At 40.7% G+C, this 72,089-nt stretch overlaps 1 protein-coding gene across 4 annotated transcripts; it reads left to right on the top strand.

Moving 5' to 3' along the window:
• Positions 1-18,077: 18,077 nt before the first annotated feature.
• Positions 18,078-58,123, top strand: LOC148019744 (Pyridoxamine 5'-phosphate oxidase family protein). 4 transcript variants are annotated; one of them, XM_087699885.1, is made up of 8 exons: positions 18,078-18,288; positions 18,393-18,442; positions 18,585-18,642; positions 18,731-18,763; positions 55,808-55,903; positions 57,306-57,473; positions 57,582-57,670; positions 57,757-58,123. In XM_087699885.1, the coding sequence occupies exons 1-8, from the start codon at positions 18,172-18,174 to the stop codon at positions 57,782-57,784; spliced, it is 639 nt and encodes a 212-aa protein (XP_087556011.1). In that variant the 5' UTR covers positions 18,078-18,171; the 3' UTR covers positions 57,785-58,123. The 4 variants fall into 4 exon arrangements, with proteins under 4 accessions (XP_087556011.1, XP_087556010.1, XP_087556013.1 ...); XM_087699884.1 differs by having other exon boundaries at positions 57,765-58,122; XM_087699887.1 differs by having other exon boundaries at positions 18,080-18,288; positions 57,582-57,687.
• Positions 58,124-72,089: the final 13,966 nt, after the last annotated feature.

Raw genomic sequence — 72,089 nt, 5'->3', positions numbered from 1 at the left:
TAGTCACAACATGTGACATGCCTTCTCTCATTCTATTGTCATGTAAAGAATAAAAAATGAAGTCATAGTGATAGACAACTACTACCACCTGTAGTATACATGTGTACAAGCGATAAGTACAAGTAAGTGTAGGTGGCCAAGGACAGGTGGCATTTAACCCCCAATAATCTTCCACTTAAAGTGAATGTGTTGGAGTATGGAGAAAACAAGAAAAACTGACAACGTATAAAGTGTACATTTAAGGACAACAAGATGAGGTATAGACGTAATCTCATCCTATGCCCATCATCTTCCTAAGGAAGACATAATGTTCCACTAGGATACTTTAGTAAGCAAACCCACATGATTTTCTTTAGTTGAGGTCTTGACAAGCTCTATATGCTTGTCCTCAACCACCTCTTTGACAAAGTGATAATTGACCTCAATGTTGGTCTTCACATCAAAGACAAGATTACATGCCAATTGGATGGCACTCATAAAGTTTGAATGCAATGTAGGAGTTATAGTCATACCAAGGTTTCCCACCACACATGGCCTAACCATAGAGCCTCCTTGCAAGCCTCAGTGGCTACAATGTACTTACCATTGGTGATAGAGAAGGCCGTGCATTTTTGCACCCTAGACATCCAAGAAATAGCACCTCCAATAAAGGTGAAGACATAGCTAGAGAGGTGGACTTCCTATTATCAGCATGTCCTACATAATCAAAGCCTTTGTAGCTCATGACTCTAGTATCTTGGACCATATATTTGCAATGCCCTTAAGATATCTCATGATACCCTTCACGATGTCCCAATGTCACTTGACCATTGGGATCTTGGCCATCTCATCATCTGACTAGGGACAATTTGCTTGACTCTAACCTTCACATGAGAAGGTAATGGGTAGCCAATAGGCTTACCTCCCTACATATGAAAGCACTTAAGGACTTTGTGAATGTACTCCTTATATGGCATGTAGAGCCTTTAGAGCGATTGCATGTAATAGATATCCCAAGTGTGTGTTGAGAGGCATACCCCATGCCCTTCATCTCAAAGCTCTTCTTTAGCTAAGTCTTTAAAGCATCTAGCTCATTATGAGCACTCCTCACAAATTAGCATGTCATCAATATATAGCACCAAAATAATAATGCTACTATCACAAGCCTTGTTCATGTAAAAATATGGATCCATATCACAATGAAAGTAACTCTGTGAATGCATAAAGACATCAAACTTATGATCCCATTCCCTAGGTACTTGCTTAATCCATGAAAGCTCTTTCTTAGCTTGCATACTAGGTGTTCCCTACTCTTTTCCTCAAAGCCCTTATGCTACTGTATATAGATATCTTCATGTAAGTCTCCATGAAGATAAGCCATTTTCACATCCATCTGGTACAAGTCCAGATCCATTTGTGCAATCAAGGCTAATACCAAGTGTAGGGTAGTTATCTTAACCACAAGAGAGAACATCTCATCAAAATAATCTCCCTCCTCCTATTTAAAACCCTTAGCAATTAGTCAATCCGGCCTTATATGTTGGCTTAGGGCTACTCTTTAACTTGTACATCCACTTGCATGGTAATGCATGTTTTCCATTGGACAAAGGAACCAAATTCCGTGTATGGTTTTTCCATAGCGAATCATATTCAGAATATGTGGCCCTCTCCCAAAGAGTTACTATCAAATATGTACATAGCCTCCTCATAAGTGAGAGGCTCACAAGCATTCGTCACCGTGACATAATGCATAGAGAGCTCAAAATAAATAGAAGGACGTGAGGCTCTAGTGGTGCATCTCAAGACTAGTTGTGGGGTTTGCATGGCATGTCATCTTTATCTAACATCATGATACCACACAACACACAAATCATGGGCCACTATATCATTAGCAGTTGCAATAGGGTATCTAACTAGGCCTAGCTAGACTGTCACATGAGGCTCCTCTTGAAAGATCACCCTGCATGTCTTAACTACCTGCTGCTGAGATTGCTTGTGCATCTTATCCTCATGAAACACAACACCATGGTTGTGGATAGCCTTCTGAGCCTGTGGATCCCAAAGGCGATAGCCCATGTCACATGCATCACCATATCCAAGGCAGATGTATTTGATTGACTTTAGATCCAACTTATTGCATTTGTCTTTGGGAATATGACAGAAAGCCTAAAATGAGCATATGAGAGGTTCGCCAAACCATATCTCCTCAACAACTTGACCATTTCGAGTAGTGCATGGGGATCTATTAATGAAATAAATGACAATAATAACTACCTCAACCCAAAAGTATTATACTAAGCCTTCCTGATATTGAGCATACTATGAACTATTTTCTAAATAATCCTACTCATGCGCTTTGCAACACTTTTAGGTTTGGGCATATGGGCGGTTCACCCCCATTGTCTGACCATAGATATATATTGCCAACCTTAGCACCTCCTAGCAAAAACAAGACTACCATGAGCGATTTCTATATAGAATCACCAAAAGATACATGGTACTTGTCATTATCTAGTTCTAATGGCGATAAGATCTTAGTCAAAGTCAGGACATGATGTACATCACGAAGCACACATGGAACACTAATGTGAAGGGAGCTTCAAGCTCAACCCTCAAGACCTACGGACTACTTATTGGTCAAGCGTTTGAAGTCAAGCAGCCATGGATACCTCTCACATAGCTGACACACCCTCCCTACCTATGGGGTGTAGTGAGCTTACATTGATGCCCGATCAAGTACCCTCCTCTCCCGTGCACGCCGATAGCTCCACGATCCTTGAGGCAAGCTCAAGCAACCTCAATCCCTCTCCAGCAAGCTCCATCCTCTATAGCCATGTGAGACAAGAGAGGAGCAGAGAAGAGAAGAAGATGAAGAGAGGAGATGGGGAGCTTCTTCTCCTCGATCCCTCACTCTTACACACTCACTCCCTCACACTCACTCACTCCCTCTCTCAAGCATAAGCAAGAAGGCAAGAATAAGAGAAGAAGAAGAAGAAGTTTTTTGCCACACACAAGAATGAGCTTCTCGTTCACTTTTCAACTTTATATACAAAACCCTAAATCCCTTTTGGGCGGTCATCCCCTTATCCCCTTTTTTACATGGCTAGTCGTTGCCTAGGCCCTTTGTCCCATTGTTCTTCTATCGTCCTAGCTTCCTTCCTACCGCCCAACCACCTTTACAAATTGCACAGGTGAGAGCCCGGCACTCTTAAAATAAATCAAGGTGCGCCTTGCGTTTTTTTACAAAAGTATAGACTCGCACTTTTTCTCGTGCACCTTTTTCCTTGATTTAGGACTTTTCTGCACTTCTTGTGTTTCCAAATTCTTTTAGCGTGCCTTCTTCTTCTGTTTCACTTTTTCCTTGGCCTTGTCTTTTGCTTTAGACTTTCTAGCTTTTCCACCATCTTGTTGTTTGAGGGTTAACATTACCCCCCGCCTAAATGAGTGCCAGTCCCATGGCCCTCACTATCGTAGGTAGCAGGCTTGGGCATGCACCGAAGATGTGGATGGAAGGGACTACTATGGTGGGTGTTGGAGAAGTTGTAGTGGTGGTGCGAATGAAGGTGGTCGATAGCACTTTGTTGGCTAGCGCGGTTGGTGATAGGGGTGTTGAGGTTGGGGATAGGACCGGTTTTTGTTTGGGAGTTGCGTTCATGGGTTGGCACAGGTGTTGATATTCGAGGGATGTTGGGGCAGGCAAGGATTTGTTGGGGGGCTTGCAGGATGATGAAGGATACGAATTCAGAGTGGAGTGCTGATGAAGAGTTGACGGTAGTTCCGTTGGAGTTGGCAATACCTACAATTGAAGAGCTTTATATGTGGTCTATTCGTGGGGTTAATGGTAGTCTTCTTATTGTGCACAAGACGTAGTGTTGATTAGTTTGGGAGACAGGTCAAACTCTCAGCAAGCTGAGAGTATTGTCCTGCACTTGAGGACCCAAACTGTACATATATTATGGTGGTGCAGATATTATGTGAGTGCACATGCATGCTTAGATATTACATAGTTAGGAGATCGTGGGTCTGGTTTCTCATAGCAACATGTGGAGGAAGAAAGGGTTTAGTGAGGTAGAAAAAGTTATCAATGGTGAGGGGAAGTACATAAGAAGGTGCATGATACATCAGTGGTGCCGTGACAACACAATGTAGCATGGTTGAGCTCAACGACATCTTACTTTCGGTAGTGGGTAGCTACTTGTATTGCTTGACGAGTACAACGTACTTTCCATGGCTGTTCATGCGTTGCTTACCACGATCGATTGCAATGGTATTAGGGTAGAGTGCAAAAAGGAATCGTACAAATAGGTCAGGGTGCTCCCTAGGTATGTCCTGCCCTTGATGTGCCCTGAATAATCGTAGGGGGTGTGTAGAGGGCTAGGGGACTAGGGACAATGGAGCCAGCTGACCAAGGTCATCAGGAGTACCTAATTTGAGGGCCCCTAGGTGTCATGTTGTGATTGTGAGTGTTTTTTTTTTTAAGAATAACATGAGTACAACCATTGCAATACTTTGAGGCTATCAGTCTTTCAATTAGATTGGGAAATATTAAGATTCAAAGGCCGTGGAACTGGATATTACAGTGATGATTGTGTCCTAGCCTTGTTGCTAGAGGAACAATTATTGAGATGGAGAGAGACACTGGAGATTTTGCAAAACCTCTTTGAAACGTGCGATGTTGGTACAATTGAGGTAACAACTACCATGAGTGCTAGGTGTAGAGTTTGACCCAAAAGGAGAGAGTGGCCACTGATCATACTTTGGGCCATGCAATGTGGTGATCAGCCAGGGTGATTTTCACCTTCGGCGATGTGGCTTTGTCATGGCTCTTTGTGAGGTTGGTGGTCTTGCGGTGACTTGGGCATTGAACATTTTCGTACAAAGACCTGCGTCGTTCTACATCCACTTAATACTTCATGAGAGTATATGCAAGTCACATGTATCTATTATAGTGAATAGATGCAACACAAAAAGATATTTCTTTATCAAAATCCTGTGGTGTTGACTGCGATGCATATCATTGGTGCTTGCTATAGACATGGCATGTATTATTAGTAGGTAAGGGAGGTTTGTACAGTTAGGAAGCTTGCCCCTTTAACCACTTAAGGACAAAAAGTTATGGCAAGATGACCTTTGTTAAGCAGCATATACAACATGGGGGCTATTGTATTTGTATGAGGCGGGGTGAGTTCGAGTGGTCGGGCGACTGGGATTGTGCCGGTGAGGGGCTCCCATCACGCCGGGTAAGGAAGATATCGGCCGGGACCCGAATGGTTTAGTCTTTGGCCGCAACTATTTCAAGAATGCCTTTAAACAATTCATCAAATTCCCACTTGTCTCTAGTTGCCTTCTCCTCTTTCGAGTACCTAGTGCCCGAGCATCTGGTGGGGGACTGCACAGCCGGTGTTGCTACACCCTGGGTGCTCCCTTGAGCCTTCATCCTCTTTGCTTGGGGAGTTCTTGGCCTGCGTCCTAGGCAGTGTCTCTTGGGGCTTCTTTTCAGCACGTACCTCTTTAGAGTAGGCACGTAGCGTTCTGGTGGAGGCACTAGTGCCTTATGCTCCCTCCGACGGTGGAGGGCTTCCTTGCATGCTAGTTGCATTGTGTGCTTCATGACAGCTACTATGGGGAGATTTGCAAAATGTGAACCAAGGTTAGGCTTTGAGGTAGGATAGAATTATTTGCACGAAAGGGATTAAATAGTGGATTATCAAGCGCTTATGAGGATGAGGGGTGAGGTGAGGCATGTAGTGTTCGTTGTAGAGGGATGGCCCCGTGATGATATTTGTCATGCTTCAACTACGGAGTGTACTCCAGCCATTAGCAGACCTTGGCTTATCCTAAGTTACGTGGACTAGTTGTGATGGAGTGGGGCAGGGCTCATGCCCGAAAGGATAGACTAAAAAGGGAAAAGATGTATAGAAGGGGATGACGCCCTCTGTCTACGCCGTCAGAGATGTTGGTCAGGGCTTCCTATGGCGGTAATGAGGGTTGCATGCCCTCCACCTGGAGGTGGGAATGGTCACACGACTTCTAGACGTGTGGTGAGAGGAGGACCTGAGGAGCTCAGCCTGTCAAACCTAACTCTTCTCCCTACACTTGACTATCATTGCTTGTGTGTGTTGATATTATCTATACAGGGTCACAAAATTCATTGTTCATTTATGTACATATTTACAAGTCCATGTCACTTCGTGAGGATGAAAAGCAATTATAGAACTCTGGATTGTACTGGAGTGTGGCATACGCATCCAGTACTCGTGCTAGCTTACTCAATAACAATAGATATTTTGCAACATCAAGTAGCATGGTACCTTGTCTGAGCCTACTCGCAACATGTAGCTCCTCCGCAGTGAGAACCTTATCAATTAGAGAGTTTTCTTGACTAGTTTCAGCTAAGTCCATACCCCGAATGGTAGTCAGCACTCGAAGGGCAGTTGGCACCACATAGGTTGGATCTCTTTGAGATCGCCATTTGGCCAATCGCTCCTCTAAGATTGTCATAATCTAGGCTCCCAGTTTGGCCATTGTAACACGGTTTTCAAACCAATGCTTTTCAAATTGACTCAGATCCTCTGATTGTCGCTTTAGTTGCTCTATCTCTAAGAAATTTGGTTGGCAGAGCACATCCTTGAATGTCACAGTTAAGCGTAGTTCATCGACTTCCTCATCCAAAATGAGTCGCATGTGTTCATGCAGGAGCCTACCATAGTGCTTGTCAAGATGTTATTGCTCTTCCTAGGATAGGGGAAATGTCAAGTATTCTTCAAGCTGCTCCCTAGGGAATATGCCTATGTCTACTAGGACATAGACATGTGCGAACACTTTAAGCCTAGCATCCAACTCAGTTAAGCATTCTGCAACACTTCTACATTCAATGAGGGCTTGCTTGGTTGCTATCTCATACAAGGTTCTAGGAGTTTCCCTAGGCTTTAGCATAGCTGGGGGCTCAGGCCTAGATGAGCAAGATCGATCAATTCTAGGATTGCCTATGTCCTTGGGGTTTCCATGTTTCTCTTGAGGCTTTGTTGTTACTGCATCATGGTTCTCCTTGGATGCGACTGGTATAGATTTGTCACCCTGTTGTGACAGTGTTTTATCCACTCTTGATTGATCAATGCAAGTTCTGTTGTCGATGGATTGATTGTTGCAAGCAGCCGTTGATGGTAATGGTTGCTTTGATTTTTCAGAGCACCCGAACGTGTCTGAGGTTTCACTGTTGTTAGGAGAGATGGCAACGGGCTCATTGGTAGATGGACTCCACACTTTGTTCCTCAGCTCATCAGCGCTCTTGGTCTCAATCTTCTTGGTGTCTACAACCACTAGCAACTGCCATTGTTTTCTCCTCTTTTTCTTGGGCAATTGCGATGCATCCTTTAAGGACTCAGGATCATGAACCAGGTCAACCATTGATGTATTTGGTTGGGCCTCAACATTCTCTTTTGCTAGTGAGTTCTTATGGGGCATGGCTGCGGACGGGCCGAATAGTCTTGCTAGGTTGATTGGTCAGATGCGCCCTCTCCTTGGCCTCCTCTTCGAGAGATCTCTCCTCCAGTCTAGGCTTCAGGTACTTTGGCAGTGCCAAGGGTGTCATAGATGTTGGTTGTGACACCTCTTTCACAGGTGAATAGCCAAGGACGCCTTCCGCCAGAGGTGTTGTCATGGCCAAAGGTTGCGATGATTGCCATGATTCCTGATTGGAAGTAGTAATGGCTAGTTTAGTGGACTGGCTCTTGTTAGTAGATTGCGGTGTCAGGTCCTCAGGCATTCACTTATGCAGATTGAGTTGATCTAGTCACATTAGATTGCACAGTTATATCCTTGGGTCGAGAGCGATAGGTGGTGTCATGCTCCATCTCTTGGACATCTAGAAGCTTGGATGAAGATAGAGATTGGGATTGAGCGGGTGCACTTGATGACTGATGTTGTGCTTTCTATGTCTGTTTAGGGAAAGAGGGTGTAGGAAACTTGGGACTCCTAAGTGGCCTTGACATTGGCTGGGAGATTTTCTCGTGGCTGTTAGATGATTCTACCATTTGAGTTGTTGAGCATTTAGCCTTGCCATAAGCAATGTTGCACCTATGATGCTTGTTATCCACTTGCGAAATCAAAGGCTCCTTGGGCACTAGTGGCTTTTGCGTACCCTCAACGATTACATTTGATATTTGCTTGTCTAGCATGCTAGGCTAGGGATCTACCCTTCAAATAGTCCTGCTTGGTTTCTTGATTTCGATCATGAGGGACTCGATCGCTCCAATGTTTTTGACTCGAAACTTGGTTCTTCATTTAGATTTCCTCCCGCACTTCCCTACTTGTGATACAATCTGGTCTTTAGCTTGATGGAGGTGGTTTAGCCGAGGGCTTTGGTACCCAAATCCATCGATTACCTGCATAATACCCTTGAGCATATTGCAACGCTTTGGATATCCATCATGGCATTGTGTTGGCTCTCTATCGATGCCTTCGTCTGTAAGGCCTGGGCTTCTTTTGTGATCTTCTGCGATATTTGTAAGTCCAAAGCCTGTCCTTGGCATTGTCTCCTGACCTTCTTGTTTCAAGCATAGCCTCGCTCATTGGTTCTCTCTGTTCAACATGTGCTTGTATCAACCCTTTCAACAAGTCCTTACTCTTGTTACTATGCTTGCCTAGTATGTCAGAACATTCCTTGTCTTTTCCTCGAGGTTTAATGAGGTCACCCTTACTAAAGGTTGCGATTATCCTCACACCCAGTAGCATCAAGTGTATCCTTTGTGCTACATAATCGGCCTCACACTTCGTCACCCTTTTGAAGGGTCATCCTAGGAGGGTTTTCTTTCCACAATTAGCACTATTTGGAGGGACGTGAAATAGGATAGGCAAGCTTTCAGTTTCAATGGTTATAAGGATGTTGCACTTCCCTATAAGTGCTTAGGAGTGTCCCCCGTGAGGACTAAGAGTTGCATTAGTCGGTGTGAGCTCTGGTTGGCCTAGTAGGGTCCATGCTTCATAGGTCAAGATATTAAAATCAACTCCTTCGTTGATGAGAGTGTCAACACGGTGCTCCCTTTTTGTGGTGAGTTTGACCCTAATTAAGTAGGTGCTACTATGTCTTCATCTTTCAGGTCTTGGCTTGTAAATTGAAGCCTTCTAATACATGCCTTTGAGTCCCCAACTACACAACTGGATGTGGATTCTCCACTGATTTCTTGGGTCATCTATGCAGTGTCATTCTAGGTACATCTATCAGTAAGTCTGTCATGTTTAGTCATCCTCGCAGTTGTAGCTTGGTGTTGTTTCATTCCGCTTTGACTAGATGCAGTCTGGATGCAACACATACGTGTTTTTGCGGTGTGGCCTTTTTGCCTTTGTTGGCTAGATTGGCCCATTGAGGCTCTAGGTTCTCTGTTTGTCTTTGTTTGGGTATGGGCTTTTGGTTGCTCCTTTGTAAGTGAGAATCCATGCTTGTGTAGTGTCATTACTACACCAGGGTCTAATTTTGGAGGACTTGTCACGGCGCGCATTTTCTCTCCAACCTACTAGGGGGAGGTGCGGAGGGGGGGGGAAGCCCCCTTTGCGGGGGTCCGGGATCCTATTAACAGGGCTCTGTGGCACCCAGCTAAGTCTTAGGGTCTACTCCTCCTTGTGGGTTCTTTGAATTATTATGATTCTATGTGAGTTCCTTGTTACTGAAAGCAGCTGTCAGTTTTATTCACACTTGTGCTTAGTGCTTTTTAGTGCTGCACAGTGCCAAATTAGGCTTTCTCCCTTTTAGTGCACTTTAAATGATGAAATCAATGTGGGGTGCGAATGCAAAATGAACAATGCAGTTCCTGCTTTTTCCCCTTTTGTTTGTAGCCTAATATGGCTCTAAGCGCATTTCCTGGAGTCCTCTCATGTTGTCTAGGGTCTATGCTGCACACTCTATACTTCTTCAAGGCCGGATTGGAATCTGAGGGTTAGTTTCAACTCTAAGCCTTGTTTATTCTATGGCTTGCTACTAGAGGTTGACTCCAGGTTGTCTAGGTGTGGCTTCTCCAATTTCTAGCTTCTGAGAACTGGGTCAAGTACTCAGGGATGTTTGGGGATGTGTTTGGAGTGGCCTTGGTCTGAGGAGGTGGCTAACTTACCAGTTTAAAATGTTATGCCCCGGTGGTGTGATTTTGGGAGTTAGACCGTCTGAGTCTAGGTGGTCCGACTGGTAGAGTCGGGACTGTCCAATCGGACCGGGTGGTCCAAGTCTCAAAATGGGTCCTACTGGCACGTAGCAAGGTCCGACTGGCAGAGTTAGAGGGTCAGATCGCATAGTTGGTCCGATCGGACCGAGTGGTCCGAGTCTAGGGTGGTGCGTCCGAGTCAGATGGTCCGACTCCGAGAGTCAGACAGTCCGAGTGTCCGATTCTGGGACTCGGACACCTGCAGCCTAGTCCGACTGCATTTGCCGCAACGTAGTCGCGAGGGTGCGAGTGGCGAATGCCATGTGTGGGGGTCTTGGTTCAAGCTCCAACCTTCCAAATCAAAGAAGCACAACTCAGAGAAGGTCAAGAAATACCTGGACTGGCTGGGCGACAGCAAAATGACCAGATCAAGTGTTTCAAGCCGAGCGGCCATGGCTACCTCTCACATAGTCGACTCCCCCTCCCTACCTATGGGGTGTAGTGAGCTTACCTTGATGCCCGATTGAGTACCCTCCTCTCCTGTGCACGCCGGTAGCTCCAGATCCTTGAGGCAAGCTCAAGCAACCTTAATCTCTCTCCAACAAGCTCCATCCTCCATAGCCGCGCGAGACAAGAGAGGAGTAGAGAAGAGAAGAAGATGAAGAGAGGAGATGGGAAGCTTCTTCTCCTCAATCCCTCGCTCTCACACACTCACTCACTCCCTCTCTCAAGCACAAGCAAGAAGGCAAGAAGAAAAGAAGAAGAAGAAGAAGAAGAAGAAGCTTTTTGCCACACACAAGAATGAGCTTCTCATTCACTTTTCAACTTTATATACAAAACCCTAAATCCCTTTTGGGCGGTCATCCCCTTATCCCCTTTTTTACATGGCCGATCGTTGCCTAGGCTCTTTGTCCCATTGTTCTTCTATCGTCTTAGCTTCCTTCCTACCACCCAACCACCTTTACAAATTGCATAGTTGAGAGCCCGACACTCTTAAAATAAATCATGGTGCACCTCGCACTTTTTTACAAAAGTATAGACTCATGCTTTTTCTCGTGCATCTTATTCCTTGATTTAGGAATTTTCTACACTTCTTGTGTTTCCAAATTCTTCTTGACGTGCCTTCGTCTTCTGTTTCACTTTTTCCTTGGCCTTGTCTTCTGCTTTAGATTTTCTTGCTTTTCCACCACCTTGTTGTTTGAGGGTTAACAATTGATACCAAACTACAATCTCACATCACCTATGCTAATAATATTCAATGAAGTGTTATCTCCTAGTTTAACCGAACCTATGACAACATAGTAGGTACAAAAAACCAATGCAAGGTAATATGAAATGAAGTTCCCAAATCAAGAAGCCAATATAGAGTAAGAATACAGAGCATCGAGTAGCATCAAGTGATGAAACAACACTTACATAATCATTTGAGCTATACTCCAAGAAGGCATTTATCTCTTCCATCTTAATACTAGACTTAGAAACAAGGTTGCCATCATGGAAGATTTGGCATTATCTTGCGCTTTTCCTTTGCTTTTTTTTTTTACTATCATTGCATGAAGATTTGGCATTATCATGTGCTTTCCTTTGCTATTTTGTACCTATCATTGCATATATTATGGCACTATAGCCTTATGTGATCTTGCTACCCACAATAGTGTCAAGTAGGAGAGGACTTTGGACCATGGGACTTACTATGTGATTATTCACAAGACTTAGACTTATCCTTTTGAGTTGTGAGTCTCTAGAGTGATTATTATTCCCATTAACACCTTGTCTGTTTCTCATTGCAAATGCATGAGAAGTACATGGATACAAAAAACATATTCCTATTTACTTCCTTTATAAGCAAATCATCATTTATATCCTTGAGCTGAAAACCACTTTCATGAGGGTTTGCACTCATAGCAGTGTATCCCGACTCAGGCAGTGTGATGAGCAAGAAAAGGGACTTGACATTCTCTTAAGGCCATGCAAAGTAAGCTGATTGAAAATGGAATGAAACTTATTTAAATAAAAAGGCATAGATATCCCTTCCTTCATGTGAAGGTCCATGAGTTTCTTAAGACAATACAAATGTGTTCAAGACTCTACTTATCATAGGGATCACAAATCTTTTTCCATAATGCATAAGTACCACCCTCAAACTCAATGACATTGAAGTATACCTACTTTGATAATGATAGAATGATGGTAGACTTACATAGCTCATTAAGCTCTTCCCAATCATTTGCATTATAAAGTTTTGTCTTAATTCCCTCTAACTTCCATGGCTTGACTTGATTCTTTTACACCAATACTTGCCAAATCTGAGTCCTCCAATACTAGAAGTTATTGCCATCCATCTTCTCTATGTTGAAGACAGTACTATCATTGGAAGCATATGCCATTATATCAATCAAACAAATAGAATATGGGCTATTGTAATAACAACAAATTAGCCCCAAAACCAAGCCAAAATGCATGCAATAGGAGGAAGATTGAGCCAATACACTGCTATCCACAAGCAAGAAGCACTAGAGTGTTAAAGACAAGTGTCTACTCTCAAAAGAACTATTCAAATTTGATTGTTAACATGGCTATCCATAAAATTTTAGTAAATAAACATGTAAATATAGGAAAATATACAAAATAATAAGGTTCTGCCACTAGCTTGGGTAGCAATTGGGATATACAATGCAACTAGTAGTATAAAGACAGAGCATAAACCATTGAGCCAAAAATTGTCAAAACATGCATACCACAATGCATATCAAGCATGTATCCACCACTAACAACCCACTGATAATAAGCCATACAAGTTGTTCAAATCAAAGGTAAAGGAATCCATAGTCATAAGCCTCTATAGTGACAATATATGCATAAACTATTAAAGCATAAGAGAGTCACCCATCAACTCAAACGAACCAACAAACTTTGCAAAGAAAATATCAAGTACTCCCACTAGAAGCAAATCCGTAGTATGCAAGCAATAAAGGGAGCTCATAGTATCCAAGTGCCCCAAATACATCGTCTATATATATTTAGGAGCATATACATTCAATAAGTCTTCAAGCTGGCAAGTGGAAATCACTAAAGCATATCCACTACCCAAACACAACCAATTGAGCTCTAATCCAACATAAGCATATTTGGGCATAAAAATCAATGACAACATGAACATAACCATGTGGTACACCCGAATAGCATGCAAGCATTCAACACATAAATATTAATTATGAATGCTTGATGTCCAAAATAGAACAATTCTATTCTATGTAAAATAGGGAACTAAAAATTGCATAGAATCAATTGTGTGATTGGTTACATATGTAATTCTCATCACACTCTTTGTTTTGAGCTACAAAATACCTCAAATTGACATTGTATGCAAAAGTTATGGAGAAAATACAAAAATGTTGTCAAGTTATCATAATTGTTCACAAATTCTGCAGCATGCTCTATATCTTTAAAAAAATGAATCGAATGACTCCTAGCTGTGCATACATTTGAGAGGAAGAAAATGGAAGAGAATGTTGATTTCTCTTCTTTTAAAAGGCTTCAATGTTGGTCAATCTCTTTAAGCATCCAAAACATCTTTCAAAGCATCTAAAGACAAGCTGTTTTGTATTAGTTCTAGCCACTAGTGGTTGCCCAAATCAATGCCAAAATGGACCATTGCAACCCAAATCAGGCCTCAATGGCTCAAGCACCTACTTGACTCAAATCTAGATCCCTTGGCTATGAGAATAGTATCTCTATTAATGTGTAGACATCAAGCATCAATGTCAAAGAAGAAGCTTAAATCTTCAACCTTCATGACAAAGCTTCACTACTTATGCTCCTCACTCCAAGCATGAGCTCCCACAAACATCAAATGCCACTCTGATACTAGTTAAAAGGTGTAGGACTGGAAGCACAAGCGAAAGCAAGAGCTAAGGAGGTTCAAGCAAGAGAGAGAAAGATAGTATGTGTGAATTCTAGTGATAGTACTGGATGGCCACCACTTGTAGTGTATAGGTGTGCAGATGGTAGGTATAGGTAAATGTAGGCAGCTAAGCACAAGTGGCCTTTAATCCCCCAATAGAGTCATCAGTGAAATGCCACTTGTAGTCCTTCAAGATGCCTCTTGTAGATTCTCTTGAAGAATATTATCCAATTGCCTTGACTTCCTATAAGTAGATAATAATAAAGTTCAACTTGAAATTGTCCCCTAATACAACAAATTGGCTATCATTTGGGCTCTTTTCTTATCTATAAATTTTTAATATCATATGCATGTACTTGAAGGGATTGCTTCATTTTTTACTAGATTTAGAAAGTTTTGACTTACCTTTTGTATTAGGCCTCAGTGCTAAAGGGCTCTTTGTGCTTATGTCAAGCTTAGAAAGTCTCCTTTTTACACCTCTAGTTCTAGTTGCTATGGCAGTACTACCAATTGAGGCGAGATGTTATAAAATTCGAGATACACACTCGACTTTCTTATATACTTAAAATATATATGGCGAATGTTATGTTGGCACAGATGGAGAATAGATGAGAGAAAAGAAAGATGTAGAGAGAGAGGTAGAGAAATTGGCAACATGCTAGGGACTGAAAGATAGGCCAGTCGGCCAGTCCCTCCCCCCCCCCCCCCCCTTGTGGAGTTATATTATTGATAAGGAGCAAGCTCCTTCGTTACACATAAGCTAGTTCTTACTTGTAAATCTTGGAAAAAAGATCACGGTTCCTTGCATGGTATACAACCAGCTAACACTTGCACAACTTGGAAGTTGGCACCTTTTGATCCTTCTTGAGTCTCCTTCTCTCCTACACAATATGTGTAGGGCTCTCCTCTTGGCACTTGATTTCAGCAGAGCTTCCGCAGCACTTGCACCTTCTCTTTTTCTCTTGGAAATTGATTTCAGTAGAGCTTCCACAACACTTGATTTCAGTAGGGCTTCCGCAGCACTTGCACCTTCTCTTCTTCTCTTGGAACTTGATTTTAGTAGAGCTTCCGCAGCACTTGCACCTTCTCTTCTCCTCTTGGATACATGCAAAGTGATTCTTCATTCACCTCTTTCTTACACCCAAGGAGAGCCTACTCTTTTATAGGCTTTCAGGAGCTTCTCTTCTTGGAGAGAGAGTTGAGTTGATCTTCATGCAAGATGTGATTGTTCCACTCTGCAGCACTAATTTTGAGATATCTCTTTGTGCATTGTTTGGATGTCCAACACGAAAGTTGTAGATCTCACTATTTCTGATAACCCGCGTGACTTGCTTTTAGAGATCGTTTTTCTATTGTGAGATATTTTAAAAATGGATTTTTCAAAAAACTGCTTTTTAACCTGTCCTCTTAACTTGTGTTCCATGCAACCACCTTGAGTCATAGATAAGGAGAGTTCATTAGATTGCCTTGGGCCTCAACCTTAAGATTGAATTCCACACAAAAGCTTGTGTCATTTTGGACCTTAGAAAGAGAAAATCACTTCTCTCCTCACTTCCAGAGGATCACGTCTCTTGTCTTTCTTAGTGAGAGAATTCCCTCTCTTGTCTTTCTTAATGAAAGAAAAGACCCTAAACCTTGATTTGTAGGGGAGAGGATGACCCCAAATGAATGCAATGCTCATTACACACAAGTAAACATTCCCAAGCGTCCTTGGATGCACACATAAATACATATATACAATACTAATACACTTACTCTTCTTAGAGCTCAATCCATCTTCATTTATGTGTAACTCCTTGGTTCTTGTGTACACTCTTACACTTGGCAGACACTTCTTTCTCCCTTCATAACTTGTACTATCTGTACTAGATATCCCCGTCACAGTGCTTTGATCACCCCATTAAGTGATGCACTAGGAATACTAGTCTCTAAATGGTCTTACCTAATTGTTGTCTAGTCAATTTGTATTTGTTGTTCTTTTTGGTGAATTGGAACTCTTGATTGTTCTCCTCCATGGTTGGTTTGGGGGGGCAAGGTGCTCTTCTTTCATTGCCTTTCTCCATTTGGGTTAGTCTTTGATATAATGACCTTGTTTGAAACACTTAAATAGGAGTTAGGTGGATTTTTATAAATTAGCTTGTGCTTCTTGATAATGTGACCTTTGGTGTTTTTGATAAGGGTGACCTTTTGGAACTTTGAACCAAGTTCAACCTCCACTAGAATCTCAAGGTACCACCTTAGATTAATGTCGATGTACAATCACTACCCTAGGATTTTGCCTATTGCAGATGTGCTTCTGCTAAGAAAGGGGCAATTTTGATTAAGGAGATTGGGAAACTCAACTCATACCATATCCCTTTTCTAAATTAGCTTCCAGCTTCCACTTCTCAATTATGTGAGCTTTGATGTTTTTGACAAAAGTGACCCTTTGAGTGTTGTATTGATATTGACCTCCACCAAAATTTGGGGTAGCACCTTAGAATAATGCCTATGGACAACCAGTAGCCTAGGACTTTGTTTATTGCAGATGTCCTTGTGCTTAGAAAGGGGTAGTTTTGATCAAGGACATTGGAAATGACTCACACCATGACTCTTGACTACTTGGGGCCATTTGGATTGTAAGATGAGTGTGGGATTCAATCCATTTGAATAAAGTAAGTAGCAAGTTATGCAATATCCATTGCTCGAAGTAGCGGATACTTAGCACCATTTCTTGGGTTTCAAATGGGAAGATGAAACATTTGTTATGTAGGTATGTCATGGAGACTACTCACACACCTAAGGAATTATGGTTGTCTCTCACCCACTCTTTGAGTACTTTAGTTGGAGGATGAGGACTATGGCACATGCCATAGAGATATCTAGATTTGAACTCTCTAACCCAATGTTCCAAATTGTTATTTGACAACATGATTGAGAACCACCTTTGTCTTCTTAAGGATGGGGTCTTGCAAATCTTCATTGCTGTTGAGTTGGTTTGTTGATTGGGATAGCCACACCTCCTTGGGATGTGCTGTAATGCATGTTTGTTCAAACAAGGTTTTCTTGTTGAACACTAGGTTGAGGGTGGCTTAAATGCTTTTGTATCGATTGCACCTCTTGTTGAGGTTGTTGCTCCATTGGGATAGGGATTTGCAACTTGGTTGTCGCAGAGCTTTAGAATAATGGGATGCCTTGCATGGTGGTGTAGGACATTCTAAGTGAGTTTGTCATCTGTTCAAAATGCTCTACATTGTGGAGGTGCATGCTAGGATATCCTCCTATTGGGAATCGGAGTAGGGAGGCTTGTTAATGTGATAAAGCCAAAGTGTAAAGGGAATGGTTGTCTTTAAAACTTTTTTGGTGAGGGAGGCTTTGTCTTGTTGAGGCTAGTGGTAACATGTGATGGTCCCCCCTCTTGTGTGTGAGGGGGGAGAGGCATGATGGGCAAATAGAGGGGTGGCCTTGGGATGGGGTTGTTTTGGCCTTTTTTCTGGGGTTGAGGGGGGAGGGGGGAATGGGACATTGTGTGAGGAAGGGGGATGGTGGCCTCCATGTTGGGGCACATGGCAGTTTTCCCACCACCAAGCGGCGCAATCCATCTATTTCCTGCCATAAAAGGTCGATAGGTCCCACTTGTAGACACCATGTTGGTCCACAAATCTTGCTAAGAGTCGAGGCACGTGCAAGTTGATGAATTGCATTGATGGTGAGAAAGAACTTCCAATTCAATGGTCACATGCAGGTTCAATCAACAGTGCACTTGGAGGTTGATGGCTTGTGCTGAGGAGAGAGAAACAATCTAGCATCCATCATACCTCCACGTCTGCATAGTTGATGGAGCAAAGCTAAGTACATGGCTTGTGTTGAGGAGAGAAGAAACAATCTAGCATCCATCATACCTCCACGTCTGCATAGTCGATGGAGCAAAGCTAAGTACATGTAATTTTAGACATATTCGAGGTTAAAGTTGACACTACCAAGACACTCACATGTCCAAAGCTCTGGTAGCGACTTGCGTAGTCAATTGACGTGTGCGTGTACTGGCCCTACTTTGGCTTGGATTACTAGAATATGAGGTGTCAGGTTTCGGATCCGGGTTCCAGCTCCCGAAGCCGTGGTTGTGCCGGTGCACATGCACGTGTGCATCTATGCTTTTATTATATTAAAGTCGGGAAGATGGTCGAGGCAGAAGCTCTCTGCGAAAGAATGGCGGAGGTGGCTCCATGGAGGCAGCTGCTGTCGAGCTCCTTGAAAGCCAATTCCCATCTGAAGCACTCCTCCTACTTTCAGCTGGTATTATTACTCGTCTTCCTGGTGGTTGCTGCAGCAGCCATGTTGCCATGTTCTCCTTTATTGTTAGTATTACGATTGAGACAGTACGTCTCGTGACGATGCAGGCAACTGTGAGGCCGGATGGAAGCCCTGCCAATCGGACGGTTGTCTTTAGGTAAGATGCTCGGTTAGAGCCTGTTTTTTACCCTGTCTATGAGGAGCCTGTGTATTCGCATATCGCAGGCGAGATGTATATACACGAGACCTTGATTATGGTAAAATACCTAAATGGCTCCCGCTCGCCTCCATCTTTGCAGAGGTTTTGTGGAAGGTACGGACATGGTCCAGTTTACAACTGACCATCGAAGCAAGAAGGTATTATACGGATAAATCTTTCTGCCATGGCACCCAAATGATACATTGCAACCGCAGCTCATCGATGCTCTATACTGATCGCCTGCAGATCGAGGATTTTCATCATAATCCCAGAGGCGAAGTATGTTTTTCCCCCCTTCTGCTTTGTGTGACTAAGTGCTCACCAGAAACTGAGGCTTAGTGTCTAGTGAATTGTAAATCCAGAAAAGAACTTGAAATACTCGGAGGATTATTTGATTTTAACGTTTTTGGGTGCTTCATTTATGGTATCGCAAAACACCTGCAAAATCTAGTACAAGTTTGGAGGTTTTTGTCTTGGCTTGGTAGCCGCTAGACACTACGTGTCTGTATCAACATCCTAGTCGTCTGTGTGACGTATCTTTTTCGATCTCAGATCCCAAACATATTTTTCCCAGGTCAGGTCCCACCTGGCTATTGTGTCTCTTTATATTAGAGGCCAGCTGTATGCCCATGATTGTTGTGACCATTGTATCTTTATTCATATTCTATAATGCAATTGAGCAAACATGGTTCTTTGTCTTTTAAAGGTACTCTTTCTTTTTTTTTTTGTTCAATGATGTTATGTTACTGTATGTCTTTTTTGTCATTCTGTCTGTCATTATTAAGTTGTGCATTCGGACTCCATCTAGACTCCATCTATTCCTATTAGTAGCCCTTGACTATTAAGACTTGGTGACTGAAATAATTGAAAAGCTGGCAATGACGTACAATGGCCCTTGAGGGCAATTCTGCTATGTTTGGCTGCATATGCAGAGCACTGGCCCATGGATGAGGTCCTGATGACTGTTATAGGAATCTAGTCTCCCCAATTTGGATTTGACAGGCAATAAGTATGATGGTCGTTCCTCTCCTCAGCCATGCAAACAACACATTTGGATACTCCCAAAGCCTCCCCCATCTCCCCACTCCCACCTTCATGGAAGGTGCATACATCTAAGCTAAAGTCTAGAAAGTCCAAGAAGGGGTTGAAGGGAGAAGCCCAAGTGGAAGCACGAGCAAGCTGAAGCAAGAGAGGTGTGAGCTATGGTGGATGGAGCAGGCGAGCAAGAGAGAGAGACTTAAGATGTGGGAACTCCAATAATCACAACGTGTGACTAACCTTCCCTTTATTCAAATGTTACTGAAAGAATAAAGAATGAAGTGACAGTGATGGGCACCTACCACCTGTAGTGTGCAGGTGCATGGGTGGCTAGGCACAGGCGCCTTTATCCCTCACAACCTTCCACTTAAATGCGAATGTGCCTTGTGCCACAAGACTGTGACAACTATTACCTTTTTGTTGATTTCTTTATTATATATTTTATTTGGTTTTTCTTTTTGGAAAAGTCCCTCTTGAAATCTAAACGCCTGAGTTGCATGGCCAATATGTGAAACAGACAGGAATGTCTAGTGAGTCAAGACTGGACAGTTAAGGTTCAGTATAAGTTTGGAAGAGACTGATGGCACTGTAGATTGACAAGCCTGGAAGAGACTTGTGAAAGTGTATATGGACAAGTGTGTTGAAGAACTAGCTTGGAAGAGACTAGTTCAAAGTGAAGATGGACAAATCTTCAAGAGATTAGTCCATGTGGGGTCATCAGTGGTAATTCACTTTCAGTTGAGCTACATTACAGATTTGGATGTAGCCATAGTCTGCAAAGATGGTCAAAAGACTAGTGGGGATGCAATGGAAGCAACTCCTAAAATTTAGGGAGTTACTATTTTTGGACCCCAGAATCTGTTCGCGTCATTATCTTCGTTTTTGTACGAGGATTAATTCTCTGGTCTGTGCCGTGGTCAAATTTTGAACCGAGGATGGAGAATTTTAGACCGAAAGGTTTAAACAGGAAAATTGTTACATGTATGCCATGTGTCACAATTTGGGCATAAATTCCCAAAAGAGAGAGAGAGGGCAGCACAAAAACGAGTTTCAATGCATGGGGGGTTCATTTGTGTGAAAGGGAGATGGATTGTTGCAGATGGAGAGCTCTTGAGAGCTGGTCTACCTTGTCTATGATGTATAGAGGGCTGAGCTTGCTTCCTACTCTCTCTCTCTCTCCCTGACAGTATGGTTATGCTGCAGAATCAAGGGCCTTTCTTTTGATTCAAGTATAGCTGTGTGGAATATGCTGTTTTTGCATGAGGCAAGAGCCTTTTTTTTTCCAGGAACAGGAGCAGTTGTTTGCTGTCCCAGCAGGGACAGGTGAGGGTGGTAACCTCACCAAGCAAGTGTCTAAAACAGCACTAAAACAGAATTGATTCTGGACAGTTCAGAGGGTATTTCAGAGCCCAATTGATGCCAGAATCAAGGGGCACTTGGCACAGATGATGCAGGACACTGTAGGGAACAATATGAGCTTAAAACAAGTGTCAGAACAGGTCTGAACCAGTAATTACAGTGGGCTGAATAGTATAGGAAACAGTAAGAGTTGTAAACAGGTTTCAGAACAGGTCTGAACCAGTAAATACAGCAGGCTGAAATGGTCAATTCTGCACTCCAACCAGAAGATTCAGACTTGGGCAGAGTTTCCCCTCCTGGTCGGCTTGTTTTGGGTGAGTAATTGTACTGTTATGCTGCCAAATTTCACCCAGAATAGGTGAAAGACAGCCCATTGTATTTTCCCTCTTTTTAAAAATAAAGAAATACCGCAAGGGGCGCCTAACTTAGGGGCCAACAGGGTGTCTGTGTTGCAATAGGAGCATTCTAGCTTCCTGTATTTCTTTTTGATTCTGTGTCTTTAAGTTCAGGTAAAGTGGGCGACTGTAAATTGGGTGAAAGCATTTATATATTTTGGTTGTACACTACCGCCCTTCCCAGTGAACAGGCCAGTTACACCTCGAGTGAAGAGGAAACAATAAAAAATTGACAAAGTACAATGTGTATTTAGAATATAATAGGATAAAGAATAGAGGTTATCTCATCCAGTCACGCAATAAGTCTCGTGGGAGAAATGCTAATGTGACATGTCGTCATTGTGGCAAGAAGGGTCACATATGCTCACATTGTCATGAGTTGCGCAATGAGAAGCGCAAAGAGAAGGGGAAATACAAAGTATAAGAAAAATTCTCTGATCGTAGCATTATGCCTGTGAAATCCAGTGTGAAAATCAAGGAGATAAATGCCATACAGATTGATGACTCCGATGGGGAGTACATACTTGCAGCTAGTTCTTGTAATGCTATGTCGTTGATCGAGGTTCGCTCTATGTATACGCAATGCTGGCTTTTGGATTCTGGTGTTTCATTTCATGTTACATCATGCCGTGAGTGGTTCCATTTCTACCGTAGTCTCTAGTTCAGTTCGCTTGGGTGATGACAGGTCACTTGCTATTGTTGGCATTGGGGATGTACGGTTGCAGTTCTTTACTGACAGTACTTTTCTGTTACAGGATGTACGTCATGTATCTTCACTTACACGTAGTCTTATGTCGGTAGGTCAGCTTAATGATGCTGGATTTCATGTTTCATTTGGAGATTTTGCCTAGAAGATCACTCGTAGTAGACTTGTGCTTGCTAGAGGTGCCAAAATTGGTAGCCTTAATCCTCTTGTAGTTGGTGGATCCTCTGTTGACCATGTTTTTTCAGTCAGTTTAATCCCACATGTATTTCTTTGGCATGTCTATTTGGGCCATATGTCCTTGAAGGGAATGAAAATGCTTTTTGGTTTGCAGTACTTACCGCTCCTTGACTATGCATATTTTGGTTCATGTGAGTATTGTCTTTATGGCAGATAGACTAGGGATATGCATAAGAAGTCTGGTAGGACACGCATGAGTGAGCCCCTGGCATTGGTACATTTGGATTTTTGTGGGCCCATGCCATGTTAGTCTATGGGTGGTGCAAAGTATTTTATGATGTTTATTAACGATTTTTCGTGTAAAGTCTGGACTTACCCCATTAAAGCTTAAGTCAGATGTCTTGGCTGTGTTTCAGAGATGGCTTGCATTGGTTGAAAACCAGACTAGGCATAGGCTGTGAAATGCCTTAGGACTGACAATAGGGGAGAATATGTGTCATGTGTCTTCTTTGAGCAGCTATGTGACGAGAGGGGTATTAAGCGTCAGTTGATCGCCCTCTATACTCCACCCTAGAATCGTTTGGTTGAGCAGATGAATAGAACTATCCAAGAGCGTGTATGCAGTGTGCTTAGCCATGCAGGCCTACCACAGGGCTTTTGGGCTGAGGCAGTAAGTACAACTGTCCATATCGTCAATAGATCATCTTTCAATGGTTTGGATTTTCATGTGTCCAAGGACAAGCAGACTAAGTTGGATCCTAATAGTTTCAAATGCATTTTCCTTGGCTATGGAGATGCAGGCGAGATAGGCTATTGTTTGTGGGATCCGCAAGCACGGAAAGTTATCTGCAGCCATGATGTAGTCTTCCATGAAGACAAGATACATAGGCAGCCTGAGAAGGTGGTAGAGATACATAGGGCTATATTCCAGGACGAGCCACGTGTTCTTGCACAGCCAGTCGGACCGTCTGCAGTAGCAGTTGGTACACATGGCTAAAGTGTTAGACAGGATGCTAGACATGCAGCAGGCCTGCAGTGAGACGGTCTATTAGAGTTAGACGTCCACCTAATTGATCTGAGCTCTCGATGCATTGTGTCTTGGTTAAAGATGTAGGAGAGTCTCTCACCTATGATGAGGCTATGCGCAAGGGTGACAATCACTCCTGGGAGAGGGCTATATAGTTTGAGATGGACTCCCTACATAATATGACTTGGAATTTAGTTGCATTGCCTAATGGCAAGAAGGCTTTGCCATGCAAATGGGTGTACAAGCTTAAAAGTACCCCTGGGCACTTCAAAAAGCCGGCTTATAAGGCAAGACTTGTTAAGGGTTTTAAATAGGAGCATGGAGTTGACTTTGATGAAATATTTTCTCCTGTGGTCAAGATGACCACCCTATGCTTGGTTTTGGTCTTAGTCATGCAGCTTCACTTGAACATGTATCAGATGGATGTCAAGACTGCATTCTTATATGGGGATTTGCATGATGAGATTTACATGGAGCAGCCTAAGGGCTTTGCAGAACCTGGCAGAGAGTGCCCAGTGTGCAAGTTGAAGAAAAGTCTTTATGGCTTAAAGTAAGCACCTAGGGAGTGGTTTTATAAGTTTGATGTCTTTATGTAGCCATAGAGCTACAACAAGAGTGCTATGGATCTGTGTCTTTACGCGAAGAAAGCTCGTGATGGCTCATTACTTATTTTGGTACTTTATGTGGATGATATGTTGATACCAGGGAAAGCTCATGATGAGCTGGATGCTCTCAAATCTCAGTTGAAGAAGAGCTTTGAGATGAAGGATTTGGGATAGGCCTCTCACATTCTTGGTATGTGCATTAAGCGCGACCGGTATCAGGGACTACTCTATCTCTCACAAAGGGAGTATATTCATAAAGTCATTGAGCATTTTCGCGTGCAGGACGTGAAGCCTATTGATTGTCCATTATCTTCTTATGTGAAGGTTTTATAGGCTGATTGTCCGCAGACAAATGAGCAGAGAGCCGAGATGGCCAAGATCTCTTATGCAACAGTCGTGGGCAGTTTGATGTATGCCATGATAGCCACTCGTCCATATATTGCCTTTGCAATTGGTGTTGTGGTACGCTATATGGCTACATCTGGCAAGAAACATTGGGATACCGTGAAGGGCATCATGAGATACCTGAAGGGCACAATAGATATGTGTATTTGCTATGGTAGCTAGGATACAAGCGTTGTGGGGTACACGGACTCTGATTATGCAGGACATGCAGATAGTAGGAAGTCCACTTCTGGCTATGTATTTACCTACGCTGGAGGTGCTGTCTCTTGGATGTCTAGGGTTTAGAAGTGTACGACTCTCTCTACCATTGAGATCGAGTATGTTGTAGCCACTAAGGCTTGCAAGGAGGCCATATGGTTGGCCCGTTTGGTTTATGACCTTGGGATTAATTCTATATCTACGCCGCATTCGGATTCTACGAGTGCTATTCAGCTAGCCAAGAATCTGGTATTCCATGCGAAGACAAAACACATTGAGGTGAGGTATCACTTTATACGTGGGGTCGTGGAGGACAAGTTTGTTGACCTTGTCAAGATCTCCACTGATGAAAATCTTGTAAATTTGTTAACGAAAAGCCTCCCTATTGAGTGCTTTGCCTTCCTCAGAAGATTGATGGGCGTTGGATGAGATGACGTTTTTTCTAATCCTGTTGTACATGTGTACATTGTATAGTCTTTTCTTTTTCTTTTCACTCCTCACTGCGGCAGATTTGCCTTTAAGTGGGAGGTTGTTGGGGATAAAGACGCCTCTGCCTAGCTGCCTATGTATTACTACACTGACAGTACTTGCCACTGCACACGGCAGGTGGCAGACGCCTGTCACTGTTACTTTATTCTTTAAAGAATATTCTTTTAGTGACAGTTTGAATAAAGGAAGGCTTGGTCACACATTGTGACTGTTGGAGTTCCCATTTGGTCTCTCTCTTTCTTGATCTTGCTCTTCTACCATAGCTCTTCCAAGCAAGCTTTGATCCTTCTCACCTTTCACTTTCCTGTATTGTCATATTCATGCGCTCAGCTATACCATTTTGGGGTGGGGTGGGGTGTACGAGGCGGTCAACTAAGGCTTAATATCCCTCTCATCACAAAATTGCTCAAAGACTTTAGAGTCATACTTATCCCCATTATCTGACCGTAGGTATTTCAGTTTATATCTAGATTAGTTCTCAACCAATGTAAGCCAACGTTGAAAGGTAGCCAAAACATTAGATTTCAGCTTTATGGGATATGCCCAGACCTTATGTAAGTAATCATCAATGAATGTGACTAAGTACTTCGTGTTTCCTAACAACTGACAAGGCATAGGTCTACAGACATCAGAATGAATAAAAGCCAAAGGCTTATCCATGTGCAAAGTGCCAAACTTCTTATGTGTATTATGTGTCTGCCTACCATACAAACAATGATCACATGACTCAAAACACTTAAAGTCAAGGGGCGGAAGATATTGCAAATGAGTAAGCATTTTCATTTCCTTTAAGGACATGTGCCCAAGGCAACGATGCCAAAGAGATACATGTGGAACTACAGCCATAGATAAGTCACAAAACATGGTCTACGGATCCATATACAACAAAGGGATATAAAGTGCCACACTTGGCACCATGTGCCAGAACAAGATTCCCATGGGTAACCTTACAAGAAGAATCCCCAAGTTTACAAAGTAACCCTGATCATCCGGTGTGCCAGTAGAAACAAGACTCTTCATGAGAGCGGGTGCATGTCAAACATTATCCGAAGTAAACATACTACCTAAACCAAATTGCAGCCAGATATCACAAATACCAACTATCTATAATGCTAAGTCATTCCCCAAACGGATAGATCCAATTATACTGTGATAGGAGTGGAACCACTCTCTATGAGGGGTCATATGAAAGGAAGCCATTGAATCCATCAACCAACATTTAGTAAAACTAGGTGATTCCTTAGTTAGTTGTGACTCATTCAAAGAAGGTACAAGTATGTAATCATCATCAGAGTCAGGTTGCTACACTACATTGATCTCTACGATCTTAACATTGGACTTAGTAGGAACAATGCTGCGATCATTAGGCTTGTCGTGCGCTTTTTCTTTTGTAATGTGTCCACCTGTTATCTTCAGGACATGTCTTAGCAATCCATCGAAAAGGATGTCTAGAAAGCTCCGCCCGGCACTCCCATGGAATATCACGGGGTTTGCGATCTAGGACTTTCCGTGTCTGCCACGTAGCGGAAGTATTCTAGCCGTTTCCACTTAGGACCGACCTGAATTAGGGTTTTTCCTATTGGTCATTTTCTAACAGCAAAACTAGCGTCGAACCCGAGCGAACTACTTTACGCGGATCGCCAGGTCAGAAGCGGATTCACGCTGCACTTGGTTCAAGGAGAATGGGAAACGAGAGGGATGCGAAGCTCAACCTCTTTGCCATAAAGCATAGTTCCATTCCGTTCCCCTAAAACAACGTAAATCGGTATGAGTTATAACTCTAGGTCAACACTCTTGTAGTTCGTGTTCTTTGAACGATCTTCCTGCTGTCCATCTTGATTGAGAAAAGTTTATGGCCAACTGGGACCACCCATCCGTAGGACAGACCTATGGCCACATCCACCGCACTTTCCTCAGGTTGTTTTAGTTATTTAATTACCTAACACATTTAGTTGGACATGTATCAATCAGCTTCCTTAATTAGCCCGTAAGGCACTGGTTCCTTCACGTAATCATAGCACTTGACATAGAAAAACAATGTCAAACAAGTTCCTTTTTAACAAGTTATCATATTTATCTTTAAAATACATAAAGTCTAGGCCGTAGGCTTATTCACAATCCGCTCGAAGGCTATCCAGCAATCCACAGGGATCACTAATCTAAGATTCCGCCCGTAGACTAGTATGCAAGCCTCGAGATCCAATCCCGAGTCACGTTAGCCTATTGTGCAGGGCACGGAAGGTGAGGGATTTACGGCCAGAGCCCCCCCTAGCATCCAAGTGTCCACCTGCTCCAAGTAGCGCTTAACGGAGAGACCTCTTGCGGCGGGTTCGGTCCACCTTTCCGGCGTTGTTAACAACCCCCTTGGATAGGGTCAGGCAGGCAGTCTGGGGTAACTGAAGCTGCCTCTCCCTTCAGGCCTTTAACCTGAAGCATTAGATATCCATTTATCCTTTAATTCATTGATCAAACAAAGCAAAACAGCGCTCTTAAATCTGTAACAAGCACAATCATTTCCATTGGTCGTTATTGTTGGCCAACTGCTAAGGAGTGAATCCTTCTTTTGAAATGCATCCAGCACTCGATCCGGGATTACTTCCGACTTGGCAAGATCCCCTATATCCTGGGTTAGGGCGTATTCTATTAACCTGACTTGATCAATACCTTTTCCAATTTATTGGCTTGTCCTTTGCTTCCAAGTAATTATCTTTACCCCAGAAAGATATTATATTAGGACGATTATTCATCCTCTTGCAAGATAACTTGCGTAAGAATCTGCCAATCTCATTCCGAGGAATTGGCCATTCCCTTGTGATCAAATCACAAGATGATCATGTGACTCTACCACTTGTTGCACAAGTGTTGCATCAACTGTGGGACTATTTACCCATCGAATGGAGTCACGAAATAGTTTGTTCCTGATGGTGTTAGGCCGACTTGTCAGTCCTAGGGTTTCGAGTTTCATCTTTTTAGCGAGAGATTCATAGGAAAACCCTAGATCACTTCTCGTAAGTAGGTCCTACTGTCCCTATATTCCGTGAATGTGGGCAAGTATTTAGGGTATAGGAGTTTCAGTTTTTGGCAATGCGTGCGACTAGGTAAATGTCTTCATTGGGCTAACCCTAGTCAGTTCCTTGGGATACGTCGCATTGAATTAACCCTTTTCTAAATGAGTACTCCGCAGATTTTAGGTGTTTAGGTTTATGCCAATTTAACCTGTCTATTCTTGAAGATAATTACGCTATCATTTCCATAACCACATGACTTATTATCTACGCGTAAGTTGATTTTCAAATCCTAACTTTTCGGTTTAAGATCAAGCATAGGCTAGGTTATAGCCTAATTCCGATTAATCATCCTATAACTTGGGAACAAGGTTCATGCTAAAACATGCAGCCTTTTCTAATAATTATGCAGTCGAAAAAATGATATTTATACAAATTTATCCAACTTAAGAATCATTTCATGCCTTGCAATTTCCTATGGATTATTAGCACTTTTCATAATGACTCATTGCGAAGAAGATATGTCCTAATAATGCGACATGCAATTTATGCTCCCATGCCTAAATGAAGTATACTATTTTAATTCCGTTTTGTAAAAATGGACATTAATCTAATTTTAATTCATTGCAATGCATAAAAACTATTTGCTAGAAATGCATTTATGCTCCCTTTATTTTGTTCGTTTTACAAAAAAAATACTAATGACCGAACTTGTCCGTCGTAAGCTAATTCTTTTAAATTAACCAAAGTATTTAAGACGGAAAATGCATCCTATCTCCAAAAATCATCCACACACGATTGAATTATAACAACATAAAATAAAAATTAGGAAGGAAAACCTGGACTTGTGGTGAGATGTCCACGTGGATGCTAGGAGACGATCCTCTTGCGGTTGCGCCTTGGGCTTTCTTAGGAGCCATCACGAATGCGGCCTTTGCATCTTGGATGCAGATTTATGACCTTGGCCGTCTCCTTTTGCACGCGTAGCTCCCCTTTGTGACAGCTTGCACCGTCTTTCGAAAACGGTTTTTGTAGAAGGTTTCCTCGAAAAGGCCTTTAGATCCGGGGAGGGGGTTTAAAGTCCTTTGAAGGTAAGGCTTATTAAAGCCACGGAAATGGGCTTTTTCATTTGATCCAGGGGGTAGTTTTTAGGATGCCCTAGGTGTGAAAAATGAAGGGGAAAAAAAAGGGGGAAAAAGGAAGGGGTGTATAACCTTGAAGAGGGGGTTTTAGGTGGGGGGGGGGAAAAAAAGGCTTAGAAGAGGCACATGAAGGGCTTTGGATTCTCGGGGGCAAGGGTAAACCCATGAGGAGGGTTTTTAAATCCCGGGTAGGGGGATTCACTTTGAAAGGCCTTTTGAAGACCCACAAAACAAAGGGGGAGAAATGTGTAGAAGACCCTTTTGAATATATAGGGGATCGTGTGTGGGGAAAAAAAAGGGGTTTAAAGAGGCCTTAGGAGGGGATCTCGTGTGTGGGGGAAAAAGGGCTTAAAAGAGGTCACATGAAGGGATTTTGTATGGGGGAAAAAGAGCTTTATCGCGCCCACATGAACAAGAGCCTAGAAGGGCAATTTAGGGGGGGGGGGGGGAGGTGTAATATAAAGGCTTAAATAGGCCACATGAAGGGGGGCTTATTAAGGGCTTTAGAAGCTTCCCCAAGAAGCTTCTAAAGCTTCTAGGGACCACGTGGGAGGGAGGAAATAACGGATCAACGGCGGTGCGCCGAACGGACCGGGCGGACTGCGACAGCAGATGGCGATGTGGTGGAGGGCAGATGTCGGTGTGACGATTGGCAGCGACGACTTTCCTTCTCCCTCTCAGCCAGCGGAGCGGCACGGTGATTGTCCTCTCCTCCTCTCTTCAACGGTGGCGTTTGTGCAGGGCGGCTCCTCCTATCTCTCCCTCACGACCACACAGCAACAGCATCTCCACTCTTTTCCTCTCGATGGCAGAGTATCCTCTCAGCCTGCACCCTCTCTAGCCTCTCCCAGCTCGTGGCACGAATTAAATAGGTGAGGGGAGGGGATCCTCCCTCCCCCATGCGTCGATACGTATGGATTTTCCCTCCTGGAAGCTCCAGCAAGGAGCTTAGTGGCCTTGCTAAACCCTTCTCCTCCAGCACGACAGTCGGCTGGAGGAGAGAGGGATAATAATTTTTTTTTGCCATAATTCAAATTATTATCCTCACAACTTATCCTTTTGGCCTCGCCTTCTAGAGACGGTTTATGCTTATTTCTAGGAAAGTTGGAATATTACATTCTCTTCCCCTTTGAGCAATCGAGATGTCCTCATCTCGAGATAAACTGGGGATATTGATGGTTGAGAGAGCTTTCGTTTATCTAAGTGGCATCCTCCTCGGGATAATCTTTTCACTGGACGAGGCATTCTCTCAAGGTTCTGGATCTCAGTTGTCTCTCCCTAACATCTAAGATCTTGTCGGGCCTTAGTTCAAGGACTCCTTGACTAGGCATTACAACTTGTTGGTCATCAAGTACATGGGTAGGATTAGATATGGAATACATTATGAACCTTTAGGTTCTCAGGGAGTTGCAGTCTATAAGCATTAGGTCCTAGGCACTTGAGGATCTTGTATGGTCCACAATACCTTGGACTTAGCTTCTTGCAATCTCCTAAGGATAGGGAACTCTTCTTTGGGCGTACGCGAATGAAGACCATGTCTCCTTCTTCAAAGACTCTATCTTGACGCTTCAAATCCGCGTATGCCTTTTGTCTATCCTTGGCAGCTTGGATGTCCTGTCTTATTGACTTTATTTGATCATCCATCTCTTCCAACATCTGCCTTGAAGCTTCAACCCTCAAGGTTGGATTTGAGACGTTTAGGGGACTTCGACAGTCATGGCCATACAATGCTTGAAAAGGGGTCATCTGAATGCTTTGTTGGTAAGAAGCATTGTAGGCAAACTCAACCAAAGGCAAATATTGAATCTACCTTTTTGGCTCACGACAGCAGTGTGCCCTAAGCATATCCTTGATGACTTGATTGACTCGCTCTATTTGGCCATCCGTTTGGGGATGGTAAGCTGTGCTAAAGCAGAGTTGAGTCCCAATGGCTTCAAAGATAGCTCTCCAGAAGTGTGATGTGAAGAGAGAATCACGATCACTAATGATTCTTATGGGTAGCCCATGTAGCTTGAATATCTCTTTGATAAACAACCTTGCAATGTCTGAGGCTTTATAGTTTGTCTTTACTGGAATAAGGTGTGAAACCTTGGTAAGCATGTCAACCACAACCATGATGGAGTTGTATCCCCCCTGAACTTGGGGTAGGCCAACAATAAAATCCATACTGATGAATTTTCATTTCATTTGGAGAATGTCAAGCGGTTGCAGCTTCCTTGGCATTTTGACATGTTCAACTTTGATACGTTGACAAGACAGACACTCGGTGACATATTTGAGAATGTCACCTTTAAGCCTCTCCCAATGGTAGCTCTTCCTAACCGCATTGAGAGTCTTGGCATAGCCAGGATGTCCTGAGAAAGGGGAATCATGAGCTTCCCATAATATCTTCTGCTTAAGTGACTGGCTTGTCGGTATACATAGCCTCGTTCTATAGTAGACAAGTCCACTATTAATAGAGAATTCATGATACTTAGCTTGCAACTTTTGATCCTGATCCTTGATAGAGATCTCCCTTAGCATCTTTTGATAGGCTGGGTCATGGCATACTTTTTCTCTAGCTAACTCAAGTATTGGATTGTTTGGCATAGATACTTTTGTAGCTAGAGATCTAGCCGTTGATGGATTTTGTAAGATTAGAGAATTAAGGAATGCCTTGCGACTGAGTGCATCGGTAACTACATTCTCTTTTCGTGGTCGGTACTTGATTTCAAAGTCATACTCCTCCAGCACTTTAATCCACCGACGTTGTCTCATGTTGAGCTCGTTCTGGGTAAAGATCCACTTGAGACTCTTATGATCAGTCACTAGAGTAAACTTGTTACCCAACAGGTAGTGTCTCCAAAGCTTTAGAGCATGGATGACAGCTAACAATTCCAAATCATGGGTAACATAATTCTTCTCATGACTCTTCAGCTTCCTTGAAGAGTATGCTACAAGATGACTTTCCTGCATGAGCACACATCCTAAGGCAAGTGTGCTAGCATCAGTTACTACCTCGAATTCCTTATTGAGGTTTGGAAGTTTTAGGATAGGTGCTGATACCAAACTTTGCTTTAATCTGTCGAAGCTAGTTTGTTTGGGAGTTGACCATGCAATGGATGTTTGCTTCTTCAGTAAGTCCGTCAGAGGCATTACAATCAAAGCATAGTTTTTGATGAAGACTCTACACCATCCTGTCAATCCCAGAAAGCTGCGTATTTCTTTGACAGTTGTTGGTATTGGACATTCTAGCACATCTCTAGCTGGATCCATTGAGATTCCTTCCACTGATACAATGAATCCCAGATATTCAATCTGACGCTTGAAGAATGCACACTTCTTCATCTTAGCTTACAGCTTATGTGACCTCATTGTCTAAAGGATAATCCGAAATTGGGATTCGTGATCTTCTTTCTGTTTAGAATAGACTAAAGTGTCGTTGAAGAAGACAAGCACGAAATCATCAAGATATGGCCTAAAGATATCCTGCATTAACCTGTTGAAGGTGGCAGGCACATTTGTAAGCCCGAATGACATAACTAGTAACTCAAAGTGTCCATATCTTGTATTGAAGGCTGTCTTTGGGATATCTTTTTTCTTGATCCTTATCTGATAGTAACCAGACCTGAGATCAATCTTGGAATGTCACGGGGTTTGCGATCTAGGTCTTTCCGAGTCTGCCACGAAGCGCAAGTATTCCGGCCGTTTCCACTTAGGATCGACTTGAATCAGGGTTTCCCTAACGGTCAAGTTCCTTGGAGGTAACTAGCCTCGAGCCCCATACGAACTACTTTATGCAGAAACATCAGGGTGGAAGTGGATTTATACTGCACTTGGTTCAAGGAAAATGGAAAATGAGAGGAATGCAAAGCTCGATCTCTCTGCCCATAAGGCATAGTCCCATTCCGTTCCCCTAAAACAATATAAATCGGGTCTCTAGCTTTCTAGATTCTAGGTCAGCGTTACCTTGCTGTCAATTTCGTTGAGAAAGGTTCCCAGTCAACCGGGACCATCCTTCCATAGGAAGAACCCATGGTCACATCCACCGCACTTTCCTCGGGTTGCCTTAGTTGTCTAATTACCTACTACGTTTAGTTTGACAAGCAAAAACAGCTTCCTTAATTAGCCAATTAATCACCAGTTCTTTCACGTAACTCAAGCACTGACATAGAAAAACAATGTCAAGCAAGTTCCTTTTCAACATTTGATCTTTATTTATCAGTCTTTGGAATACATCATATAATCTAGTTCGAAGGCTATTTCATAATCCGCCTGAAGGCAATTTCATAATCTGCCCGAAGGCTAATCCATAATCCGCCCGAAGGCAATTCCAGCAATCCTCAGGGATCGCTATTCTAAGTTTCCACCCGTAGACTAGTATGCGGACCTCGAGATCCCATCTCGAGTCACGTCGGTCTCTTGTGCAGGATGCGGAGGCAAGGGATTTACGGCCAGAGCCCCCCCTGGCACCCAAGCGTCCTCTTGCTCCAAGTAGCACCCACGGAGAGACCTCTCGCGGCGGGTTTGGTCCACGTACCCGACGCAGCTAACAACCCCCTTGGATAGGGTCAGGCAGACAGTCGGGGGTAACTGATGCTGCCTCTCCCTCCAGGCCTTTAACCTGAAGCATTAATTATTTTTCTAGCTTTAGTTCCTTGAGCAAAGAAGTACAAACAGTGCTCCTAACTGTACAAACACAATCAATCCAGTGGTCCTTTGTACGGCCAACTGCTAAGGTGTGAATCCTTCTATCCGAATGCACCCAGCATTTGATCCTGGATCCATTGTGACTTGGCAAGATCCCAAGGGTTTCGTAAGCTGTGTTGCTAGTTTACCCTCTTTCCTTGGGTTAGGGTTTATACCTTGTTACCCCAAATTAACAAACACCTTATGTTTTTTTATATTAAGGTTAATAAATCCTGGATAACCCCGTTGTCCTCACTTGATTGGTCAATTGCTTGATAGGCAAATCATAACTCCCCTAACTTGGCAAATCAGCCCAAGGAAGGGTGATGTAGCAGGATGACTACTCACCCTCTTGCAAATTAGACTTGTACTTAGGTCTTGCCAACCTTGTACTAAGGAGTGGTAATGCTATTTTGTAGATTTGACACCAAACCATGCGACGTTGCAACTTGTTGTACAAGACAAGTGTCGCACCTATCTTGCGGGATCATTTCTCCCATCGCACAATATTTCTTGGTCAAGAATACCTTTGGTCAAGATGTAGGGTTTGGGAGTCCTCTAGACCCAACCCAACCCTAACCCTACTAGGCCGATGACGCTTTGGTCCTAGGGTTCCTAAATCCATACGGAGGTCTAGTATTTGGGTAATTGATCCTTAGGGTATGAACCCTAGATCGTTCTTGCATAGGTGTTTAGGTAACCCTAACATTCTGTGAATATGGGTAGGACCTTTGAGGTCGGAAATATTAAGTCGGTTTCTCAAGTGTGATACTAGGCAGAATTTCATCGCGGCTTAGCTCTACCTAGCGCATTGAGGTGATTATCATTTGAGTTACACCATTACAAGCGATTTACCTAATTGGTCTAATTGTCTTGCGACAATACTTTTCCTAAAAGATGTAAATAATTACAAGATATAACATTCCATGCAAATATGCGATTCATAGACTTTTTATTCTATGCAGTTATAAGTTCTACAATGATCGTTACTTTTCCTTGCCTAAACTATAATGATTGACAATTTAGAACTAACTCATATAAACCCTTGACAATTTAGAACTAACTCATATAATGATTGATAATTTAGAACTAACTAGCTCAAGAACTCCTTGGCTAGGCATTACAACTTGTTGATCATCAAGCACATGACTAGGGTTAGGCATATACTTTTTTAGTAGACTGATATGGAATACATTATGAACTTTTAGGTTCTCAGGGAGTTGAAGTCTGTAAGCATTAGGCCCTAGGCACTTGAGAATCTTGTAGGGTCCACAATACCTTGGACTTATTGCATTCACCCAAGGATAGGGAACTTTTCTTTGGGCATACGCGAATGAAGACCATATCACCTTCAGAGAAGGATCTATCTTGACGATTCAGGTCCGCGTAAGCTTTTTGTCTGTCCTTGGCAGCTTGGATGTCCTGTCTTATTGACTTGATTTGGTCATCCATGTCTTCTAGCATCTGCTTTGAGGCTTCAGCTCTCAAGGTTGGATCCGAAAAGCTCAAAGGACTACGACAATCGTGCCCATACAATGCTTGAAAAGGGGTCATCTAAATACTTTGTTGGTAAGAAGCATTGTAGGCAAACTCAATCAGTGGCAAATATTGAATCCACTTTTTGGGTTCACGGCTGCAGTGTGCCCTTAGCATATCCTCAATGACTTGGTTGACTCGCTCCGTTTGACCATCGGTTTGGAGATGGTAAGCTGTACTAAAACAGAGTTGAGTCTCTATGGCCTCGAAGATAGCCCTCTAGAAGTGTGATGTGAAGAGAGAGTCAGGATCACTAATGATTCTTCTGGGTAACCCATGCAGTTTGAATATCTCCTTGATGAATAACCTTGCAATGTCTGAGGCTTTATAGTTTGTCTTAACAAGGATAAGATGTGCAACCTTGGTGAGCATATCTACTACAACCATAATGGAGTTGTATCCTCCCTGAACTTGGGGCAAGCCAACAACAAATTCCATACTAATGAATTCCCATTTCATTTGGGGAATGTCAAGTGGTTGCAATTTCCGTGGCATTTTGACATGTTCAGCCTTAATGCGCTGACAAGACAAACATTCCGTGACATATTTGAGAACGTCACCTTTAATCCTCTCCCAATAATAGCTCTTTCTGACTGCATTGAGGGTCTTGGCATAGCCAAGATGTCCTGAGAAAGGGGAGTCATGAGCTTCCCAAAGTATCTTCTGCTTGAGTGATTGGCTTGCCGGTATATATAATCTTGTCCTATAGTAGACAAGTCCACTATTGATAGAGAATTCTTGATACTTTGATTGTAACTTCGGGTCTTGATTCTCGATAGGGATCTCCCTTAGCAATTTTTGATAGGTTGGATCATGGCATGCCTCTTCTTTAGCTAGCTCAAGAATTGGGTTGTTTGGTATGGATACTTTTGTGGCTAGAGATTTGGCTGTTGATGGATTTTGCAAGATTAGAGAATTCAGAAATGCCTTGCGACTGAGTGCATCGGCAACTACATTCTTCTTTCCAGGCCGGTACTTCATCTCAAAATCATATTCCTCTAGCACTTCAATCCATCGACGTTGCCTCATATTGAGCTCATTCTGGGTAAAAATCCATTTAAGACTTTTATGATTCGTCACTAGGGTAAACTTGTTACCTAGCAAGCAGTGTCTCCAAAGCTTGAGAGCATGGATGACAGCCAACAGCTCCAGATCATGGGTAGTATAATTCCTCTCATGGCTCTTCAGTTTTCTTGAAGAGTATGTTACAGGATGACCTTCTTGCATAAGCACACATCCTAAGGCGAGTGTGCTAGCATCAGTTATTACTTCAAACTCTTTACTGAGATCCGAAAGTTTCAGGATGGTTGCTGATACCAAGCTTGCTTTAGTTTGTCAAAGCTCTACTGTTCAGCAGGTGACCATACAATTGATACTTGCTTCTTCAGTAGATCCGTTAGAGGTACTGCAATCAAGGCATAGTTTTTGATAAAGACCATGTACCATCCTCTTGTCAATCCAAGAAAACTACGTATTTCTTTGACAGTTGTTAGCGTTGGCCACTCCAGAACGTCCCTGACCTTGGCCGGGTCTACTGAAATTCCTTCCCCAGATACAATGAATCCCAGATATTCAATCTGTCGCTTGAAAAATGCATACTTCTTCTTCTTGGCATAAAGCTTGTGTGCCCTCATTGTTTCAAGAACAATGCGAAGCTGGGGTTCATGATCTTCTTCCTGCTTGGAGTAGACTAGGGTATTGTCAAAGAAGACGAGTACGAAGTCATTAAGATAGGGCCTAAAGATATCCTGCATTAACCTGTTGAAGGTAGCAGGAGCATTTGTCAGCCTGAATGACATGACTAGGATTCAAAGTGCCCATATCTTGTGCTGAATGCCGTCTTTGGGATATCTTCTTCCTTGATCCTTATCTGATAATATCCAAACCTGAGATCAATCTTGGAGAAGATCTTCGCACCTTGAAGACGGTTAAGAAGTTCATCTATTCTTGGAATAGGATATTTGTTCTTAGTGGTTGATTGATTCAACCCTCTGTAGTCAATACATAGCCGAAGCGTTCCATCTTTCTTCTTCTGGAATAGCACTGGAGCTCCCCATGGCGAACTGCTAGGACGGATGTAGCCTTGGTCTAACAGTTACTTAAGTTTCTCCTTCAGCTCAATCGCTTCCGGGATGGACATTCTATATGGCCTCTTTGCAATTGGTGCAACTCCTGGCGCTAGCTTGATTTCGTGATCGACTTCCCTTTGAGGAGGAAGCTCTGTTAGCTCTTCAGGAAATACGTCTACGTACTCCTTTAGCCATGAAGGTTCTTCCCTAGACTCCTGATTCTGATCTAGCTTATTTAGCTTAATCAAATAGACAGGTAGCCCCTTTCTAACTCCTTTTAATATCCAAGATGCTTTGGCCAATTGAATTTTTGGCTTACCAGCCTCTCCTTGAGTTGTGACCAATTCCCTTTTAAAGTTTCGAAAGGAAACTTGGCCCTTTCCACAGTGCATGTGGACGTCATTGGGTATTAGCCAATCCATTCCGAGCAAACACTCGTGGACATCTAGGTTCATAACCCTGAATCTGACCGAAGTCGACTTTCCTTCCAGAAGGAATTTCACCTTAGCAGTTTGCCTGGTACAAGTGACCTCACGACCATTTGCTAATTCCACAAGTAAGGTAGGTGCATCTATTGTGGCTATTCCTAATCTTTTTGCACAGGCTGATGAAATGAAGAAATGCGTACTGCCACAATCAATCAAGTTTTTGAAGCTTTTACCTTGATAATTCGATGGTGTTTGAATCACCAAGAACTGGCGATTCGGGCCTTTCTTGTGAAGAGCGGCATGAATTGTTGCCCTCTCAAAGTTAGCTTCCATGGTTGGGTCTTCTTCATCACACAGCTCCTTGTTGGCAACACTGGAGGTTTTCCCTTTGGCTATGATGGCGGCTCCTTGGCCACGAACGGTTCATTGGGATGGCCCTTGACGTTGTCCTTTGTTAAGCTTGGGACACTGCCTTTTAAAGTGATTGGGCTCATTGCAATGGAAGCAACGGAGATTGTGGCCATTACCTTGGGTAGGAACGAAGTTATTGACAGTGTTGGTCCTAGCTTTCTTCCTTTGTCCTTGACTTTGGCCTTGCACTCTCTTAGCTTGAGACCTGTACACTCTCTTGTTCTGATCCTTATAAGACCAAGTCCTGTTATTCCTTGGCTTGGTTTGCACCTCTTGTATTATGGGTGCAGCTCGAATGAGTGCGTCCTGAAGATCTGTCGGGTGCATTGATTGGAGGTGGGTGTTTATAGGTGGGTTTAATCCGGCACAAAACTTTGACACCTGTTGTGTCATGTCCATTTGTGGCGCGTACTTCAAAAGAGAGACGAACTTTGAATAGTATGCATTAAGAGATAGTCCAAGCTGCTTTAGTTCATAGAACTCGTTCATCTTCTGCGTGCGGTAGGCAGGTGGTAGATATCTCCCTCGCACAGCACTTTTAAGCTTCTCCTAAGTAATTGACCCTTTTGAGATTCCTTGGTCTCTGCACCATTGCTTCCACCAAAGTCTTGCTTCGCCGCGAAGCTTCAGTTTGGCGAGCATCGCTTGGTTAGCGGGTGCAGTACCTGCTGCTTCGAAGTAATCCTCCATGGATTTGATCCAGATCTCGGCATCAGTTTGGACGGTCCTCCCTTTGCCATCGAATTTTGGTGGCTTGATTTGCTTGAGAAGGAACTTCTTCTCTTGAATCACAGTCGTACTTGGTGTAGGGGTTGGACTGGGAATCTGCACTTGAGGTTGTGTCTAGGGAATAAGATTCTTTACGTTAAAAACTTGCTAAGTGTTTCTCACGTTACATTAACATGCCCAGTTCAGCTTTTAGCCAAATGACCTAATCACTTAACTCCTTTACCAACATTTACAGCCAAGACAGATAGTAATAAAAAAGTCTATTTCATTTTCTATGGCCATAGCCCTTTCGAGTACAATTATTTTGGGAAGGTAGAGCAAGCTGATATATCAATTTGGGGAGAATAAAATTGTGTTACATTCAGCTACGAGAACTGAGTAATAATATGGATTGGGGTCATGGATTTTTCAGGAATCAATAGGTCATACGAAGCTTAGGATATCCTTTCCTTTGGTACCCGTTCTTCTCATAACGTCCCAACACCTTGATTCTATCAGCAGGGATTATTCGAGTCACTTTCTCGTACACATACTTGTTCTGCTTAATCTTTCGATCGTCGACATATAGGGTTGCGTTTGGGTGAGCCTCAACAAAGATGTACAGCTTCACGATCTTTAAGTCCTCCATCCACTTGATTCTCTTCAAGTTGGTTCGAAGGTACGCAAGTTGGTGGGCAGCTATGTAATAAATTCCTGAATCACCCATCCATCTCTGTTCCACGTACAGGGGTGAAGGATTGTAGATGCGGTCTAGGATATTCATCATACCTAGCCTCCGTCGATAATCCGAAGCACGCATTGCAGTCATAAACATAACTTGGAACACTAAGAATTTGTTCCATGCTTCGCGACTCTGCAGGCCATTGATAAGTAAGTAAGGAAATGTTCTTAATAGCAACATTTGCTCTACTTCTCCTCATTAAGTTTCCTTGTAAATATTAGATCTCGTTGGTTCGCTCTGATACCAACTGTAACGTGTCCACCTGTCCGCTTGTAGGATACGTCTTAGCAGTCTATCCGGAAGGGAGTCCAGAAAGCGTCGCCCGGCCCTCCCATGGAATGTCACGGGGTTTGCGATCTACGTCTTCCCGAGTCTACCACGAAGTGGAAGCATTCTGGCCGTTCCCACTTAGGATCGACCTGGATCAGGGTTTCCCTAATGGTCAAGTTCCTCGGAGGTAACTAGCGTCGAGCCCCAGACGAACTACTTTACGCAGAAACATCAGGGTCGAAGCAGATTTATACTGCACTTGGTTCAAGGAGAATGGGAAACGAGAGGGATGCGAAGCTCGTCCTCTCTACCCATAAGGCATAGTCCCATTCCGTTTCCCTAAAACAGTATAAATCGGGTCTCTAGCTTTCTAGATTCTAGGTTAGCGTTACCTTGCTGTCAATTCCGTTGAGAAAAGTTCCCAGTCAACCGGGACCATCCTTCTGTAGGACGGACCCATGGTCACATCCACCGCACTTTTCTCGGGTTGCTTTAGTTGTCTAATTACCTACCACGTTTAGTTTGACAAGCAAAAACAACTTCCTTAATTAGCCAATTAATCATTGATTCTTTCACGTAACTTAAGCACTGACATAGAAAAACAATGTCAAGCAAGTTCCTTTTCAACATTTGATCTTTATTTATCAGTCTTTGGAATATATCATATAATCTAGCCCGAAGGCCATTCCGTAATTCGTCCGAAGGCAATTCCATAATCCGTTTGAAAGCTAATCTATAATCCGTCCAAAGGCAATTCCAGCAATCCTCAGGGATCGCTATTTCAAGTTTCCGCCCGTAGACTAGTATGTGGGCCTCATGATCCCATCTCGAGTCACGTCGGCCTCTTGTGTAGGACGCGGAGGCAAGGGATTTATGGCCAGAGCTCCCCCTGGTACCCAAGCGTCCTCCTGCTCCAAGTAGCATCCACAGAGAGACCTCTCACGACGGGTTTGGTCCATGTACCCGGCTCGGCTAACAACCCCCTTGGATAGGGTCAGGCAGACAATTGGGGGTAACTGATGTTGCCTCTCCCTCCAGGCCTTCAACCTGAAGCATTAATTATTTTTCTAGCTTTAGTTTCTTGAGCAAAGAAGTACAAATAGTGCTCCTAACTGTACAAACACAATCAATCCGGTGGTCGTTTGTACGGCCAAGTGCTGTAGATTTGACACCAAACCATGCGACGTTGCAACTTGTTGCACGAGACAAGTGTCGCACCTATCTTGTGGGATCATCTCCCATCGCACAGTATTCCTTGGTCAAAAAATACATTTGGTCAAGATGTAGAGTTTGGGAGTCCTCTAGACCCAACCCAATCCTAACCCTAGTAGGCCAATAACGCTTTGGCCCTAGGGTTCCTAAATCCATACGGAGGTCTAGTATTTGGATAATTGATCCTTAGGGTATGAACCCTAGATCGTTCTTGCATAGGTGTTCAGGTAACCCTAACATTCTGTGAATATGGGTAGGACCTTTGAGGTCGGAAATATTAAGTCGGTTTCTCGAGTGCGATACTAGACAGAATTTCATCGCGGCTTAGCTCTACCTAGCGCATTGAGGTGATTATCATTTGAGTTACACCATTACAAGCGATTTACCTAATTGGTCTAATTGTCTTGCGACAATACTTTTCCTAAAAGATGTAAATAATTGCAAGATATAACATTCCATGCAAATATGCAATTCATAGACTTTTTCTTCTATGCAGCTATAAGTTCTACAATGATCGTTACTTTTCCTTGCCTAAACTATAATGATTGACAATTCAGAACTAACTCATATAAACCCTACATTGATTTACATCAAGAACTATGCCTATAAATCCTTCGTTTAATGCATTGAATTCAAGCTTTAATATGAAAATTGCATCATTTCCTAAATACAAACTTCGATAAAAGAACTTCATGCATGAGCGAATGCCATGAGTCTATTAATGACCTGTCCTTTAGCACTTAACCCGTCTCAAAATGAACTATCATCGCATGCAATTTACAAGATCATAAATTCCTTCCCATGCATTGCGACTATTTTGGACAACATTCAAAGGGCATCTAAAATCATTAATATTTCATGTGAGAATATTACATAGCGTGACCAACAAGAACAAAGGTGGAAGATTGTCCTTAAAGTCAATACCTTGTCATGACAGTTGCCCATGCAGACTGCCCATCTGTGACAACATTATAATCAACAATCCCATACATCTTGATCTTGACCTTCAGGCTTAATGCTCTTGCATTTGATCGGCCTAATTTGAGATTTCTGCACCAAACCTTACCAAATTTGGGTCTTCCAATAGCCATAATATCTGCTATCCAACTTTTCAATGTTGAATATGGCACTATCATTTGAATGACCAGCCATAGGAAAAAGAGGCATAGTACAGACCAAACAGGCTGCTGTAATACTTGCAAACAGCCCCAAAACCACTGTCAAAACAAACTAAAAACAAGAGGTACGGACCAAATTATAAGTTGTCCACAAACTATGACCAAAATAGCATTGAATGATGGAGGGGACTGTTCTCATAAATAATACAACAGTTTGCAATTACAACATGCTGAAAATGGGGTATAGCAGTAAGAAATCAATGCGAAACAGGGGCAATCAGTGATACAAAATAACCTGTAGCACGTGAGTAGAAGTTGAAGTAGCTCAAGCTCAACTACAAATAAAATCCAAAGCTTAATGTAACATCCAAGTATCAAGTAAGCGGCTCCCACTAGAACAAAAGTCAGATGCTAAATGAGTAAACAAACCTCAAATCCTCATGTGAGTGGCATCCAAGCATCCAAGATACATCAAGTACATAGCCGGGAGCATAAGACCCGATAAAAGCTTCAAGCCCGTAAGGTCATAGACCTATGAAGCATCCAATGAACTAACTGACAATCAATGTCAAATGTCCTAAGCTCAAATGCATTCAATAACATAACCAGGCATAGAGCTTCAATGCCATGCACCAATACATCCGATAGGATGCTCGAATAGCATGAACGAGCATTAGGCATAGACTATCCCTGTTAAAAGCTTGCTGTCCACCGTATGTATAGCAGTAAAATGACAGTCAAGTCTAAGCAAAAGTGAGCTCAATTAAAGCCCAAAAGCATTCTGGAAGCATGGCCAAGCATGTGACCATAGATATCCATATATTATCACAAGTAGCTGTGAAGCATCAACAAGCAATAGGCATATGCATTGATAAAATAGCCTTCAGCCCTGCTTATTACAGCAGTAAAAATGATAGTAAAACTGAGCCAAATATGGGCTCAAATCAGTCCAAAAGCATTCCAATACATTGGCCAAACATTCCCCAAGTGTCCAGCATCAAATGAGCATCCCGGGAGTATCACATAAGCTAGGAGCATGACATTTCCCAGACAAATAGCATTCGGCCTTGTTATGACAGCAATAATATCTATGAGAAAACTGAGCTGAAAGAGTACTCAAATCAGTCCAATAGCATCTCAAACTAATGACATATGATCTTTAAGTATCCAACAACAAAACATAGGTATACGGGCATCCCGGGAAGCATATACGAGCTCCAAACATTGAAGATATGGCTGTTCCTGTATTACGATAGCATGTTGCCCTGTTTGCACAGTTAATAGCTGAAGCTCAATGACTCAAACCAGTGCTCAATGTTAATGGTCAATGCCGGGAGGAGTGTTAAACAATGCCAAAGCCTTTGTTCAATGCCGGGGAGTGGTTGAGCAAGTAGAAGTCCTTGAAGATGTCTGATGACTACAATTGAAAAAACGTTCTTGTATTTCTAGCCCTGAATACTCCTTGAAATAAGCTTTATGTAGGCTCAAGAATGCCCTAAGATTGCCTCAATAGCTGCGAATCTTACTCAAATGAACAAAGTTTCAATTCAAGTGGATTGGAGTCATCAAAAGATGATGACACTAGTGAGGAATCAGACGTTTAATAAGAGTGGAAGTTGACTTGAAAGGAGAAAGGCAAGGAGGTTGGAAAATCCCAAAATGGGAAGGAAATAAAGGCTTCATCTTTCATGGAAATCATCTCAAGAGTGGTGCCCCGACTTGGAAACCAGTGGACTAAGTTCCAAGGCATTTTTAGACACTTGCTGACATGCTATAAACCAGTTATGGTGTGACCTATGATGGACTAGGATCCATTGGATTGAGAATTGTGTATACAACTGGTGATACCAACATATTCTAATGTACAATGTTGTGCAGTATTGATTGCACCTATAAATATTCCTTTAGTGATCTTTGTGCAAATGGATGGATTCTTGGATTTTTTTGCATATTGGGAGTATTCAATGAGTGTTCATAGGAGGAGCAGAGGAGTATTGTACTTCAATTGGCTTGAGACTATTATCCTATGTGAGAGATTGTGGAACCATTGTTGCAAGGTGGACCCACATTTAAAGGCATTAATATTTTCTATGTGTGAGTTTGACCTTGATATGCTTGAGTTCCAATTAGAGGTGCCCAATCGGATCATATAGGTGGAAGTGTGTACTGTCTTTCTTCTAACCCATTGCATGGGTCCAGCATAACCTATGATCTCTCATCATTGACCAACCCTAATGCACTTTCTAGATATCTAATAATTACAAAAAAAAAATTCAGTAAATAGTTACCAATGCAAATATATTAAAAAGATTATACATTCTTTTTCTCTTGTTTTTTAATAGTAGGGTAGAATGAAAAATTTCTAGGATATTGTAAGTAGGAGACCTATGAGGCCTTTGTTTTTGCAGTGAGTGGTAGAGCCTTCTGTAGGCAAGATGAAGTGCTCAAAATTTCCTTGGGCAATAGGTGACTAGTAGGTATCCCCTAGGAGTATCTTAATAGGTTTTATGTTGGCAAGGCACTACCTTTGTTCTCTTGGCTATGGATACACTTGTCTGGGCTCTAGATCCTTGGTCATGTCAGGTTTTGGATTTGATCTATAAGTGTGAGAAGGTGTGTAGACAAATTAGGCAGCTCTAGGTCAAAGACTAGTAGGAGATAGGGATTGTAGAGGAGGTGGTATGGGCCTTGGGAGACTTGAGCAAGATAAACTAGGAGGAGACTCTATGCAAGGCATAGTGATGGGAGGAGAGCTGAGAGGGCATTGCTCTGTGACTTAGCAGCCATCTAGAGGTTGCTACAAAGATGCCCTAGTCGACCCTACCTTGTAGGTATAGGAGATGTGAGCATGAGCTGCCTAAGCAATCATAAAGGATAGGAGCATAGAGTTCTTTCACACCCCTATTGCCTTCTAGGCATAAAAATGAGACACCATGTGCAAATAGTTCTTTCATGTATATTGGCCTTGCATGAATGGGGACCAGATTTGCAGCTTTCAAGACTAATATAGGAGAGTATGGTCATGCCCAAGGTGATGGGTTTGGCCATGCTGCCATTGATTTCTATAGGCGGTTGTCCTAGCATGACACGGTCTCGGATTGATTGCTTCATTTTAAGTAGTTTGGGGTGCATTCGGTAATTACCCATTGGTGAGATAGGACTCTCTTGCTTACACGCTTCATGGAGTAGGAGATACGTTGAGCCTTTGTCATAGAATGAGTAAGAGTGCCTACTAGGAGAGGATAGGCTTTCCAAGGCTTTCTTTCTTACCTTCTAGGAGAAGTTGAAGTATCCTTGGTTGATGGCCTTTTAGAGATGTGCTTCATTACTCTATTACTAATGGCCCTAGCGGGTGCCCTTATTAGTATTTCTTTGACTTAATTGAAGAAGAAGTTGATGTACAATGGGATTCTCCCAATCTCTTTCGGTATTTCAACTCCCCTTGCTGTTCGAAATGACCAACAAGTCTTCATCAATCTGATTTGCTCCTTGGTTCAGGTAGTCAATTGGCCTTCACCCGCTTTGATGGAGATGAAAAATGCCTCAAATTCATTGATTTACTGGTCTCTCCACTTGAATTTGAGTGAAAACGGTATCAGCCTTGTTGAATCCAAGTCTTGGAGCTTCTAATTTCTGGCATGTTTCTTGAGGCTGTTGCGAAACCCTAATTTTTGATGCTGTAGATTAGGATTTACAGTAGAGAAATCTAAAATTTCTCAACCTCCAGTGATCTCAATGCTGTAATCTTTGGGAAAGGTTGCTGCCCTGTCTCAATACTGAAGAAAATCAGTCATTTATTGTTGCTGCCCTGTCTCAATAGCTTGCAGATTTGTCTCTTGTTGTTGATTGGTATTCTCCTACCCTTGGCTACTTTAGGTCCTCCAATGGCTGCAATTCAGACCAACAAGATCTTCTCCCTCTCTCTTGCAGGTTGAATACACTAAAAATGCCTCTCTCTAGCCTCTAAAGACGTTTTTCAGCTTTTCATGGGCATTTTTGATAAGTGGTAGCTTTCCCAAATGGTTTTTCTAGCATTAACCATAATTGCATATTAATTTTTAGTCTTTAAATACTGAAAATTAATCTAATAATTATTTTGGTGCCATGAAAAATAATCTGACTGGCCAATAATTAAATTGACTAGGCAACTTTCATCCTCGAGTGTCTTTGTACCATCTTTGATCATTAAATTGACATTAGGTACCATTAAACGCCACTTCTCTAGTGTCACCAACTGACACTTATGGCCAAATGATTATGGCTAAATGATAGCCAACAATTGGCACCAGATACCACCAAGTCTCTATGTGGCATAACTTATAGCAACTTTTGCTTTAAACATCCTATGATTTCCTCAAGTTCCGAGCTCATAAATTTACTCTAACCCCAGTTATACCTCATATGTGCAACATTTACTTAACCATGTGATTAAAATTTAATCCACATGTTAAGTGATGTTTCAAAAATACATGTCCTCATGTAAACTCCCCCTTGAAATCATTGCAATTGTCGTTGATTGCACTGTTAAATGCATCAAAAGCAATGTAGTGGACTTGAATTTCCACAAGACATTATAGTTAACACAACATTGTGCACTGTTGCTCAACCATTTTATATGTCCAACACATGCTGAAAAGCCAATCATAACATAACATAAGACTCACAAAGAATCTCAAAAAGATTGCCAAATTATTACGTGACATGTCTATTTCTCATGACTCAACTCATTTGGCAAAACCAAACCATAGCATATCATAACCAAGCATAAACCATGGCTAAAACATCAATGGCATCATAACATATGCTGTTGTCCATGGAACCGGATGTAAACCATTGAAAATTGAGTATAATCTGATCATAAACTGATCACTTGTTGATTGAGAGCTGATCACAAATAATTGCAAATGTGACCTCAAATTGATCACAAACTCATTTCAAAAACTAACTAGCAACAATCAATGCAAAAACTGATGCAAAAGTGATTCCAAAAGCGACCATAAACGGTTCTCAGGCTAATAAAAAACTGAGTATAGTTCTAGTGTCCGGGTGAAACTCATACTCATCTGCATACATCTCATAGTGACTAGTACAGTAAGTAGTGACCTCATGGCAAATGTACTGTCAGCACAATATCTTGGATGCATGTTGAATACATCTGAGATTCACTACATATGAGAGTTGTCCATAATTGGAGAAGTGAAAGTGCTACCTCCCCCTTGAGCAGTAGGCAATACTCTCGATCCTCGCTTTGCTGAACCTGACGGAGCCCGCACTAAGTTGGCTCTAACTGAAAGGTATCTAGGTAAAACTGCAACAAGTGAGGATGGTCTACCAAGTCATCCTCTTCCATCCATTTGGCATCCATTGGTGATTGATTCTGAAATTTCACTAAGTATCTCCTGGAAACTTTACCTTTGATCTTTCTTTACTTATGTATTAAAATCTGCTTGGGTATCAAAATCTCATTCAGTTCCTTAAGCTCAGGCTGAATTTCAGTAGACATTTCCTGTGACACATCACCATGAAAAGGCCTCAACAAGTTGCTACAGAAGGCATTGTGTATCCACCAATGTGGAGGTAATTTCAGCTGATATACTACATCACTGATCTTCTCCAACACTTGGAAAGGCCCATAGTATCTCATACTCAACTTCAGATACAATCTTTCTCTTCCTTTTATCTTTTTCAGCCTTGCCTTTTCAAAACGTAGCAATACATAATCACCCTTTGCAAATTGCCAAGCACGTCTGTGGTGATCAACTACTCTCTTTTGCTTTTCTTGCAATCTTTGAAGTGTATATTTTATCTTTGCATAGGCTACATCCAAGTTTTCCACATAATGATCAACCTCAAAGATCTTATCTTTAGTTTGTAGAATAGGTGGTACCTTCTTGCCACCCTCAACCATCTCAAATGGAGCTTTGCTCGTGGAACTATGCACTGTGTTGTTGTAAGCAAACTCAAACAAGGGCAAATATTGTTCTCACTGTGTCTTGTGGTCTGAAACATAGCATGTCAAAAGATCTAGCATTGTGGAATTTGCTTCCTCAAAGTGACCATTTGTTTGCAGATGGAAGGATGATGAGAATTTCAGGATGGAACCCATATTCTCAAACAACCCCTTTCAAAATAAATTGGTCATTCGAGGGTCTTGATCACTAATGATTGACTCTAGCATACCATGATACTTAAATATGTGCTGCATAAACAATCGTGCCATATGATCATCTTTTATTTTCTTCCTCACAAGAATAAAATGGGCTTGTTTGCTAAACTTGTAAATGATAGTTTATATCTCATCATTCCTTGTAGGTATCATGGGAAGCTAAAAAATAAAGTCCATTGCAATGCTCTGCCAAGGTCTATTTAGAATAGGCAAGGGATGCAACAAACTCGATATCTTTTGCCTATCATGCTTTACCTTCTAACATACGATGCATGTTCTAACAAAATGTTCTACATCATGTCTCAAAGCTGGCCAATAAAAAAAATGCTTCACTACCTTGACCGTGGCATCAATATCACTGTGTCTTACATACAGAGGAGCATGACTTTAGTGATAACTCTAAGCCTTAACTGCTTTGTGACATAGTCGTCCATGCATCATTAGAAATCCATCTCTTGGCACAAAGTGTTTATGCCTTTGGCCATTGCAAAGTTGATCATAAACATTAGCAAAGTTCGAATTAGCAACATATTTCCCTTTCAGAGTATCTAGCTCAGTGTGATAAACCATTTTGATGGCTGAAATTTGTGGCTTACGTGACAATGCATCAGCCACAACATTCTTTTTACCATCAATATGTTCAATCTGAAAATGAATCATAGAGAGAAAATTTGCCCATCTCATATGCTTCTCTGATAACTTTGTCTACATCAAAAAGTACCTTAAAGTTTGATGGTCTGTCGCACTGTAAAATCAGCCCCCAACAAATAATGTTTCCATGTAGACAGTGCATGAATTACAACCAAGAGCTCTTTCTCATAGACTCGCAAATTCTTTTTTGCATTGTGGAGAATTTGGCTCTCATAAGCCACAACTCAGCCATCTTGCATAAAAACAGCCCCAATGTTGTTACCTTATGTATTACATTGAACTACGAATGACTTCCTTAAATCAGGCAATACAAGTATAGGATCTGAAGTCATCTTTTCCTTCAACTTTTCAATGTTGAAATTTCCACTACTGTCCATCTAAATGGCACATCCTTCTTCTGTAAGGCATACAATGGAGATGCAATTTTAGCAAACCCGTGTACATACTTCCTGTAGTAAGAACATAAACCCAAGAAGCTGCGGATCTCATGCACATTTCTCAAAGGTGGCTATAATCATATTGTCTCAACCTTTGTAGTGTCCAAGCGAATACCATTAATTGATACAATATGCCCCAAAAAGTGGATTTGATGCAAGAAGAATTCACTTTTCTTGTCATCGATAACGAGTCTATGCTCATGCATTTCATTGAACACAATGTCCAAGTGTCTTCTATGCTCTGCCTTGTTCTTTGAATAGACAATCATGTTATCAAAGAAAGTATCCACAAATCCTCTATGTGGCTTGAAGATGCAGTCCATCATCTGATTAAAAGCGATAGGAGTATTCGTAGTCGAAAAGGCATAACAAGAAGCTCATACAATCCAAAAGATATCCTAAAATTTGTCTTAGACACATCTTTTGGTATAATGCATATTTGATGCTACCCACTTTTCAAATCTGTACGGTTAAATATGGCTGCTCCTTGTAATCTATCCATAACGTTATCGATCTGAGGAATTGGAAAGAGATTCTTTATTGTGCTCTACATACTTTATGAATCATCCTTTTTTTGCACCAAAAGCATTGGAGAACAAAATGGAGATGAGTTGGTTTGAATCAACTCTTTTTCTAATACTTCATTCACTTGACTCAGAATTTCCTCTAGTTGGGCTGTAGTAACTCTGTAGGGTGGCTTATTAGGTGGACAGCTTCCAAGGATAAGATCTAGGCTATGATCTTCTGGCCTTTCAGGTGGTAACTGCCTTGGAAGTGATCGAGAGAAGCAATCAGCATACATTTTCAAAAATGACATGTGATCCTTCTCTAACTTAGACATGTTCTTGATATTCTTACTATTGTCTTTATCTTTAGTAAAAACCAAGTATGCTAAAAGATGATTTTTTATTACTTTAGAAATGGGAGTTGTAGATACAACAGGGACATATTCACCTTTCAACTTTACGTCAAGTGTGAGTATCTTTCCCTTATGCTAAATAGTGATCTTGTTTGTATAAGAATCAATCACTACATTTATACGATGATGCCATGGCATACCAAGTAATACATCACAACCCTCAAGTGGAGCAATGAAGAACTCTTCACTGTTCATATATCCCTATATATGCAAGTGAAACTTTCTAATGAGCAGTGTGATGGGCTTTGCATGGCTTTTATATGCCATTCCGACTTTCCCTATGGGCTCCATCTTATCCTCTCTGATGCTTAGATGAGTTGCCATGTCAACAGAGATCAAGTTGGCTCGTACACCATTATTAAAGAAAATCAATACATGCTGATCCCTAAATTTGCCCATGTGTTGCACAACTCAATACATCATCATTGGGCTGATCAGTAACAATATGGGCACCAATCCCACTGATGTTTTGGGCTTCTTTCCTTTAAAATCTCCTTGATTTTTTTATTTTCCAGTTTGTTGCCTATTGGGATAGTCCCTTACAATGTGACCATTTTGTTCACAAATAAAACATTTATTTGCAGCCATCAATTTCCTACGTTGTATTGCATCTTTCATTGCATGTCGCAAACCTTCATTAATACCCTGTTGTTGAAGCGCATATGGTGCAACAACAACTTGCTGTATTATGTTTGTCTGGCCATTTATAGGAGGCACAGACTCCTAAAAAATTGGCAAGAGACCCTCAAAGATATCACCAATGTCATGGGTGACTGGCATTTAGAAGTATCATGTGAAATGCAGCATTTTCAGCAAATGTGACATCCCTACTGAAAAAACTTTCTATGTGTGGGTCATACAAGTGATAGCCCTTGCTTTTTGAACTGTAACATAGTGCATCTTGCCCAAAATGCATCCTCGCATGCATGAGGAGGTGGAGTCTCCATTGGCATTAATTCCCTCGAATTGATGAGCCTAAGGCACTTGATTGAAGGTCAGAAGCTTTGCTCTAGTACTGAAATTGTATTTAGTTGAGCATTATAGCAAGAATGTCTTCAGATACTGAGATGGGAGCAAGCAGGGATGATGCCTTTCAATCTGAAAGTTCACTAAGTGTTGGGAAAAATGCAATGTCTAATAGGCACGGAGCATGGGCATTGAGTTGAGAATGAGGGAATTTGACAATAGATGGGTCCTTCTAGGTCATGACCAGCAAGAGGAAGAGGGATTTGATGACTAGTATAAAGATCAACTGATGACAGCAGCTGAAATGTTTATGCAATTGGCAAATGATCCTGAGTTTTTGTGCTTTTTTATATCCCTTAATAGAAGGCAGCAAAGGCAAGAGGAGAAAATCATCTTTGAGAGCTTCGGGACAGTAAGATGCACTGAAGGAAAAGCCAAAACAATAGCATGATGTTCCAAATGTGGATAGTGAGCATAAGCAAATGATGCTAGTGGGGCAATCGATGCATATGCAAGGCCAACTTGAAAGTGCCAATCCGATGCTTTGATAGCAGGGCTTGTATGCAATGATAGGGCAGCCATGATACTTTGGTGGTGGCACTAGTTTCCATGCTATGGTGGGTCAGGGACCGCGTATGGGGATTTATGATACAACTTCTTATCATATGCAGCAAACAATGTGTAGTGTGTAAGGCCCAATATATTCGGGTAAGGTTGGTAATATGTATAATGCCATGTATAGCGTTGTTGGTATAATGCAAGGGCACAAAGTGGCAAGTTTGGCAATGCATATATGTAGTTCATTGTGTTTGGGACTCATGGTATTGATGTTGGTAATGTAAACACTCTATATAGTATTGTTCATGAGAAAAAATGCAGCTAGTAATGCATGTAATGTATGGGAAAATGTAACTTGGTATGGCTAGTAGTATGCAAATTTCCACGCACAATCACATTGCAATGGTTGAAAGCATGCAAGCAAGAATGTTTCCTAATATATCTGTTGCTCCTAGCATATCAGGTACACATGAGAGGCTAGTTAACTAGATGCAATGTTGCATATTAGTTAAGTTGGAATTGCAACAATGTGAAAGTATAAAGCATCTCAATGCTTAAGGCGAAGAAAGATCTACAACCTAGTGGAGGTTTCGAGGTAAGTAAAGTTAGAGGTAAAGTTTCCATACACTTCTTGGTAAAGCTTCATTATTGTTTCACTAATAGATGCAAAGTGGATAGAAGAGGATGACTTGGCAGACCATCCTTAGTTGTTGCAGCTTTACCTAGATGCCTTTTAGTTACAGCTAACTTCGGGCTTAGTTAGTTTTAACAGAGCAGGGGTTTGGAGTATTGCCTGACGCTTAAAGGGGAGGTAGGACTTCCACTCCTCTAGTTGTGGATAGCTCTTGCATGTAGTGGATCTCAGATGTATTTAGTATGTATCCAAGGTATTATGTTGACATTAAGTTTGCCATGAGGTCACTACTTAGTTTACTAGTCACTGTGAGATGTATGCATATGAGTATGGGTTTCACCTGGGCGTTGAAAGATCCTTTTGCATCAGCTTATGATCAGTTTGGCATGAATTTTGCCTCAATTTCAATACAATTTTTTGATCAGTTTCAGCTCAAATTTTTATCAGTTTGAGAAATGTTTACGGTTACTTTTGGGACGAGTTATGCATTAATTTTTGCATTGATTGTTGGTCAGTTTTTGCAATGAGTTTGTGATTAGCTTGGGGTCACATTTGTAGCAATTTGTGATTAGTTCTTAGATCAGCAAATGATTAGTTTATGCTTAATTTTCAATGGTTTACAGTTGGCTTCATGAACAATAACATGTGAGAAAATGCCATTGAGAGTTTCAGCTATGGTTTATGCTGAAAATATGCTTTACTATGGTTTTGAAGTTAGAATAGTTGAGAAACATGAGTTATGGATACATCCAATGGGTTTCTAGTAACGGTTCTAGATTGTATTTCAGATTTATACATGTTTATGCTGGTTGAAAGTTTTCAGCAGGTTTAATGCATATGGTATGATTGGACAACAATGGCCAATGTTGTGACTGTGAAGCCTTGTGAAAATTCCAGTGCAATATGCTTTTCCTTTGGCACAATGCAGTGCAATCAAGGATGATCACAGGGATTTCAAGGGGGAGATCTGGCACAGGGATGTGAAATTTTGAGATGCTTTAATCTTACAGATAACATTTGATTAATCAAATGTGCAAGATTGTTAGCACATGTGATATACATGAGAATTATTTTATGGTAACAAGCTAAGGATCTCGAGGAAGTAGTGGGTGTCAAAGGCAAAAGTTGCAATAAGTTATGCTTGATAGGTATGAGGTGGTACTCAGTGTCAGATTTGGGTATAGACCAATTTATTGGCTACTAATGTCAGTGGTGACATTAGAGACTAGACATTAATTAATTAAGTAATGCCAATAACTGCTCAGGGATACTTGGAAGTCAAATCGGCCTATCCAATTTAATTATTGATTGGTGAAATTTATTATTTGAGCACTAGAATAATTATTAAATTAATTTTTAGAATGAATGTTTTGAAATTAATTTAATAAGCCAAATGAATATTTTGAAAATAAATTTAATTAAATTAATTTTCAAAATGAATGTTCTGAATTTTCTTTAAATAAGCTAAATAATGCTGAAAAATGAGATTAGAAGATTGCTACTTGGCAAAACTTGACCATACAAGGGGAAAAAACGTTTTTAGGGGCTTGTGGAGTTTATTTTAGCCACCATTATGAGAGAGGAGATGGCTGTTAGAGAGTAAGGAGAGGTTGCTGATGTGATTTGCAGCCACTTGGGATCAGTCCTACAGCAGTATAAGTGATAGTAATTTGGAGCCCTCCATAAGTAGATGACAGCAACCCAAGGCCTATGGGAGGGGATAGTAGTTGTTTTGGTGGTCTTGAGCTGTAGATGATAGGTTTCATGGTTGTTTGAGTAGGGGAACAAGAAAATTTCAGTATTTCTTGTGATGAAACTCTGAAATATCTCTCTTATCGCCCAGCCATTTCTCAAGTTATCTTAGCATTTTCCAACAGTTTGAGCCATCAGTCAATCTTTGCTGTAAACCCTAATTTACAGCAAAAATTAGAGTTTTGACAGTTACCTAGAGATGCATGCTCAGAATTGAGGGCCTACGGCTTGAATTCCTGCAGTTGAAATTGAGGAATTTCAAGGCAATTCAAGAGGTTAGCTAGCCAATATTAGATTTGGGGTTGAATTTGTGTTTCAAGGAGCAGGGTGAAGGCCAATCCCCAAGCAAACCAAGGGGCCAATTAGTTTAGAGGCTTGCCGGTTAGTTTTAACAGTAAGAGGTACTTGGATTAGTGGAGGAGGTCAAAGGATCTCAATTGTACTCCTTGCATTTGCTATATAAGATAAAGAAATACCACAAGGGGCACCAATTTTAGGGCCAACTAGGTGTCCTATGTCCAAGATTAAAGTGATAAAGTGTGCATTCTTAGTTTATGTAAATTTTATGCTTGCTGTAATTAGTGCTTAATCAAGTTATTTACCACCCTATTTGAGGATGGAGGTTGGTTTCAATATGATATACCATTCTAGGTGGATGATTGTGCCAAGAAATGGGCCTTGGTCAAACACAAGGCATGACCAAATGGAGCCCATTCACTCTTCAAGGCCTTCTATTGCTTGTTTTCATGGTTTTCTGGTGTTTCTGCTCTCTCATGTTGTTTTCACAAGTAGCTTGAGTCTTCATGTGGATGGATATTATTCCTCTAAGCACCATTTCAATAGATAAAACTGCACACCGAAGGTTATTACATGCACATGGTGTTCAATATGTAGATTGTATGTTATCTTGCATAGTCATGCAGATGGGATATAAGTCTATTTGATACTAATTTTTTCATTTAGTTGTAAAATTAACTCTACAGCATGTATCGAATCCTTTATGTCTAGTGCAGAGTAGTCATGATGACTTTGACTGTAATTCACCTAGAACCAATAACTAGTATCACCCTGCATCATTCTACTTTCAAGCACGTTGATAATTGTCCTTTATGCATGTTTGGCGGGGAGGCTGGAGATGGTGTGAGTGAGGCAGTATTGAAGTAGACATGGTTTGGATGTTTCTCCAACGTTGAACCTTAATCATTTCTTTGGTAGTTGTACAAGGATCTGTAGATGCCCTTGTTTGTTCACTAGAAAGGAATTTGCTGTATTGTTTCTACAATTTGGGCAGGAGACAACCATTTCCATGGTTATAATTAGTAAGCAAGCTTCATGTTTTGTGAACTGAATGTGCTGTATGTGCTACAACATCTGCTTGTTGCCACCAGCAAAGTTACTTTTTTTTGTTGCTTTTTGTAAATAGTTTCTCTTAGTCTTGACGTTGATGTTGGTGGTTATGGCATGCAAGTGAATCTCATATTCATTCAGTCCCCCATCATATCATATATTAAGTATGGGTTGCCTGTGTGCAGATTTGCTGGTACTTCACAGATTCCTGGGAACAGTTTCGTATTCAAGGAGTCATAGATGTGATAAATTGCTCTAAAACTGACATGATAAAAAATAATGTAAGTGGCAAGTTTTAATTTGACATAATAGAGTCTTATGTTGTTACTTGTTTTCACTCTATACTCAACAATTTTGCAAGCCAAAATTTATCTACAATGAAGGTTCTTGACATGCCTGCCAACTTGACAATCTCCAATTTCAGACCTTTCATCTGTTGCATCCCTTGCTTGCCTTGAAACTTTTTTTTAGTGTGTAACAGTCATTTTGCCAAATAGATGCTTCATTACAATTTTGTATGTTGATGATCTGATTATCACTGATTCGCAAGCAGCAAAGGTGACTGCCATATCGTATTAGTTAGAGAGAACATTTGAGACTCATTTAGGCCCTCTTAATTATTATTTTGGCGTGGTATTTATTCACCATGAGCATACCATCATTTTCTTACAGCAAAAATATTATTTGGAGTTGTTATCCACATTATAACAAGTCATTGACTGCTCCCATGGATTCTAAGAGCAAGTTATGTGTTGATGATGGCCCTGAGTCGGTGGATGCTACAAGGTAATAAATAGCATCTTCTTGGCTCTTTGCTTTACTTAGCCAACACACTTTTGGATACTATACCTTTTGTGAGGTGCCTAGTCAAGTATCTTCTGCACCTCATTTTTCTCATTTTCTATCATGTAAGTGCAGCACTATCTATGGGAGACCTACACATTTTGGGTTTTCTTCAAATCTTCATTGATTTTGATTGGGCAGATGATGTGAACAGCAGGAGAACTCATAGAGTCTTTTGTTTCGCTCTTGGTTCTAACTTGATCTGTTAGTCACACAGTGACCCCAAGGGGCTTTTAACCGATTATGTATATAGACCGCACCATTTTGCTCTCATTTATCTCAGCATTTTAGAGTGACATTTTCCCTTATAGTGAGTTGTGTGCTCTTTGCCTGTATCATTGTGAGTGTGTGTTCGTTCCTCCGCATATCTGGTAAAAGTGCTGCCAAATACTTCTTTTATTGGCCAACAATATGAAGGATACAATTTTATGGAGGCTTGCTAGCTTGTTGGAAATCCAAGTAAATCATTGTGGTCTAAAGGAAGGGTATAGGAGAGTGATATACTTCATCTATGACTGTTTTGCTCCATTCTGTTGCTGCTAGACCAAGAGTAGGACAATTAGCTGCCCTCTTTCTGGATTCATATTCTCTAATGAGAAGTGACGGGAGGGAAGCTTTTAAGTTCATGTCTTCTGTTTATGTTGATGTTTTCTGTGGAGTGCCTGAGGTATGCTTTATGAGTGGGCAATTGGAGCCTGCTGAAAGGGTAACTGGACTAAGAACTCGCGTCTTCGATACATATTTGTGTGTCTTGAAGCAAAGATTCGATTGCTTCTTTATTATCAAAGTGCAAGTTTTTGCAACCGTCTATGTGACTGATTATTGGATCTTGATTCTCAGCGAAGACAGAAGGCATGGTTTGAACTCTCTTTGCGATCACGGTTGCAGTTTATTGGTCCTTCACCTGCAATTCCATTGTTAGAGAACAGTCTTGTGTCTGAGGCCCAATTAAACCCTTCTGATGGTCCAGTAGATACTTTCTGTCTGGTTACACTCGACCCAGAGGAGGTGTGTGTCTGATAAATTCAGTCGGAGAACTCACTATTGTTTGTTGTGGCTCCAATAGAAAAGTTAAGAGGGCACGCTTGTTAATCCTTCCACATGATTATTAAACAGGTAGACTACCTCAATTTGAAAAAGAATCAACGAATTCTTTTCAAGAGGACGCCAACAACTCCAGAGAGCTGTGTAAAATGGAGTCAAGTGTATGTCAATCCTTGAGGTAGAGAATTAGATGATTTTCCATTCCATTGTATGCTTGTGCTGATGGAATATTGAATTGTGAGAATAGATTTGCAGGTACGCATATGGAATGTTGAATTGTTACATACAGTGCATTCAAGGATAAGAATGCCATTGATTGTTCACACAACCTCCAAGGATGGGGTGTGCTATTTAATTTCATGCTAACAAGATGACTATCGATCGAAGGTTTATGGACCTTGCCAACTATACAAGGACACTTCTTTAGAATTGGTTAACAACATGGAGAATGGTCAGTTATGAACCAGAATTGTTTTAAGTTAATGAAAAGAGGGTCTAATACAACAGTAATTTTTTATGTATGCCTGAACAGCAATTGTTTTAAGCTAATGGATCGTTACATACAGTGCAATCAAGAGTAAAAATGCCATTGATCACTGTGCTATTTTATTTCATACTAACAAGATGATTATTGATTGAAGGCTTGTGGACCTCACCAACTATAGAATTGTTCAACATAGAGAATTGATATGCCCACCTAGGATCCAACTTGCACATGAAACGTATGTTGTCGATCCACTATGCTATTTAATTTCATGCCCAACTTGCACGTGAAACACATGCCGTTGATCACACCGTGCTATTTAATTTCATGCTAACAAGATGATTGTTGATTGAAGATTTGTGGATCTCACCAACTATAGAATTGTTTAACATGGAGATTTTTACATCTCCCTAGGATCCAACTTGCACATGAAACACGCCACAAGCTATATCCATGAATAAAAGGATTAGACATCAAACTCACCTCCTAGCCATAGAGCTAAATGGGCTCACTCTCGAGCTTAGGAGCTAGTAGAACTTTGAGTCATGACTACATCCTAAGAGTTAGTATCCTATACTACCAAGCTACATCTTAATGTATGGACATATCAACTGATGAGTCCAAGAGTGGTGATTACACAATGGTATGTACAAGAGGGTCTTGAGTTCTACAAAGAGAACTTGATTTCCCTAAACCCAAAGTGTCTTTAGTACATCCGCATTAAATCGCTTTATGAACACTACGACTAGCTACAAGTATATGTTCGGATGTCTAAGAATATAACACTTTTTTCCTTACAAATGATTGCTATCCTTAGTAATATCTTCAAGAATGAAGTGGAGAAAATGACCCTTCAATGAATATAATGGCTCCCAAGTAGCCTCCACCTTCGGGCAAATTTTCCACTTGACCAAATATCCAAGTTAAACATTGTGATAAAATCGTTTAAGTCTTATGGTCAATAACCAATTCAGGTTTTGAGTGGAGTATATTGAGCATTGTCCTTGAGTTGCAAGGCATCCTCAATTGAAACAAGTTTATCTTTACATTGTTGTTCTTTTAAATAGCTCATGTGGAACGCAAGATGAACTTGGATATTGGAAGATAAGTTAAGCTTGTAGGATATGTTATCTTCTTAGGAATCTAAAAAAGTCACAATATCTCAAAGATGACTTATAGCACTTGCTATCGGTGGTTATCAAATTAGAGTCCTTGGGGACTTTAAGGTAAATCCAAATGCTCTCTTGGAGGTCTTGAGGAGTTAGATATTTGTTAGTATAGAATGTTGCATGATCATGGGTTGTTTTTAATGATTTTCCATAGTCAACATCTCTTGTATATCATGTAGAAAGTCAACTGTGGACTACGTCTCCACCCCCTTGAGCTTGACAACAATCAATGGTTTTGGCTCATAGCTGCACATAAATATAAATGGGCTATAGCCAGTAGTTGCATACTTAGCATTGTTATACGTAAACTCAATTTGAGGAAGGAAACACTCCAAGCAGACTGTTTATAGAGACATGCAGAGAGCACATGCTCCTTAGTATGGTTTGTCCGCTTGGTTTATCCATCGGTCTCAATTTGCTTTGAGGATGGTATGGACGATTGAGTTTTCAATTTTTAGAAAACCATTTATAAAAAATGACTAGTGAACTTGGGATCTTAATCATTGACTATTTTATTGTGTAAATATAAAGTCTATAGAGATGCTCAATAAAGAGACTAGTCAACTTATGACTTTTCATGATGGTCTTTGTTGGAATGAATTAAGCCATTTTTTTCAATTAGTCAACCATGACATAGGTTGCATTATGACCTTGATTGGTAGGGGTAATTTTAATCATAAAATCCCATAGAAATGTTTCTCCACTTCTTGTCAGCAAGAAATTGTAAAGGATCTAACATCCTACACTTTACATTATCTAAAAACAAAAAGCAATCCATTGCGAATTGAATACTTTTTCATCATCTTTCTCTTAATAGCTAACCTTTAGCATAGTAGATAATCACCAATAGTTTCTTCTCTTGAGTAATGTAACATGTTTAAGCACTCGTGAGCTTATAACTCTTAAATGTGATAAGTTGGCTATCTTGATAAATAAAAACATCCATAGCCATAATTACTTTTATCTATATGAATCTCAAAAGGTCTATTAGGATTGACAATTTGCAACATCGATGCAGTGGTAACTAACCGCTTCAATATTTGAAAACATTGATGGAGTTCATTAATCCAAACAACTAGCGGACTAATGTGCTTTTTGTTATTTTGGATACTCTTAAGTAAATGTGTTAAGGGCTTAGTAATATGAGTATAGTCCTTAGTGAAATGTTAATAAATTTTAGTAAAATCCAGAAAAGATTTTACTTACCTAATGATCCTTATAATAAATCAATTAAATATTGCTTGGTATCAATACGAGTGCCATCAATTGAGATGTATGTCGAATATATAAAAGCTTCGTGCAAAAAAAATTACACTTCGATAGTTTTATAAATATTCGGTGTTGCCTAAAGAAACATAAGATAAGATGATATGCAAGTGGTTCATATACTCTTCCAATGTCTTAGTATAAATTAGGATGTTGTCAATGAGAACAACTATTCACTTTCAAGATACGCAAGAAATAAATCATTTGTCATGTTGACAAGTTGCAAGGGCATTAGTTAATCCAAAAGGTAGGTTAAAAAATTAATAGTGTTTATATTGTGATTAAAACGTAGCTTTTGGGATATTCTTTGAGCTATCTATATTTGATATTGCCTCCTAAGTTAAAGAACTTTGATCTTGGTAGAATATTATATACCACAAAGCCAATTTATAAGGTTATCTATTTGAGATAATTGATATTTGTTCTTGATGACTATCTTATTAAGAAATTTTTAATCAATAGAAAAGTGTATCGTGCCATCCTCCTTTTTAGTAAGAAGGATATGCGTATCTCATAAAGATGTACTAAGTTCAATAAAATACTTAGCTAGGTAATCATAAGGATTATTATAAATCGAGAAAATCTAGAGTAAGAAATGCAATAAAGCGAGCATGAATGGACCAATTATATGCATGAATTGATGTAAGATAAGATATTTTCATATTATAATTTTATTAAGAAGAGTGTATATACTCTTCTATGCCTACCAATACCAAACACATTAGCCTATATTTATTAACAAATATCTAGGTCACAATTAGAAGAGAGAATCTCATGGTGAAAATTAAAAAGAGACTATTTTGGTCTATTAAGCCAAAACTCACATCCAAATAAATTTGATGTAATGTTGACTATTTCTATACTATACTTTTATTGAGAAGAGGACATTTACTCTCCATTACTTATTAAGACCAAATACACTAGCCTAAGTAAGTAATAAATATTTAGGCCACAGTTAGGAGGATACTATCCTTTTCAAAATTAAGAAGAGACTATCCTTGCCTCCTAAGTCAAAGTTCATATTCAAATATTAATAGTATAAAGGTGAAACACAAAAAAATATAATATTAGCTTTCCCTTCAAAATCAATGAGCATGCGCAATAAGACCAAAATGTGAAATACATCATCATAGCCATTGAAACTAAATTTCATTTCTAAATACATGTTATCACCTAAACACCACTCACAGACAATATATCATGACACCTTGATAGTATTGATTTGTTAGAGTTAATTGGTGCATTGATTTTGCTATTCAGTACCATTGTGTAGATTAGCTCTCAATTAGCCTATGAAGCTCCAACATAGTTAATGTTAGATCTATGAAACACTTTGTAGCCAACACTCTCTCGTTTTCTCTTACAAATATGTTTTTTTACATTTAAACAAATTTTAGGACCCAATCTAATGGACCTTCAAATCCCATTTGATTAACTAGGTACTAAGAGGACTAATAGTAGGCAAAAATTGAGAATACGTGGCTCCTTTACATGGATCAATTGATTCAAAAAGAAGATGATATCCGAGGCCTCGTATCTATTAACCAAGTGTGAGATATAGAGGGGACTGAGTGTGACAAACCTTCCCTTTCAACCATTTTTCCAAAGTATTCAAACTCTTATTTAAGTTGGATCTTTCGTACCTTTGTATTTACTAAAAACATATTCGCAAAAATTGTCCAAGCTGCATGTGAAGTTTTTGCATTTCTAATATATCCCAGCATAGTATTATCAATGACTATAGGTAGCCATACATCACATTTTGTCCTTTGCATTCCATTCTTTTCACACATTTAATTCTTTTGCAGTCCCATGATTACTTTTGCTCTAGTTCCTTTTCTTCACCTGAAACGAACTCGTAGAGACCTTCTCTAATAAGAAATTTTGTTAGATGAAACTTCCATGATGGTGTTAAGTGTTTTTGTGAAAACTAAAAACCCTTAGTCAAACTGCATTAGGTTTGATTTCTCTTAGCTTAGTTGTTTGCATGACTGATTGATTTGTTGTTTTGTAGTTAGATTTTCTATGTTTGTCTAGTGTAGGATTTGTTTTTGTCATTTAGTTTGGTTTTTGTGTATGAAAACTAGATTGTCTTGGTCGAGTTTATTTTTTTGGACAAGTTGTAGTTGGAGTTTGTTGATAGTTGCCGAACATTGTGGAATAGGTTTGTCTTTTTGTTAAGACTCTTGTACATCACGAGGATGATGGATTCACGAGCACTTCACATTACACTTGTCTGATGCACTGCACTTGGGGGTCGTCTCCTATTCTTTTCAAATACTTCCATGCCATGGGTTGGGTTTATGCACATTTTGCACCATCATTGAGCACTTGCACAGCATGAGGCCGTTGCAACTATATGTAGTAAATCCTAGTTGCACATGCATATGAAAGAGCACACATATTTCTTGTATGCACGATATTTGGGATATTCATCACGAAGTTAGGAACCTCTGGTTGAGTAGGTAATGTGGTTGGATGAGTTTGAGGGTCATGAAGAACGTTGCCAGTTGTGAGATGGGTTGTTTCTTGGTCAACATCTTGAGGACTATCGTTTTTCTTGAGTGACAGCGAGATTATGGGTGGGTGGAGCGGAGTATGACATTTCTTTTGTTGAGCGTTGAGAGGTGAGGTTAAGGATCTTAAATAATTAAGGAACTAGGCACAATTTATTCAAGTGAATACATTATTTTTGTGAGAGCATTGATTGATTGGTTGCATATCATGATTCGACATTGCATAATTTCTCGAATCATGTATGATTGGGCATGGCATATATTTTTTGAAGCATGATCTCTAGGGCACATTGCATGGAAACAAATAGGTATATCTGAAGAAAACAACATTTTCTGAAGACACGAAGAAGATTTGAAAGTTATATGTTCAGTCGTTGTGGCAAAAAATAGCTATTGATGAAGGGATCGATAACTAGTATAATCATTAAGTGGAGGTGAAGTTGGTAGTTTGAGCTTGATTGGAGAAGTTGAGTTTGGCCTTTGAGATGTGGCCTAGAGCCTTAGCATCCTATGGTCTATAGAGGCTCTTGCTTTCTATAGGCACATAGCTTGGAGATCTAGAACTTTTATGTTGATGAAAAGTTTTTTTGATATGAGTGGCACTGTTGTGTTTTCATATCATGAATCACATGTGGGGGAACTTGGTTGAGATGTTCTTCCATTAGAAACATGTAGTTGTGATATTCTTGGTGTATTGCACATTTTTTTCTATTGGTTTTATTTGTAGGGGGTGATAATAGTATATGTAGCAGTCACAAACAACCAAGTACTTTAGGACAATGGAACAATGACAACACCCTAAAGTTCCATTTTTTGACCTTAGAATCCTGACTGAGGGAATCTACCCAAACTTTCCTTTCCATTTTATTTTATTGTATTTCTTGTTGCATCCATAATAGGAGCATTCCAAATTAAAAGATCTCAAATGTCTTACACAAGAGCTATGATGGACCACACCTTCAAAGTTATCTTTGGTGCAAGGTTAATACTCCACCCAAACATGACCATTATATCTTTGCTCCATTCCCACTGCTCTTTGGGGATGCAAGCAATCAAAGGCTTTGTCTCCATCATACTGAGAATGTAGTTCATGTTTTTCTAGATGAGATAACTTACATTTTTGTGACGCTCATGTTGATAGAGTGCGTCCTTTTAAAAGAGATAACATGCAATGGTTAAGTACTTTTGGTATCCCCCTTTCATTTTAGCATGATGATGAAGCTAGTACTTCATTACCCTTGCCTCTCACCTTTTTATCAAGATAGGAACTCAACATCTTCCTCGTAATTCTTCCTCCTAATGTGACCAAAATTTAACACTAGTTTTGTAGCAAAAAACTCACTTTTGTGGCAATTTGGACCCTCTATAATAATGTTCATTTCTCATCAATGAGAAGGCCTAAGAAATAGCTTTTTAGAAATTTGATGAAATAAAATATAGTAGTTGAAAAAAATGTGTCAAAACAAGCTAGAAAGTATATATTTTTATGTCCATCTTTGAAAGATTTTATAAAAAACAAAAAACTTTTAGCATTTCTAATCAAAACCATCTCAAACTGCTTTTTATTAGGCTAAATTTTTTATGAAAAATACTTTGACATATATAGTATGCAATCCCATTAAGAGGCTTACAATCATATAAAAATTGTTACCTTTTTTAAGAGCTCCAAACATCGTTGAGTGCTGTTTTGACCAATTTTCATGCTTTTTTGAAGATCCAATTTTTGTAGAAAATAATTTTTCACTTGAAATTGTTCCAAACCTTTTATTCTACTATCTTACAAATTAGTGAAGTCTCATCCAATTTTGGTATCATATGCACATGTTATTGCAAATATAGTGAAAGACAACCTAGGCCACTATAAAGTGGCTTGTAACCACTTTTGTGGCAAATTACAAGACTAGTGTTGACACTACTTTCTAATACGCCAGTCTTTCGAGTTGGAAGAGCCATCTCCTATGCATGTCCATACTAAGCACCAATGATGCTCGGAGTCAAAAGAGCTATCTCCTATGCTATGTTGATCACAGTGTTGAATGCTAGGCCTTCATCAAAGTGCTAGTTCTTGGAGTCTCTATCCACATGGAGGTAATTCCCTAAACTGTATTGTGAGAGATATGCAATTGTTGTGAACACTTGGTGTCTTTTTTGAATGCACCAGAGCTTGTTGGTGTGATCACTATTCTTAGATCTCATTGACAAGGGTTAGTTTTTCACAAATTTTCTATAGGAGATAAGAGGCAAGCTAACTTTGGAGATTAGTCATAGTGTCATTAATCAAGCCAACAATTATGGGATGATCATAATCCATGGAGGATCAACAATCATTATAATAATCCTAACAACCTTGCATCGATTAATCCATAGCAATACCTTTGTAGCATCCAAGAGGACATTCATCGAACAAGTTGCAAAGGCATTCGTCTAGAATCTCATGTATATAACACAATGCACATACTAGGTTTTAGATATAGCTTGGGTTCCAACTTGTGGGAAATTTATAAAGTTGAAAGATCTTTGATTCTATTTAAACAAATGGTGCTTGAATGCATGATTGTATAGTCCATAGAAGTCAGTAAAGAATTTCTTGGGATTAGGAAACCACTTTCTCCTAACCATTAAGAGTAACCTCTCCAAACGTAGAAAAATGTGGCTAGTAAATCATGTACTATATGTTAGAGATGGACTTGATCTTATCATCCATGCACATAAATCAATGTGTAGGTTTCAAAAAATCTTGTTCAGTCACCTATCTATTGGTGCACGAAAAAAATCTATTCTTAAGTCATGTAACTATATTCCCCCAATCAACTAGTAGATAGGACAATAAGGCCCGATTTTCATCATTCATATGTGAAAGGCCTTAAAACATCTTTATTACTAGCACCAAACTAGTTTTGTTTATTAATGAGGTGGAGACATGGATAAGATTAACATATTATGAAGAGGAGACATGATTAAATTGATGTGTTTATATTAATGGTAACATGTTAAGAAAAGATAAATGTTTCAATCTTAGGATTAGTGGATGTTAGCGTAGCAAGTAAAATATAGCCCATAGCACTATGGCACATTCAACTCCCAGGACCACCTTGCCTCACTAGCAGGCCAGCGGGCACACTCATGGAGTCACCTTCATTTTGCACGCTTCAAGAAATCCATTGAAAAATGAGAGATTATGCCACCTCTTGCACACTAGGCACATCTAGAGGAAGCTCTTGAGGGAGAGTCGAGCTTGGATCTGTTGTATAACATTAAAATAACATATATGAAACATGTTCTAAATTATGCATCATATGATAGGTTGTCCAATAGGACAAATAATTTGTATACTTTATCGTTCATACACACACATACACACCTAATGCATCATGTATTATAGAATGAAGGCTATATACAATCCATCATGTAACTTCTTTATATAGATTTTTGCAAGAGAATAACAATATTTTATAGGGAACTTATATATTTTTAAATATGATCATGTAAATAGATAATATCTTCAAGAGTGGAGTCAATGTCCACCATGAAAGACTCATTAGATGTGCCTTCCTTGTTGGCTTGGGATATGATTTTAATATTTGACTCACGGGTTTGGGACCTTGAGGCTTTAGTCATTCATTGAGCGTAAGATCCCTAGCTTTTTCTTCCTTAATTGCTAAGAAGGGTGTTACCCTATCTAGAAAAGGCATTCCACCATTAGATGCAAGTGGAGAGATATATGATGGTTATTTGTCAAGCTCAATTCTAACATGGACAATCAAATTGGATCCAACAAGACAATACCACGCTCCCTACTTCCACTCCAAGCACACCATTGGTATGCAAATCCTTGTTATCTCTATGAACTATTTAGAATAGCCCCTTTTGACACTTTTGAGCTAGAGCATGTGAGACCAACGTTACAAAATATTGCCTTGAAAATGCTTAACCACAACCACTTGTTTTTAACAAAGGATACATCAATGGTAAGAAATACCCTCATAACTAATGAAATTTGGAATGCTTCTATGGAGGGGTTTACAAGGGTGAGCTATTTGATGGACCAAAAGATTATCAAATTCACTTGATGGCAACCCTTGCAAAGAAGGCTCTCGATTGATCCCAGGCTTCTTGTTTTGGCATGTAGTGACCTACTAGCCCACCACTCCTTACTACTATGAATTTTTTCTAAATGATGTAGAACTCTAGCTTTTATCTAAGCTTTCAAATGTCTTTGTTGCAAAAAATTCAATGCTCTTGGAGGGGTATTTTAATTCTCACATCCCTTTATTTACTCCTTGTCCATTTATCATTGAACCTATTTTTACACCTATTCCTCCCAATCCTCCCGATGCTCAACTTATCCCATTCACTTTTTCTCTAGAATCTCTTCATATCTTTTTGTTTTCTTTCCCTCTCTTTTCAACATTCCTATCACTTAATATTTCCACTTTCTATGATTTATCATATCCTCCTCTCCTTTGTTCAATTGTGATTCTATTATCTTAGTCTATGGCAGCCTCCATCTTCAACATTGGACACATAAGAGTCCATGTAAGACAAAGCCAGTGCCTCCATCTCCACCATGGACATGACCACTTCCATAAGGGTAGAAGCATAGTTAGGTGCTACTAAAATTGCACTATTTTGATGGACTTGAAAAGTTGTCCCAAAAGGGGTTTCTTCCTTGCCCAAAGGATTTTATGAAAGGATTTAATTGGATAAAATATGGCACTATGAGTTACTCATGGCATGCAAAGATGGACAATTGGAATGATTGTTGGTTAAGGTAGCTTTAGTACCCTACACTTCCAATTGAAACAACCTCCCACATGTGTGTACTATCTTGTGTCTCCCATTCCTACTAGATCGGAGTTGTGTTCTAGGGGCCTTGTGTTTGAGCTCCCCCCCCCCCCCCCCCCCCCCCCCCTCCTGATTTTGCATGCTCTATCATTGCCAACAATAGACATATGCCTATGCTCTGTCATTGCCTACAATAGAATTGCTTTTGAAAGCCCTCATCACCCTGTGCATGCCAGCAATAGAGTTTGCTTCTAATCTCTTCCCCCCCTCCCATAGACATTTGTCTGTGCTCTGTTCATGCCTACAATAGAGTGTACTTTTGAAAGCCCTCATCACCCTATGCATGCTTGAGTTTGCTTTTAAGCTCTTTCCCCACTCCCCCGTCTCTGTGTTTACACTCTATGCTTTCCTAAAATAGAGCTCACATTTTTTTGGCCAACATCCCCATCACTCTATGCTTACTAAGTCCAATAAACCTTGGTAGCTCCAGCAAGGCTCCCTCCAAAGGAAAGAGGACCGAGTCCTTACCAAGTAAATATTTGTTGGACTATGAAAGTTTAGTATGTTAGCTACCTTGAATGTTGATTCTACTTTATTCATAAACCATTTTTCTTGGGTGCTCACTACATGACATTGATATCGCATTTACTAGTCTCAGATGGAGGGAGGCATGACAACCAGAACTTTAAGTATCCATGCTTGCCTCAGCTCTACTACATAGTAGAGGAGTTGCATGAGGTATATGGGCTGAGATTGTCCATTGGCATGCTCCCCCAGTAACTGCCAACCATTCTAGAGTAGGATTGGTTGTCAGTCTTTGAGGTTAGTCATCGAAGCTCCAAGCACTACCTCAACATGTTGAGACTAGAGTTTGTGGATGAGTGCCGCCTCCTTTATCACAAGGTCTACCTGTGCACATCGAGTAACAATGAGATCCTCACAAAGTTCACAAAGCTCTTTGCATATGGGAGCATTGTCCATTAGCGATGAAGGACAATCTTAGGGAGCATACAATCACTTAGGCAAAATTTGGGGCCAATGTACTTTGGCTCATCTATACAAGCCAAGGTAGTCTGGACCAAAAGTTAGAGAACTAGCAAAAGGCAAACGGTGCAATGGGCTCTACTCCTAGTGCAATATCTAACAAGATAAATGTGGGAGATGGGCAAGACCCTTTTTGCATGTCAACTCTAGTGCATGAGCCGACATCGTCTATGTTAATACACTCTTTGCTGCCAACCAATGTCAATGCTATGTATCATATGGCAAAAAATGCAAAAGAGGATGTTGTCTAGCATTACAAATCAGTCTATGATGAGAGAAGAGAGGATTTTCTTCGCCAAGAAGGTGCAAGTGCTGCAACAAAGAAGATGATTGTAGAATTGGAGGCCATGAAGTCATAGTCAAAGGACCTCCTACAATGCCCTTTGCCAGACACTTTGCAAGTAGGCCACTTGCAAGGCCGCATCAAAGCTTGTGAGAAGGTGATAGAGTATTGTACTGTGAATGCAAATGAAGGCTTCTTGGACAAGCAACACATAGAAGTATTGCAGGTGAGTTTCTCTACTCTAGCCATTTGTGTGTGCTGGAAGGATTTTCTTTGTGGGGTCGAAGCACTTTCTAAAGGCAAGGAAGCACTTTTCTAAATGCCAAAAAAATTTGCACTAGGCCATAAGCACTTTGCTTTGTTCACAACCAATTTTTTGGGAAGAAGAGCACTTTATGTACTTTTAAACATAATTTCATGGAAAATAAGCACTTCTTATTGAGTAGAAGCATTTTCTCCAAGAAGGAAACAACCTATTGGACTCCTTAGAGCTTTTGTATTGGGCCAAAAATACTTTGGATAAGGAAAAGCTCTTTCTACAACCCTTTCTATGCATTAGGCCATAGAACTTTGTATGGGTCAAAAGAAATTTCTAAAGGTAGGGAAGCACTTTTCTAAATGCCAAAAAATTTGCACTAGGCCATAAGCACTTTGGTTGGTTCACAACTAGTTTTTCTGGAAAAAAGAGCACTTTATGTACCTTTTAAACATAATTTCATGGCAAATAAGCACTTCCTATTGAAGGAAGCAACTTGTTGGACTCCTTAGAGCTTTTATATACTAGGCTAAAAACACTTTGGATAAGGAAAAGCTCTTTCTGCATCCCTTTCTATGCATTAGGCCATAGCACTTTGTATGGGTCAAAAGAAATTTCTTAGAAGAAAAACACTTTACATATCCCTAAAAGCACTTTTTCTAGCAATGAAGCAATTTGAGTAGTGTAGAAGTACTTGCCCGAGTCAAGAAAGCATTTTCTAAACATTACAAAGCACTTGCATTAAGCTAGAAGCACCTTGTCTAGATAAAAAAGCAGTTTTGGCGGTTATGAAGCGCTTTGTATGATGGAGGCTTGTTTCTATGGCTAGGTAAGTAGTTTTGCATTTTCAAAACAACTTTTACTAGCCTCACCACACTTTCTTTTATGTCAAATGAGCTTTTTTAAAAAAGAGATTTGTTTAGAGAAAAGTTATTTTTATGGATCAAAATCTATTTTTAAAAAAGGAAACATCATTTTTTTTAATAAATTTTATTTGGTGTCTCATACTCTCCATGATGATGAGTGCAACTTAACTACAAGATTCCTTTGGCAAAAGAGAAGGATGCAATTATGCACTTTGGGTTAACAGAGCACCTTGTTAAGGAGCTTAAGAGGGGGTAGTACACACCACTACCCCCCACACTACCCATTTCATCAATGTCACGTGATGCAATTTATGTCAACGGTGAATGTGCTGGTTGTGGCTTGCCCTTAGAGGCACCAGAAGTAGTTGGTATGTACATGCTAGCTTGATCTCATCAATACCATCCCTATTGCTTTGCATCTATGTGCTCTACAAGGTCTACATACATGAAGCCAGGGTACCAGCAACAACTGCTTTGCCTAAACTTGCCAAGTTCTAGGTTGTTGTGAGGGACACAGAAATAAAATGTAAGCTTTATGGTGTAATTGATGTTGCAAGCTAGGCTTGTACATTTGTTTGAACTTATAAGTGATGGTTCTATTTTTTGGCTTGTAGTGGAGTACTCTAGCAATTTCAAGTAGGAGACTAAAATGTGTTAGGAGGAGCAGAGACCACCATTGCTAGCTTTAACAAGCTTGTTGATCGAGCTAGGCAGCAAGGATTAGAGAATGACAAGATAACTAGGACTTCAGCAAGCTCTTTAGGGGATGAAGATGATGCTCTGCTTGTGATAGAAGAAAACCGGCAAAAGATACATGGGAATGTGCCAATGTTGGGGGAGGAGACAACTTCGCAAGTGGGGATGGAACAATCGAAGAAGTCAGAGAGACATGGTGGAGAGCCACCTAGTGCTCATGAAGTGAAGTTCTTGGTGAATGCAGATGTTGGGGGACAACTTGAATAGAGCAATGAACACACCTAGGATGGTATAATGAATGAAACACTTAGTGTGGTGGCTCAAAGGTTGAAAAAAAAGAAGTGCGGCATTGAGACCCCTGACGATAGCACACCCTTGAAAAAGAAGGGAAGGAAGGCAAAGGTTGCTAAGAAGAACACATGTCGTTTTCTTGTTCCTATGCCAACGAGGAAAAGTAAAAGTAATACACCCACTCGTGTCCCTACCTTGCCTACTCACCTACCCAAATCTAGGGCATGTAAAAGAGCGTAACACTTAGTGTTGTCTTGTATTTCCTTTTAATATTAAGAATGCAAGGGTCCTCTTCTTTTAAAGTCTTGCATTGCTTAATATTGTCAAAATTTTCTTTCTTTCTAGTAGTCTTCTTCTTGCAATAATGTTCAAGTTTATTGAAGCTACTACTTTACTTCTACCAATAATTAGTTTGTAAGCTTTTCTTCAATTATTTGAGCCCTAATGCATTCTATAGGGATTTAATATGATGAGAGGATCAAGATAGAGGAGATCAAAGTGGAGGACATAGATGGAACACCACTCATATATAAGACACCACTTGCTTTTAGTGAGGAGTCTCTTGTAAGCTAGCCTATAGTCATATTTGATTTAAATGAGTTGTTTTTGGTTAGTTTTCACCAAGGACAACCAGTCCCAAATTTGCCACTTGGTGGTGTTACCATGAAGGAACACGGACAAAATGTGTTCCACATCAGAAACAACACAAGCCTCTGCTTGTTGGAGGCTGCCATGACGGTACATGTATTTATTTGGTCAAGCAAGCTATTGGACAATCTCAAAGAGTGCATCAAGGTTTCATTGTCCTTAGCAAAGAACCGGATTAAGGGAATTATTGGGTAGGAGAGGTGCACTTGTGGGAGCTTTCGCTCAACCGCCAAGACCCACGGACCGCTTATTGTTTCAAGAGTTCCAAGCGAGCTC

This window comes from Lygodium microphyllum, chromosome 19, assembly GCF_053477565.2.
Source record: "Lygodium microphyllum isolate KBCC chromosome 19, Lygodium_microphyllum_v1.1.10, whole genome shotgun sequence".
Lineage (NCBI taxonomy): Eukaryota > Viridiplantae > Streptophyta > Polypodiopsida > Schizaeales > Lygodiaceae > Lygodium > Lygodium microphyllum.
This window is presented reverse-complemented; position numbering and strand designations above follow the sequence as displayed.

Coding starts and splice junctions, on each gene's coding strand:
- LOC148019744 (XM_087699884.1), top strand. CDS start 18,172: ATGGTCGAGGCAGAAGCTCTCTGCGAAAGAATGGCGGAGGTGGCTCCA. Junction 18,764..55,807: donor ATCATAATCCCAGAGGCGAA/GTATGTTTTTCC, acceptor GCCTGTGTGCAG/ATTTGCTGGTACTTCACAGA. Junction 57,474..57,581: donor TTACACTCGACCCAGAGGAG/GTGTGTGTCTGA, acceptor ATTATTAAACAG/GTAGACTACCTCAATTTGAA.